General features: G+C 40.2%; 1 long non-coding RNA gene and 1 pseudogene across 1 annotated transcript; both read left to right on the forward strand.

The window, feature by feature from the left end:
- Positions 1–7,884: 7,884 nt before the first annotated feature.
- On the forward strand, positions 7,885–17,905 carry LOC107815368 (S-adenosyl-L-methionine:benzoic acid/salicylic acid carboxyl methyltransferase 3-like; annotated as a pseudogene).
- A 24,275-nt stretch (positions 17,906–42,180) lies between these two features.
- Positions 42,181–55,975, forward strand: LOC142166446 (uncharacterized). The gene is made up of 2 exons (XR_012696877.1): positions 42,181–42,799; positions 55,724–55,975. It is a non-coding gene; the product is annotated as an uncharacterized LOC142166446 (long non-coding RNA).
- Positions 55,976–72,089: the final 16,114 nt, after the last annotated feature.

Below are 72,089 nucleotides of genomic sequence, written 5' to 3' on the forward strand. Positions count from 1 at the left end.
AGATTTTTCAAGGACCGGTAGTACAAATCATGAGCAGCTAAGATTAGAATTTACAAAGCTAGTATAAAATAAATACATCAAATGTACATAAACAAATCTTTATGAATCTAAGGCTACCACGAACAAGAGGCAATTACAAATGAAACGCAGGTACGTTTTCAAATACAGCTCCTGCCGAATACAACAACATCAGCAGCCAATATCTGCACTCAAAGTGCAGAAGTGTAGTATGAGTACAACCAACTCCATGTACCCAATAAGTAACAAACCTAACCTTAGGTTGAAAGTAGTGACGAGTTGGAGCAAAAATCGGGTTCAACACCAATAGCCAACAACAATTCATAACAACGTAAAGCAAGTAATAAAAGAAGTAACTCGGAGATAAAATGCTTAGTTTTTTCATAGTATCCCGAAAAATATTTTCGCTTTTCAAGTATATCAGTGAAAACCCAAATCCTCAACTGTCACGACCTAATTTCTCTCACCGTGAGTTGTCGTGATGGCACCTAGTCTCCACAACTATGTAAGCCTAACACTTTGCGGAAATAAAATAAAAGCATGAATATTAACTACTAACAGTAACAAATATCTAATAAGTAATTGAATGTCACTCGACATATACAATTATCACCTCTAAAATTTACCAAACAATTTCCAAAACCCGGAATACCGTAAGTCACAAGCTACTAAGGAGTCTTAAATGTTCTATACATCATTTCTATAGAAAGAAGGAAAAATAAACATGGGGGGATAAAGGGGACTCCGAGGATCTGCGGGCGCGGGCATATGTACCTTAAAGTCTCTAATAAGCAATAGCGACTGCAACTAGTGATGAGGCTGGTAAGATGAACCTAGATCTGCACACGAAAAATAAGTGCAGGAAAAGGCGTGAGTACTCCACAATAGTACCCAGTAAATACCAAGTCTAACCTCGATCGATTAGTGACGAGATCAGGTCAGAGCCCTACTGGTATATACATTGTAAAATAAGGCAGAATAAATTATCGTAATAGAATAAAGAATAGAATTTAAACATAATGAAATCATAGAAGACATCAGCTCAGTACACAGAGATAACAACAGGGGGATCTCCTAGGATACCATCCCGTAGTCCCAAATGTAAATATGTAGGGGGATCTCCCAGAATATTGTTTTGTAGTCCCAAAGTAAATATGTAGTGTAGGGGAATCTCCCGAAATACCGTTCTGTAGTCCCAAAGTAAATATGCAGTACATGGGGATCTCTCGGAATATCATTCCGTAGTCCCAAGGTAACTATGCAGATCAAATAGTAGAAACAACAACTACAACACAAAATCCTATAGTTTAGACTAAGTATAAGTCAAGGAAAAACAGGAAATTTCCCTAAACATGCTGAACATAGTTCAGATAAGCAATTAAGGAAAGTAGGCATGTTATTTCAAGCTAGCAGGGTACTACACATGCTAATATAACTGAAATAAGAAGAATAACATGTTATTACTCTGTGAAAATCGGGTTTTGACAATAATTAGCCCGTGTACATACTCATCACTTCACATACACGGTGCTCACATATCAAAACAATACCAAATTTTAAGGGAAATTCCCCACACAAGGTTAGGCAAGACACTTACCTCGAACCAAGCTTAAATCAATCCGTAATAATGCTCTTTTCAGGAATATCCAGTTCAGGATGGCCCAAATCTAGCCAATTAATTACATAATGTAAATATAGCTACAAGAAATTAATCTAGCTAATGAAATCAAAGCTAAGGTAAGAAAATATAAAGACGCCCAAAAAGCCTCCCCGGGCCCGCGTCTCAGAATCGGGTAAAAATCACAAAATATGAACACCCATTCACTCACGAGTTCGCTCGTACCAAAATTATCCAAATCCGATGTCAAAATCCCAATCAAAACTCGAAATCTTAGTTAAAGAACTTTTTCCCATTTTCTCAATTTTCACCCCAAATTTGAAATTAGATGATAAAATTAATGATAGATTAGTGAGATATAACCAAAATCAAATTAAGAATCATTATCCAATTGATAGCTCTGAAAATCCCTCAAAATCACGTCCAAATTCGAGCTCCCAAACTCAAGTTTTGATAAAAATGTCTAACCCTCATTTTTGAAATGTTTAAGTACTGACCAGGTAATCCTTCTTCGCAAACGTGTCCATCTCCTCACGTTCGCATGGAACAAAAATCCACTGATCGAATTTCCTCTTTCGCGAACGCGAGTTTCATCTCGCGATTGCGTAGCTTCACTTGCCAGACCCTTCGCGAACGTGTTCTCCTCTACGCGAACACGTAGAACATATTCCTGAGGTCCCAGTTGTTCCAGTTTCCTCTTCGCGGATGCATTCTACTCCTCGCATTCGCGATTCTTCCACTGACCACACCTTCGCGAACGCGAGCTCCTCTTTGTGAACGCGAAGAACAAACTTCTGCAACAAAAATACCAAAAATATCTGCTACCTTTCTAAGGTCCAAAATGATCCATTGAGCATCCGAAACACACCCGAGGCCCCCGGTACCTCAACCAAACATACCAACAACTCATAAAATGTCATATAAACTTAGTCGAGCCCTCAAATCACATCAAACAATGCTAAAACCACAAATCACTCTCCAATTCAAACTTAATGAACTAGAAACTTTCAAATTCGACAACCGATGCTGAAACTAAACAAACCACGTCCGATTGACCTCAAATTTTGCACACAAGTCATATTCAACATTACGGACCTACTTCAACTTTCAGAATGGGATTTCGACCTCGATATCAAAAATTCCACAATCTATCCAAAACTCCAAAAATTCGACTTTTACCATTTCAAGCTTAATAAGAAATGGACCTCCAAAACATAATCTGGACACGCACATAAGCCCAAAATCACTCAACAGAGCTAACGGAATTGACGAAACTCCATTCTGAAGTTGTCTTCACATATTTCGAACTACGGTCCAAATTCTAAGACTTAAGCTTTCGTTTAAGGACTAAGTGTCCCAATACACTCCAAAAACCAAAACGAAACCTCCTGACAAGTCACAATAGCTTAAATTAGATACGAGGAAGCAATTAATAGGGGATCGGGGTTATAACTTTCAAAAGGACCGACCGGGTCGTTACATCCTCTCGCTCTTAAAATAATCATTCATCCTCGAATGAGCATAGAGACATACCTCAAGTGGTGAAAAGACGAGGATAACGGCTGCACATATCCTGCTCGGTCTCCCAAGTCACCTCCTCAACCGGTTGACCCCGCCATTGAACCTTTACTGATGCAATGTTCTTTGACCTCAGCTTTCGAACCTGCCTGTCCAAAATAGCCACTGGCTCCTCAACATAAGATAGATCCTTGTCCAAGTAGACTGAGCTAAAATATAGCACATGCGACGGATCGCCGTGATACTTCCGGAGCATCTAAACATGAAATATTGAATGAACTCCTGCTAGGCTGGGAGGTAAGGCAAGCTCATAAGCAACCTCCCCAACTTGCCGCAACAAATCAAATGGACCAATGAACTTTGGGCTCAACTTTCACTTCTTTCCGAACCTCATGACGCCCTTCATGGGAGAAACCCGGAGCAAGACCCGCTCTCCAACCATGAATGTAATATCGCGAACTTTCCAATCCGCATAACTCTTATGTCTAGACTGGGCTGTGCGAAGTATATTCTGAATCACCTTAACATTTTCCAAAGCATCCTAAACCAAGTATGTATCCAATAATCTAGCCTCGCCCGGCTCGAACCAACCCATTGGGGACCGGCACCGCCTATCATACAGAGCCTCATACGGTGCCATCTGAATGTTGAACTGATAATTGTTGTTGTAGGCAAATTTTGCAAGGGCCAATAACTGATCCCAAGAACCTCCAAGCTCCATAACACACACATGGAGAATATCCTCAAGAATCTGAATAGTGTGCTCGAATTTCCCATCCGTCTCAGGGTGAAATACTGTGCTCAACTCCACCTGAGTACCCAACTCATGTTGTACGGCTCTCAAGAACCGTGATGTAAACTGTGTACTCCGGTCAGAGATGATTTGGAATTTTCCTAACAGTTACATAGCCTCTCGTAGATAAGTACAGACGTCTCCATACCGATCAGCGAGACTCTAATAAATCGACTTGTGATCCATGACTCCTATGAACCTAAAACTTTGATACCAACTTGTCACAACCCCGGTTTGCCCTCCGTGAACCATCATGACGGCACCTAGGCCTAAATTGCGGAAGAAAACCATTTTTTTGCGGAAATAAAACAATTTAAAGCAGAAGTAAGGTGATAAACAGCGTTTAAAAGTGCCGCTCGGCATACACAATACTAACTCTTAAAACCAATATATTTTCCCAAAACCCGGAAACCCATGAATCACAAGATAAGAGTTACATAAGAAGCTCTAACTCCAGAAATGTCTAGCCAAAAAGGGGAATACTGAAGGGCTATACTATTACAGAAAGATAGAAAGGGACTCCACGGTCTGCGGACGCGGCAGATGTACCTCGAAGTCTCTAGAGCAGTCGCCTTGCCTCACGGGTGGTAGTACTGGTGCACAGTACCTGGATCTGCACATGAAAAACATGCGTAGAAGGGGCATGCGTACACCACAGCGGTACTCAGTAAGTGCCAAGCCTAACCTCAGTCGGGTAGTGACGAGGAAGGTCAGGGCCCTACCGAGATAAAATAAAGAACATAAGACATGACAGTATAAGATAAGCATTACAGTTAAAAACTAACGATAAGAATCTAATACAGGAAAACAATGAATTCAATAACTGAAGCAAAAATAATCACAAGGAAATAACCGGGGATCTCTCAGCTTCCCGAGGATCTCTAAGTACCCTTAATATATGTCAGGGATCTCTTGGTATCCCGAGGATCTCTAGGTATCATCAATATATGCTAAGAATCTCTTGGTATCCCGAGGATATCTCGGTATCCTCAATATGTGCTAGGGATTTCTTGGTATCCCGAGGATCTCTTGGTATCCTCAATATACGTGCCAAGGATCTCTCGGTATCCTGCACCTGAGTTCAAATCATAAGTACGTATAGGGGATCTCCCGGGATGTCGTCCCGTAGTCCCAAAGTAAAACACACAGCAGCAACACAAGAATACTCAATTAAGCTCAATTTCGCTAAGAAAATAGGTAATTCTAACCTAACATACTTCACACAATTCAATTAAGGCAGTTTAAGCAACTAAACAGTTAAGTCAATTAGACATTCTTTTTCTAAGATAACATCAGGTTTAAATTACAAGTAAAATGTAGAGGAAAAGGGACACAATTGAAATTTACTTAAAGAAAACCGAATTTTCAACAATTAGCCCAAGTACGCACTCGTCACCTCACGTACAAGACCTTTCAAATATCAAATATACTGAATCCTAAAGGGAAGGTCCCCCACACAAGGTTAGACAAGCCACTTACCTCGAACCGGCTCAATAATCAATCTAAAATCACGCTCTTGCCCCGAGTACTCGACTCCAAATGACCCAAATATATTCAATTCAATTTCATAACGTAAATAACACTTCAAGTAACTGATTCTACAAAGCAATTTTAAGCTAATACGCGAAATTAGGTAAAATGACCAAAACGCCCCTCGGGCCCACGTCTCGAAATCGTGTAAAATTCATATTTCCAGAATCCTCACACTCCCACTAGTCTAACCATATAAAAATTATCCAAATCCAATGTCACATCCCCAATCAAAACTTGAATTTTTGATCTAAGAACTTTCCATAAATTTTCATACAAATTCCAAAATTAAATGATGAATTCATGTTTAGATTAATGGGTTACAAGCAAAGAGGAGTTAAGAATCGTTACCCAATCGATACCACTAAAAATCCCTCAAAATATCGCTCAAATCCGAGCTCCAAAGCTTAAGTTTTGATAAAAATGGCTAAACCCTCGATTTTGAAATCTTATATCTGCCCAGGTAATTCCTTCTTCGTGAACGCGGTCAAAGCCTCGCGTTCGCGAAGCACAACATAACTTTGACCATTTTTCCCCTTATGTGATCGCGACCAAACCCTCGCGAATGCGTTTCTTTACTCAGACAGGCCTTTGCGATCACGTTCCCCCTATCGCTAACGCGATGAATTAAATCCACTGAAGCTCAGCCGCTCATTTTCTTCTATGCGAATGCGACACCACCCACGCAAACGCGATGCACAAACACTTACCCTTTCACGAATGCGGAGCCTTTCTCGCAAACGCAAAGGCTTAAATTCCACCATCCTCAACTGACTCTTCGCGAACACGAGGGTCCACTCGCGAACGCAAAGAGTAAAATACCTACAACAGCTGAAACAAAAATCTACAATTTCTCTAAGTTCCAAAATGACCCGTTGAGCATCCGAAACACACCCGAGGCCCCCGAGACCTTAACCAACCCTGCCAACCAATCCTAAAACATCATTCAAACTTGTTCCAACCTTCGGAACGCTCAAAACAACATCAAAACACCTATTTTTCATCGAATTCAAGCCTAAGAATTTCAAAAACTCTAAAAATACGCTTTCAATCAAAAAGTCTATCAAATCTCGTCCGAATAACCTGAAATTTTGCACACACGTCACATTTAATACTACGGAGCTATTCCAACTTCCGGAATTCCATTCTGACCCTCGGATCAAAATCTCACTATCGAACCGGAAACTTCAAAAATTCAACTTTCGGCATTACGACTAAATTAGCTACGGAACTCCAAAATATAATCCGAATACGCCCCTAAGCCCAAAATCACCCAACGGAGCTAATGGAACCATCGGATTTCCATTCCGAGGCCATCTTCACACTGTTCTAACTACAGTTAACTTTCCAACACTTAAGCTCTCATTTAGGGACTAAGTGTCCCAAAATTCTCCGAAACTCAAAATCGAACATCCCGGCAAATCAAAATAGCAGAAATAAACTTGGAGAAAGCAGTTAATGGGGGATCATGGCGTAAATTCTTAAAATAACCTGCTGGGTCGTCACACTACTTCCAACTCAAGAATGTGCTCAAACTTTCAAACCGGAGCCGCACAATCCGAAACTATTCAAATAGTGTAAGAACCAATCGTTATAGGTTTACAAATTTATATTCTAACTACTAAAGTGATTACCCAACCCCAAAGGTAAGGTTCCTAAAATTCACCCCCTTCCCCGGGCCCGCGTATCCGGATTTCCGAATTTTTTTGAAGGATGTTGTTATTCATAACCTAAGGATCGAGAATATATGATTTTTACTTCATTCCATAACGAATTTCATGGTTAAATCTTGTTTTTATCAAAAATCTAGGTTTTACTCTAAACCCATAATTTCTAGTAATTTACATGTTGTAATCCACCCATAAACCATGTATTAAACTCACAACAACAACAACCACCTAGTAGAATCCCAACCAGTGGGGTCTGGGGATGGTAAAGTGTATGCAGACCTTACCCCTACCCCGGAGAGAGTAGAGAGGCTGTTTCTAGGAGACCATCGGCTCAGAGACAATAGATCTGTGACAACAAAACCTGTAAAAATAATATCAACAACGTGAGAGGCAGCAAATAAATAGAAAAGCAGTACCACAAATATTATACAAAAGTGTGAAACCCAACATAAAACGACCACCCGACCACCCCTTAACCTACAACCCTAATGTTCGACTACCCCTTAACCTACAACCCTAATGTTCGACCTCCACACCTTCCTATCTAGAGCCACGTCCTCGAAAATCTGGAACCGCGCCATGTCCTGTCTGATCACTTCGACCCAATACTTCTTAAACTCACATTAAGTAGAAATAACTTACCTCACAAAGATAGGTTGAAATCTTCCCTTTTAAAGCTTCTAAATCGCCCAAGTATGGAGTAAAATGTGTCAAAAATGACAGAACTCCCATATTAAATGAAGGCCACTGCCTTCAGCAATTTCTGCATCTCTGGTAACGGGACCGAATCTGCGGTCTCGCTTCTGTGGGCAAGTGTCCGCTTCTGCGGAAATGGGCTGGGCCAACTGTGGCCGCTTCTGCGGAAGGCCCACCGCATCTACGGTTACGCTTTTGCAAAGTAAGGGCCGCGTCTGAGGTTTCTGGGCTACCCAACCCTGGCCGCATTTGCGAGTCATTTTCGCACCTGCGAGCTCGCATCTGTGGCTAGCCAACCGCGGGTGCGGTTATGACAGCAGCTGGAGCTTCAGCTCCTCCTCAAATTTTCAACCTAGCTTGAGCCTCGTCGAATTGATGCTCTAGGCCCCCCGGGACCCTGCCTGAACATACCGACAAGATTAAAATGATAAAATGGACTCGCTCGAACCTTCGGAATGCTGGAAATAACATTAAAACTAGGAATCACACCCTAAAACCAATTGATTCAAACTTATAAATTTCTAGTTCTTCAATTTACTTCCAATGTGACAAAATCCACTTATACTACTCAGATTGACATCAAATTTTGTGTGCAAGTCTTAAATGACATTACATAACTACTCGGTCTCCGAATTTTGTTCGGACCTCGATAACACAAAAACCCGCTCCAAACCAAATTTAAAGAACTTCAAAATCCTTAAGGAATCAACTTTCACTATTAGGCGCCAAAACGCTCCCGGGTCATCCAAAACCCGATCCAGACATACACCCAAGTCCGAAATCATCATACAAACCTGTTGGAACCGTCAAATCCCGATTCTGAGGTCATTTACTCAAAATGTTGACTGAAGTCAAACTTTACCTTTTAAGCCAACCTTACAGAACCAAGTGTTCCGATTTCAACCCAAACTCTTCCAAATCCCGAACCAACCATCCCCGCAAGTCTTAAATTAGTTAAAGCAAGTATGGAAAATTTTATTTAGGAGAACGAGATTCTAGAAAGTAAAACGATCAGTCGGGTCTTTACAATGTTGGAATTTCAAGGATAAATTTGGTATCACCCATCTATAAATAAGTGATACCCCATTGGAACTTTAATGTGCATAGACAAAATAGTATGCCACCCATATACTATATTCGTATAATATCGAAGTTTCCAAAGTTCTTCACACGAATGAAGGAGTTGGAGAGGCTAGCTATGCCAAAAATTCTTTGCTTTAGGTATAATATAATTACACAAATTTTTATTTTCGCATAGAGGTTATAAACTCTCAATTATAATTTCTTTATTTCATTTCATAGCCACATAAATACTACTACTTGTTTAAAATCTATTGATTTACAAAGTTTATAGCCACACAAATAAAAGTTCAAACGTCTTACTCTATCTATTAAATTTTGTGCCAATTTAAACTACGACAAAAAAATTAAAACCTTCTGATTTACATTGCATTTGTATACAGCAAAAAAGGTGATCCTAATGACAAAGTCAATAGGAGATGAAGCCATAACTGCACTCTACCGCAGCCTTTCCCCAGAAATCATTTGTATTGCGCACTTAGGTTGTTCCTCTGGACGTAACACTTTTCTCGCAATTTCCGGACTCGTTAAAACTATTTATGAAGAATGCAAAAGCAATGGCCAAAAACAGTCGCCGAAATTTCATGTTTTCTTGAATGATCTTCCCGGAAATGATTTCAATACCATTTTCCGGTCGTTGCCGGCATTCTACAAAGATTTGCGGAAACAGAGAGAGATAGATTTGATCCTAATTGCTTTGTTACTGAAGTTGTTGGTTCATTTTATACTAGACATTTCCCTTCCAAGAGTCTGCACTTTGTCTAGTATAATCCCAGAAGTGGGGTCTGGGAAAGGTAGTGTGTACACAGACCTTACCCTTACTCTATGTAAGATAGTTTGTTATTGGCAAGTTGGAAGTGGGATTCTTCCCACATCGGAAGAAAGAAGTTCCGTGTCTGTCATGTGAAACACCCCCGGGACCGACCTTACTCGTACCGTGTCTGTTAGCCTCAGAACTGATCATTATGAAATAGCACATAACAGGCACGAGATTGACTCAACAGGCACGAGACTGACTCAACAGGCACGAGATTGACTCAACAGGTACGAGACTGACTCAACAGGCACGAAATTGACTCAACAGGCACGAGATCCTAGAGTTAATTATTTTTAACAGAAAAATCAAATTTATTTGAATTTTAAATTCAAAATTCGAATAAATAGTCGTGTTTGTTTGTGAAACAAGACATCTTTTCTGAAAGGGTCTGTTGGTTGCCTATAAATACACAAGATTTCCAACGAAGTGGAAATAGAAAATCACAAGTGTTATTGCAGGCTTTGTTGTATCCTGAAGAGAATCGTTTTGTATTTTCCCTAAATTAATATACAGGAGATAACTTTTTAAGGACAGTCGATTTTCATGCCTCAAAGCTAATTTTGTTTGTTATTTTCTAACAATCTTAAAGAGTTATTCTGCTATGGAGAAATTGATGTCTGTTGTTGAGAATCCGAAGGAGTTCATCAAACTTGATCGCTTTGATGGAACGAACTTTACCCGTTGGAGAGACAAGATGATATTCTTGTTGTCCGCTCTCAATATCTACTATGTTCTTGATTCTGCCTTGCCTACGATGCCTGAGCCCACAGCAGAAGATTCTGACGTAGTCAAGGAAGAAAGGAAGAAACGAGAACATGATGAATTGTTGTGTCGTGGCCATATTCTGAATACTTTGACAGATCGACTCTATGATCTTTACTGCAATCTGAAGTCGCCAAGAGAGATTTGGACTGCTCTACAAACTACATACCAGAATGAAAAACGAGGTATTGACAAATTCCTGGCTCTACAGTACTTTGAATTTAAAGTATTTGATACTAGGCCTATAATGGATCAGATTCATGAACTGCAAATCTTAGTATCAAAATTAAGTGATCTTGAAGTTAAAATTCCTGATGCACTTCAAATAGGTGCTATTCTTTCGAAATTGCCTTCCTCTTGGAATGACTATTGAAAGAAAATCCTACATTCTATGGATAAAATGACTGTGGAACAATTTCGTACTCACATTCAGATTGAAAGTGAGACCCGTGCTCGTGATGCTATTAGTCAGCCTTCGAGTTCCGCAGTCAATTTTGTCAGTCAGAATGATTCAGGAAGTGGGAACAAACATCTGAAAGTTTCCAAAAATTCTTCTTTTAAAAAGAGAAAGAACTTTAGTTGTCATTATTGTGGAAAGAAAGACCATATGATTCGGGACTGCAGATATAGAAAGGCAGGAATAAATTTCAATGCAGGCAATACCGAAAAGTCTGGAAAGATTAAAAAATCTGGAAATTCTAAAAAGGCAAACGTAATGGAATATTCTGCCCAAGGACTGGTTGCCATGGTTTCCGCAATGCAAATTGGTATGGTCACAGAGTTGAATGTGGCTACCGCTGCTACAAATACTCAAGACTGGTGGCTAGATTCGGGTGCTACTATTCATGTCTGTTATGACAAGAAGATGTTCAAGACATATGCAGAAGTGCAGGATTCTGAACAAGTCTTGATGGGAAACCATGTTGCGGCAGATGTTGCTGGAAAAGGAAGTATTGAGATTAACTTCACATCTGGCCAGAAGTTGACGTTACTGAATGTGTATCATGTTCCTGATATGAAGAAAAACTTAATGTCTGCTGCTTTACTGTCAAAGAAAGGCTTCAAGATAGTTATTGAGTCTGATCATGTAATAGTGTCTAAGAATGGAGTTTTTGTTGGAAAAGGCTATAACTGTAACGGCATGTTCAAATTGAGTATTAATGAAATAAATTATATTTCTGCTTACATCATTGAGTCTGATTCTTGTTTATGGCATGCTAGACTAGGACATTTAAATTTTGGCTCCTTGAATTATATGTCCAAAAATGGTTATATCTCATGTAAAACTCAACATATAAAATGTGAAATTTGCATACAAGCAAAGATGACAAAGAAACCATTTCGTAAAGTTGAAAGATCCACAGAACTATTAGATTTAATACATTCAGACTTGTGTGAATTAAATGGAGAATTAACTAAAGGAGGCAAAAGATATTTTTTTACTTTTATAGACGACTTCTCTAGATTTACATATGTTTGCCTACTTAGAACTAAGGACGAAGCTTTTCAAAAGTTTAAAGAATACAAGTCTATTGTGGAAAATCAAAGGAGTAGGAAAATTAAAATTATTCGAAGTGATAGAGGCGGAGAATATTTTCCTAACGAATTTAATAAGTTCTGTGAAGAGCATGGCCTAATACATCAAATGAGTGCCCCTTATACTCCTCAACAAAATGGGTTAGCGGAAAGAAAAAATAGAACTTTGGTGGATATGGTTAATGTTATGTTACTTAATGCACATCTGCCACATAATTTATGGGGTGAGCACTACTAACTGCATGTTATATTTTAAATAGAGTGCCTTCAAAAAGTATGCATATTTCGCCTTATGAGCTTTGGAATGGTAGAAAACCAAATTTAAATTATTTTAAAGTGTGGGGGTGTATATCCTATTATAGAGTACCTGACCATCAAAGAACAAAATTGGGTCCTAGAGGAATTAAAAGTATTTTTGTAGGATATGCACAACACTCCAAAGCTTATAGACTGCTAGATCTAGAATCTAATGTCATTATAGAATCTATACATGTTGAATTTATTGAAAATAGATTTATAAATGACAATGTTGATGAAATGACTGAAATAAATGGAAAACGTATTGATGCTAATAAATTGTCACTTTCTGAAATTATTAAAACTAAGGAAAGAAGTGATGATATGCATATAGAACCAAGGAAAAGCCAAAGAATAAGAAAAGAATAACATCTTAGTTCTGATTTTATTTCTTCACAATCTATAGTATTTCTTGTTGAAGGAGATAGGACAAACATTTGTAATCAAATTCCAATTGTATTAAATGTTGAAGAAGACCCAAAGACGTTTCATGAAGCAATGTCTTCTAGAGACGCTGCTTTTTGGAAAGAGGCCATTAATGATGAAATGGACTCAATTATATCCAACAACACTTGGGTTTTGGTTGATCTTCTGCTTGGATCAAAACCTATAGGTTGTAAGTGGATCTTTAGGAGAAAGTACAATACAGATGGTTCTGTCCAAACCTTCAAAGCAAGATTAGTTGCAAAAGGTTTTACTCAAAAGGAAGGCATAGACTATTTTGATACATATGCTCTTGTTGCAAGAATAACATCCATTAGAGTCCTTTTATCCTTGGCCTCTATCTATGATCTTTACGTACATCAAATGGATGTTAAAACAGCCTTTTTAAATGGGAACCTTAGTGAAGAAATATATATGCAACAACCTGAAGGTTTTGTTCTTCCGGGAAACGAGAAGAAAGTTTGTAAATTGATAAAGTCTCTTTATGGTCTTAAACAAGCGCCTAAACAGTGGCATGAAAGATTTGATAGTGTAATACTATCAACCAGATTCGTACATAATAATGCAGACAAGTGCATTTACTCTAAATTTACAAAAGAATATGGAGTAATAATTTGTTTATATGTCGATGACATGCTGATTTTTGGTACGAATCTACAAAGAATTACCGAGACCAAGAAGTATCTAACCTCAGTTTTTAAAATGAAGGATTTAAATGAAGTTGATACTATTTTGGGAATCAAGGTCAAAAGAGATAACAAGCAAGTGACTTTGTCACAAGCACATTATATAGATAAAATCCTTACTAAATTCAGTCATTTAGGAATAAAGGGGTATAATACTCCTTATGATTCTAGTGTTAAGCTAACTGCAAATACTGGAAGAGCAGTAGCACAGTTGGAGTATGCAAGTGCGATAGGTAGTATGATGTATGCAATGCATTGCACTAGACCCGACATTCCATTTGCTGTTTGTAAACTTTCAAGGTTTACCAGTAATCCAGGTAATGATCATTGGAAAGCAATAAGTAGAGTACTTGGATATCTAAAATATACAAAGCACTTAGGCATTTGCTATAATGGTTTTCCTAATGTATTAGAGGGATTTTCTGATGCAAGTTGGATTACAAGTGTTAATGATAATAAATTCACATCAGGATGGATATTTACTCTAGGCGGTGGAGCCATTAGTTGGGCATCCAAGAAACAAACATGTATTTCCCATTCTACTATGGAATCTGAATTTATTGCATTAGCAGCTGCTGGAAAAGAAGCAGAATGGCTGAGGAATATGTTACTTGATATAAAGTTGTGGTCACAACCTATGCCAGCCATTTCCATATTCTGTGATAGTGAGACTACAATGTGTGTTGCTCACAATAAAATATATAATGGGAAATCGAGACATATAAGCTTGAGACATGCTTATATAAGAGAATTAATTACAAATGGAGCTATAGCTATAATATATGTAAGATCAAATAAGAATATGGCTGATCCACTTACGAAGCCATTAGATAGAGATGTAGTACAACAAACTTGTGGAGGGATGGAGCTGAGACCCTTAAATTAAATACAAGGAATAGGAACCCCACTTTGAGTTAGTATACACTCTAACAATATAAGTTCAATGATTAATAACAAGTTACTTGTATTGTTTAAGCACTGATCCCCTCTTTAGGAGCACTAATTCTATTGTACTACTTACTGTTATATGAGGAGTTAAGGAGTTGTTAAATGCTTGTTATAACAGGGGCATAATGACAAACTCCAAAGTGCATACTGTTACATGAAGAGGTTGATTAATCTTAATGGAATTATTAATGTCTGGAGTAACAGGGACATAGTAACTAATTCCACCTATATGAATATTGAAGTGGTGCCGCTTCTAGCAAGATTTAAAGGGTTGATCTTGTAAATATTCACGAATTCAGGATGAGCACATGGCCGTAAACGTGCTAAAGCGAATACTGGATTTTCTAAGCTACTAGATAACGCTCTGTGTGTGGTACTTTCGATTGTGGCACAAGGATTTGTGGTTCAAATCTTAAGATACCATTAACTTCGTCAAAACTTTAATATACTTACACTAACGGAAAGTTCAAATCTGTAAAAGATACTTTCAATTATTCACAAGTGTTATGACGTGAAATAACAAACTAGTGGGGGATTGTAAGATAGTTTGTTATTGGCAAGTTGGAAGTGAGATTCTTCCCACATCGGAAGAAAGAAGTTTCGTGCCTGTCATGTGAAACACCCCCGGGACCGACCTTACTCGTACCGTGCATGTTAGCCTCGGAACTGATCATTATGAAATAGCACATAACAGGCACGAGATTGACTCAGCAGGCACGAGACTGACTCAACAGGTACGAGACTGACTCAACAGGCACGAAATTGACTCAACAGGCACGAGATCCTAGAGTTAATTATTTTTAACAGAAAAATCAAATTTATTTGAATTTTAAATTTAAAATTCGAATAAATAGTCGTGTCTGTTTGTGAAACAAGACATCTTTTCTGAAAGGGTCTGTTGGTTGCCTATAAATACACAAGAATTCCAACGAAGTGGATATAGAAAATCACAAGTGTTATTGCAGGCTTTGTTGTATCCTGAAGAGAATCGTTTTGTATTTTCCCTAAATTAGTATACAGGCGATAACTCTTTAAGGACAGTCGATTTTCACGCCTCAAAGCCAATTTTGTTTATTATTTTCTAACACTCTAGGGTAGAGAGGCTGTTTCCAATAGACCTTCGGCATCCTTCCCTCCAAAAACTCCCCACCTTGCTCTTGGGTGACTCGAACTCACAACCTCTTGGTTGGAAGTGGAGGGCGCTTACCATCGGAGCAACCCTCTTTAGTGAAACAAATACATATAATCTCACGTACAAACTTCTTTTCACTTGGCTGCATGTGGTTTTAACAGGTCAAATATTTGATATAGATAAAAATATTTCAGGTCTGTTGCATTTTACACTCTTAATAATGACTGTCCCATTTTGTGATATGCACTATGTCCTATTTTCTTTTATTATTTTGCACTTTTATTATTTCTTGCAAAATAATAAAATACTCTTTTTATAAATTTTTTCATGAGTAAAATAGGAAATATAAATAATAGTAATAAAAAATGTCATAATTTTTTTTTAAAAAGGCTTATCCATTTAATTTTCTAAGCGGATAATATGTTTCTTATCTATATTTGACCTGTTTTTAAAATAGTTCATTATCCAACCTAGCTTTTAATGAATAATATCAATGGATAACTATTTTCTTTTAACCATTTTGCCACCACTAAATGTATCTAACCACTCTTCCCCTCCATGCAAAACTGCTTAGGAGCATGCATGAATTGTTGAGTACGTTTGAACTGCAAAAAATATTTCTGACCTAATTAATCATGGTTAAGGACAAGATTCCTCTCCCAACCCTTCAGTGGTATGTCATTCTTGTCAGCTGCTATTTCCAACCACTTTAACAGATTTATGTTGAACGAAATTTTCTCTCTATCTTCATAGGTATGAATAGGGGTAACGACTGCATATACATTATCCTTTTTAGAACCTGTTTTTCATATTACACTGGATTATTTTTGTAATTTCAATATTTAATTTTTCTCTTTTTAAATTATTATTTGAAATCATTTGTATATATAGGCTTCAGAAGCATATCCAGGATATAGGTTCTACATGTTTAACTAAATGACTTTGGGGTCCAATATATACACAATAAGATCATATTTATTCTAAACAACGCGCTAATATATGATTTGAATTCATGACTTGTGATATATAGGTGCCTGATGGTATAGAGGATAACAAGGGAAATATTTACGTGTCAAGAACAAGTCCACCAACTGTGATTAAAGCATATTATGAGCAATATGAAAGAGATTTTGTAACTTTTCTTAAGTATCGTTCAAAGGAATTGGTGAAAGGTGGACGTATGATATTGACAATGCTAGGTAGGAAAAATGAAGATCTCTACAGCAAAGGGTGTCACTACGTGTGGGAGACTCTGGCCATGGCCCTCAAGGAGCTAGCTGCAATGGTAAAACCAAACAAATTTTAATATATACATATCATAGACATATAATTAAATACCAAATTTATTAAACATAAATTGCATATATCTTGAAAAAACTATAAAAATATTAATTATATATATTTCTTTATACTACTGCTTAATTTATTTTATTTTATGTGGAAAATTTGATTATGCCATGATATTTCTCGAATTATAAGAGCATATCATTATTAGGTTGTATATGTTTAGTGAGCTCAGTAGTCTTTTCAAAGGTAATATATATATTAAGAAATTCACTAAATATTTATAAATATCTGATTGTGAACTCAACTATTATGACATATTAACTTGAGGTCGTTGTAACCGTGTAGGTTCCCATAGACTTAAATCCTAAATCCATCTTTGCATATTAGTAATGGTATGAAAAGTTTAAAGTTAAATTACTTTTAAATATTAAAAATTTACTATTTGTGAAAATTTAAAGAAAAATAGTATCATGTAAAATAGTGCAGAACAGAAGGAATATAACATTTGAATTTCAAATTGCATATCCAACTTATTATGATCAGCGATCATTTTATATATATATATATATAATAGTGTATTTGCATTATTAATATACAGGGTTTAATAGAAGAAGGGAAAGTAAATTCATTCAACATTCTTACCTACCATCCTTCTCCTGCAAAAGTGAAGTATGTAGTTGAAAATGAAGGATCTTAATTTCACTATTAATGTCTTGGAAACTTTGGAACATCATATTGATGTTTCGGATGAAAACGACAATAATAAAGGTCAGTCCAGTGTACAAAACGACTCATATTCACACAAGGTTCGAGAAAATATCGCATCCCAAGATTGCAGCGATGGTGTGTACAATGTGGCACATTGCTTGAGAGCTTTGGCTGAGCCTTTACTTGTCAACCATTTTGGTAATCTATTGAATATGGATCAAGTGTTCAATAAGTGCATAGAAATCTTTGTTAATTGCATGGAGAAAGAGAAGACTGCATTCACAAATGTCATTATCTTCATGACCAAAAGAAACAAGGGCTATATTCTCCCTTTGTTATTTCGCACTTTTAATTTAAGGAGATAGTGGCTTAATTTGGTTATGTTAAACATGAAGAATAAACCCAAACAAGCATCCACTTAATCGCTTAAAATAAAAATAGTCGATGGATGTATAATATACGTATAATTCATATATTATTGGTGTATAATTGTGTATAATCATTGCATATTCAATATACACCGTCTAGTAAAAGTAAACAATAAATCTAGCCCGCTATTTGTGTTAAATTACCTAAGAAGAAATCCAATATGAATGGTAGAATTAAAACTGCTATAAGTCTATAACAACTATGGCAACAATTAAATCAAGGGAGGAGAAAGGTGGGGATCAGATTAGTATAATTTTTTTTTTGAATTTCCGGCAAGAATTCCTTTGGGTTTGCGTGAACTAGTAGACATATCACTACGTAAGGATGCTCCCTTCAGCATGACCGGACGAAACTAGTTAAGAATTTGTGCCACTATATATCCCAGCTCGGATTCAACCAGATGTTGGCTAAACTAGCCCATGAATATTCTTAATATGGTGTGATATTGTCTGTTTTGGGTCAAGCCCGTATGATTTTTTCCACAAGCTCTCATACCATTAAGATATCCCTACACTTTGCCCGTAAAACAGTAGAGTTAAATATATACGTGGTTTATAGACAAGCGAATTAATTTGATCCAAAAATAACAGATGAATTAGACAGAAATATAAGACTTAGCCTTAAGATTGAAATAAACAGTAGATATGTCGATTTCGGGTGCAGAGCTACCGGGAGCAATAAGAACAGTGCAAAAAAGCAAGAAAGTAAAATGTTATTGAGCTTTTGATAGAATATAGTGTATGCTTTTCAGAAAATTCGTGTCCTTACAATGGTGATAGAGCTCACTATTTATAGTTACACCTAGGGAACAAGGTCCTAGGATTAAGATTCTCTTCAATGGCAATTATGCGAGCCATTGAAGAATATGTAACGGTGGGCAGTGAATGTCATATTCTCTATAATGGATCATGCACTTAATGTTGTAGAATATTCTATACTGAATGCTACCGGATGACAGCTTTTATGTTATTTTTATGAGTGTCATTCTCTCCGATGATAGGCGAAATCATTGCCTTTGGGTTTGGCTATCTTCTATTTTCAGTTCAACGTGTCGCTTTCTCATGCGATCATTAAAGATGAACATATTTTAACCCATACAAATAGTCGCCCTGCTTTCCAATGACATACTTTGTGTCATCGAAAAGCTGGTAGAGATTTCTTGGCGGGAAACTCTCTGACACCCTCTGAAAAGTTTTTGTCGATTGATTAGACGCACGTCCCTCCGCATTTAATGCCCCCAACACACGTCATCCCATGATTCAACATTATATTTTCCTGTTATCGAGGTAAGTATAGCCACGATTTTAGCCGTCTATTCCTTTACCTATACACATCAAACTTTTTTATTTACACTTCATAATTCTTCAAATTCTCTCCAACTCTATTTACTCAACTTGTACTTTGTTTTTCAACCTTTCTTTAACCTCCTTTTTGAGAAAAAATCTTCCTTCTTTTCTTATAAAAAATGGCCTCTTCCTCTAAAAACCCTAGTTCTTCAAAGAACAAAGGTAAAGCTAATGATGCTGCTCCTGATACGGTGAGATCCATCATTCCAAAGAGTCTTGTCACGAGTAAGGACTTCGAAGAAAAGTATCCTTCCATTAACACTCATACATGGTCTGTTAGCATATACCCTTCTTCCATCCGTCCTTACCGGATTCCTGCTGTGAAGGAAACTACCATTGTCAAGATTTAGACATTATCACTCCTCATCTGGCGGAGCTAGTAACCTTCCCCAGGAAGGGTTATACGTATTTGTATACGTATCCCTTTACTTTGGGGAGTTTTTTGAGTGGAGATCTTGACTCCATCATCTTGGAGTTCTACATCTACTATTGGGTATGCCTGACACAAGTAAGTCCTTTTGTGTAGAGGACAGTCACTTGTCTTTGGAGTCTGTGCCAGGAGACGGGAGATGAGCTAACCTTAGCTCGATTGATGAACCTTTATTCCCCCAAGATCTTCCACGGGGGAATGATAAATTTCAGCAAGTGTGGCCACCATGCACTTCTATCTAGCATGGATGATGACAACGACATTGGGTAGATGGAACGGTTTGCTGTGATCGCCATCAGTGACATCATTCCGGCCACGACTTTATCCTTTCCAGAATTATGGAACTGTACTCGTAAGTTCATCGTTTGTCTCTTCTTCTAGTTAAGGATCGCCCAAGATGTTACTAATTATTTTTCCTTTATTTGTTCAGCAACTTGCTAGGTTATAGCATATGTTGAAGTCTTGGACCAGTGGGTCCAAAAGATTTTGGATGTCACTAAGCCCGAGACCCGTACGTGGAAAGAACTGGCCCATAAATATGGGAGGAAGGCCAATAATCATGGTAAATTGAATTCACTTTGTCGTTATTTTTCGTATAAGGAAGTGGATTAATCTTTATTTCTTATTGAATTCAGGTCTACCCCAGGGCTCAGTTGTCGATCCCGAGGAAGATGTTTTGGCTAATCCTGCTAACGCGGCAAGGTTGCTGGAGGAGGCTTTTACACGAACAAGTGTCTCCGAGCCTGCTTCTGGTGCAAGTGCTTCTTCTCGGAGTCCCCGACAGAGAACAAGAAACAAAAAAGGAGTCGTTCATCCGCGACTGAGGGAACAAATAAAAAGGCAAAGATTCCCTTGGCTTAGCCATCTTTGGATATTGTGGTGATGAGCGTCGCGCCCATGTCGATCCCCAAAACCATGGTGATTGATAATGATGGAGAAGCCAGTAATGATGATGCTTCTCTACATAGAAAATGATGACCTTCATCAACTCAACAGAATGCTCAATCTATTGAGTTATCTACACCAATCGAGGATGATGCCTTGGTACTTTGGGGGGAGTTTAATGTGGTGGAATATGCCAACTCATGCTTCCGAGTCCCAGCTACCGCACCCAGTACTATTGGGTTAAGTACCGGGCTTATTCCGCATTTGGTTAATGAGCAACCATCAACCAGCACTGCACCTGCTGCAGATGCTTCTCACTCTATAATGCCATATGCTTCACCTCCCTTTTCTCCAACTCTGCCTTCGCCACCAGCAACTGCAACATCATTTCTGTTAGCCGCAGATGCCCGAGAGGAGGATGTCCCTCTTCTCCAGTCCCAGAACCTGGAGCAAAATTATGCTGCCCCCTTAGAAGATCCCCAAAGGAGGGGGAGAGCCACCCTCTCGGTTTCCACTAGATAAAATCTATTGTCCCGGCCGTTGGAACTTGCTAATTATATCTGAAGCCCTTGGCTTCAGAGAAAGATTGGGAAAAGATACAAACTCTCTCGGGAGAATGTTGTTTCAAATGATTGGGAAAAGATACAAACTCTCGAGAGAGAATGTTGTTTCCTTTACTTGCTTATGGAAAGGTTTAGAATTTGCATTCTTGTTTTACAGGCCAACCTCCTTGCTTCCGAGGGACTTCAAAGGCTGATTCGTGATAAGGAGGAACTTACCTGTGAGTGGGATCAACTTTTGGCCAAGAGGGACCAAATTGATGCTCGCCTCTCAGAATTGGAAGCTCGAGCTATTGAGGCCGTTGAGTTGAAGGCTTGGTTGCAGCAAAGAGAGCAAGAAGTAGTGACTCTTAGCCAAGAAGCTACCCCATTGAAGGCTCAATTTGAAGAGGCTAGGGCCAAATTTGTTGAAATCCATAATGTCTTTCTTACTACATCCGATCGCGAGGTTGCCTTTCCAGAAAGATTGAATAATTTGGAGTCGGCCTTAAACTCCAAAACTGAAGAGCTTGTTATTGTCGGGGTGAAGTGTCACGACCCAAATCCTAACCTGTCGTGATGGAGACTATTGTGGTACTAGGCAAGCCGACATTTCCAAAATACTTCTAACATTTAATAGAAAAATGAATAAGAAATTTTGAATAACCAGAGTTTTCGTAAAACAGGGTAAAAATTCAAAACACAAATGCGGAAAATAGCTACCAAATCGGGGTGTCACTAAGCTCATGAGCATCTATACATCACCAGTCTAGAAAATAAATCTCTATTAAAGTATGGATCAAAATACAAATAAATAAAGGATAAGGAAGGAGAAACAAAGACTGCGAACACCAGGCAGCTACCTCGTAATCTCCAAGAATCAACCGTGCATGATATCAACGCCCACCGTGTCCAGAAACACCTGGATCTATACATTAAGTGCAGGGCATAGCATGAGTACAACCAACTCAGTAAGTAACAATAGTAAATAAGGAACTTAAAGATAGTGATGAGCTACACAGTTATAGTTCATTTTCAGTAATCTCAACAAGAAAGTAGATATGCTTTCAAATCCGGCAATTTAAGTCAAATCAGTTTATACATGCCAAGTTCAAGTAAAAACCGGATATAACTCCTAGAAGTTTCAAAACCGTAACATATATCAGCTATGTGCAACAACAATGAAAGCAAATACAGCCTATCAGGGCAAAAGTCACTCAATCTTTCTCAATAGCTCATCACTCAGCTCTCAGCCCTCAATACTCACAGTCAATAGGTACCTGCGCTCAATGGGGGTGTACAGACTCCGGAGGAGCTCCTTTAGACCAAGCGCTATAATCTGCACGAACAACTCACGTGATATAATATCATATTAGGATCTGCACGGACAGCTCACATGCTATAGTATCATATCAGGATCCACACATGCAACTCATGTGCTAAAGTATAAATATCTGGATCCGCACGGACAACTCACGTGCTATGGTATCAAATTCTCACAATTAGGCCCTCTGCCCCACTCAGTCATCAACCTCTCTAGTCTCACGGGCTCTCAGTAAATCATGAAAATCAGCCCAGACAGAAGTAACATAACGTATCAACAAGGAATAACAGAGACTCAGGTAAAATATGTATGTAAGACTATGATTGAGTACAAGTAGCAAGTAGCAAGTAATTCAGCAAGTATCACGACCTCTGTGGGTCCCTACAGTACCAACACATAGCCTAAACATGATTTCGAACATGATTTATAGTCAAATTTATGTAACACATGGAGAGCATGTAGCTAACAACAAGTTATTCAACTTTACAGTTTCACGGAATGGACCAAGTCACAATTGTTTCGGTGCACGCCCACACACCCGTCACCTAGCATGTGTGTCACCTCCAAACAAATCACATAACAAAAAAATCCAAGGTTTCGTACCCTCATAACCAGATTTAGAACTGCTACTTACCTCAATCCAAGCAAAAATCTACTTCAATATGCCTTCTCCTCGTAAGTCGGCCTCCAAATATCCTGAATCTAGCCACAAGCAGTACCATACAATCAATACAGGCTAAAGGAATCCATTCCACAGGAAACATACAAAATTATAAGCCAAAATTCGGCCCTTGGGCCCACGTCTCGAAATCCGACAAAAGTCACAAAACCCAAAAGCCCATTCACTCACAAGTCTAGTCATACCAAATTCATCAAAATCCGATACCAAATGACCATTCAAATCCAGAAAATTAACTCTCCAAATCCCTAGCCTCAAACCCCCAAATTTCACCTCAAAAACACACCAACTAAGTGGAAAATTAGTGGGGAAACATAATTATTGAAGAAAAATAAACAAAAGGAGCTTACCTCAAGAATCTCTTCAAAAACCCTCTCAAAAACCTCCAAAATCCGAGCTCAAAATGTTAGAAATGGCAAAAATCTCGGAACCTTTGTTTAAATAGGTTCTGCCCAGGCCTTCCGCACCTGTAGCCAAAATCCCGCTTCTACAAGGAAAAATCCGTTTTTGCGGAGGTCACTAATCCCAGCTGCCTCCGCCTCTGCATGCCATGGATCGCATATGCGACCTCGCAGGTGTGGAAGAAACCTCGCACCTGCAGCCTCTGCCCAAATCCTATTTGCCCGCTTTTGCGGCTTCCCTTCTGCTTCTGCGGGCTCACACATGCGGTTCCCTATCCGCAGGTGCGATTACACCAGCAGGAATCACACTTCCGCAATCCTTATATATCCATCTTTGATCCGTTAGCCACTTGAAATTAACCCGAGGCCCCCGGGACCTCAACCAAACATACCAACAAGTGCTAAATCACAATACAAACTTAGTCGAACTCTCAAATCGCCTCAAACAACATCAAAAACACAAATCGCACCGCAATTCAAGCCTAATGAACTTTGAAATTTCCAAATTCTACAAACAACGTTGAAACCTATCAAATCGCGTCCGATTGACTTCAAATTTTGCACACAAGTCACAAATGACAACACGAGCCTATCCAACTTCTGGAAAACCAATCCGACCCTGATATCAAAAAGTCCACTCCCAGTCAAACTTTTCAAAATTCCAACTTTCGACATTTCAAGCCTAATTCTACTACGGACCTCCAAATCACAATCTAGACACGCTCCTAAGTCCAAAATCACCTAACCGAGCTAACAAAACCATCAGAATTCAAATCTGAGGTCATATACACATAATTCAACATCCGATCAACTTTTCTAACTTAAACTTTTAATTATGAGACTAAGTGTCTCAATTCATTCAGAAATCTCTCCAAACCCGAACCAACCAACCCAGTAAGTCATATAATAGTTGTAGAGCACAAAAGGAGCAGAAAATGAGGGAAGAAGGCTACAACTCTTGAAACGATTGGCCGGGTCATTACATCCTCCCCCTCTTAAATAAAAGTTCGTCCTCGAACGGGTCTAGAAGCATACTTGGAGTCACAAATAGGTGTAGATATCTTCTTCGCATCTCCCGCTTGGTCTCCTAAGTAGCCTCCTCAATGGGCTGGCGTCTCCACTGCACCTTCATTGAAGCTATAAACTTTGACCTCAACTTTCGAACTAGCTGATCCCAAATGGCCACCAGCTCTACATCATAAGTCAAATCACCATCCAATTGAACCGTGCTGAAATCCAAAACATGAGACGGATCGCCGACATATTTTCGGAGCATGGAAACATGAAATACTGGATGCACACTCGACAAACTAAGTGTCAAGGCAAACTTTTAAGCCACCTCCCTAACCTCTGAAGTACCTCAAAAGGCCCAATAAACCGAGGGATCAACAGAACCTTCTCCCCAACCATGTATGCAACATCACGAACCTTCTTGTCGGCATAACTCTTCTGTCTAGACTGCGCTGTACAAAGACGCTCCTAAATCAATTTAAACTTGTCCAAAGAATCCTAAACCAAGTCAGTACCCAATAGCCTAGCCTCAACCGACTCAAGCCAACCCACCAGAGATCTACACCACCTCCCATACAAATCCTCATACGGAGTCATTTGAATGCTCGACAGATAGCTATTAATGTAAGCAAATTCCGCGAGCAGCAGAAATTGGTCCCATGAATCCCCGAAATCAATGACACAATCGCGTAACATGTCCTCCAGTATCTGAATAGTACGCTCGGCCTGTCTGTCCATTTGAAAGTGAAATGTTGTACTCAACTCAACCTGAGTTCTCAACTCTCGCTGCACGTCTCTCTCCAAAATTGCGATGTAAACTGTGTACCTCTATATAAAATGATGAAAACTGGCACATCGTGAAGGCAAACAATCTCTCGGATGTAAATCTCAGCCAACCGATCTAAAAAATAAGTAGTATCCACTAGAATGAAGTGTGCCAACTTGGTCAGGCGATCCACAATCACCAAAATAGCATCGAACTTCCTCGAAGTCCGTGGGAGCCCAACTACGAAATCCATGGTGATATGCTCCCACTTCTACTCTGGAATCTCTATCCTCTGAAGCAATTCGCCCGGTCTCTGATGCTCATATTTCACCTGCTGATAGTTAAGACACCAAGATACAAACCCAACTATATCCTTCTTTATTCTCTTTCACCAATAGTGTTGTCTCAAGTCCTGGTACATCTTCGCGGAACCTGAATGAATGGAATACCACTAGCTGTGGGCCTCTTCAAGAATCAACTCTCATAGCCCATCCATATTGGGCACACGTATTCGGCCATACATCCTCAAAACCCCATCATCTCCAATAGTCACATCTTTGGCATCACCGTGTTAAACCTTGTCCTTGAGGAGAAGCAAATGAGGATCATCATGTTGGCGCTCTCTAATGCGGTCAAATAAGGAAGACCGAGAAACCACATAGGCTAGAACCCAACTAGCTCTGAAACATCTAATCTCATGAACTGGTTGGCCAAGGTCTCTCAAGGGAATGGCCATCACATTGACCTTTCCCGGATGATACAAAATAGTAATATCATAGTCCTTTAGCAGTTCCAACCATCTCCGCTGCCTCAAATTTATATCTTTCTGTAGGAACAAGTGCTGGAGGCTTCGATGATTAGTAAATACCTCACAAGACACACCATAGAGATAGTGCCTCAAAATTTACAAAACATGAACTATAGCAACCAACTCTAAATCATGAAAAGGGTAGTTCTTCTCTTGAGTCTTCAATTAGTGCGAAGCATAAGCAATCACTCTACCTTCCTGCATCAAAACACACCTGATACCGATTTAAGAAGCATCACAATATACTGTGTAGGAACCAAAAGTTGATAGTAGAACTAGAACTAGAGTTGTGGCCAAGGCAGTCTTGAGCTTCTGAAAGCTTTCCTCACACTCATTCGACTACCTAAAAGGAGCACCTTTTTAGGTCAATTTGGTCAATCGCAATACAATAGACGAGAAACCCTGCACAAATGATGGTAATAACCAGCCAAACCAAGAAAGCTCTGAATCTCCGTAGCTGAGGACGGTCTGGGCCAATGCTAAACCGCCTCTATCTTCTTCGGATCCACCTGAATACCCTCACTAGACACCCCGTGTCCCAAGAATACCACTGAACTGAGCCAAAACTCACACTTGGAGAACTTGGCATAAAGTTTATCCTCCCTTAACCACTTCAACATAATCCTCAAATATTGGGCATGCTCCTCCTGCGACGAGAGTACACCAGAATATCATTAATGAATACAATGACAAATGAGTCAAGATAAGGCTGAAACAAATTGTTCATTAGATGCATGAATGCTACTGGGGCGTTGGCCAGACCAAAAGATATCACAAGGAACTCATAATCACCAAAATAGGTTCTAAAAGTTGTCTTAACAATACCCGAGTCCCGAATCTTCAACTGGTGATACCCATACCTCAAATCAATCTTAGAGAATACTCTAGCTCCCTGAAGCTGGTCAAATATATCATCAAGACGCGGCAAAAGATAATTGTTCTTGATTGTGACTTTGTTCATTTGCCTATAATCAATGCATATTCTCATAGTATCATCTTTCTTCTCCACAAACAGAACTGGTGCAGCCCAAGGTGATACACTAGGCATAATAAACCCCTTATCAAGGAGTTCTGGAAGCTGCTCTTTCAACTCCTTCAACTCAGCTGGTGCCATACGGTATGGAGGAATAGAACTGGGCTGAGTGCCCGGCACCAAGTCAATACCAAAGTCAATGTCCCTATCGGGCGACTTGCCCGGTAGGTCTGCAGGAAACACATCGAAAAAATCTCGCACCACCGGAACCGAATCAATAGTAGGGGTCTCAGCACTAACATCCCTCACAAAGGCAAAATAAGATAAACAACCTTTCCCAACCATTTGTTGGGCCTTCAAGTAGGAAATCACTCTACGGGAAAACATAGTCTAGAGAACCTCGCCACTCAATTCATGGCAATCCCGGCATCGCCAACGTCACGGTCTTAGTGTGACAATCTAGAATATCATGACACGGAGACAACCAATCCATACCTAAGATCACATCTAAATCAACCATACTAAGCAACAAGAGATCAACTCTAGTTTTCAATCCCCCAACAGTCACTACACACGACCAATATACACAATCCACAATAATAGTATCGCCCACCAGTATAGATACATGAACAGATGAAACTAGGTACACATGGGGAATATCCAGATAATGAGCAAAATACGATGATACATACGAATAAGTGGAACTAGGGTCAAATAATACAGAGGCATCCATGTGGAAAACTGAGACAATACATGTGATCACTGCATCTGAAGCAAAGGCATATGGTTTGGTAGGAAGAGAATAGAATCGGGCCTGACCGTCACCTAATCATCCTCCCTTTCTAGGGCGACCTCTAGCTGACTGAGCCCCACCCCGAGCTGGCTGAATAGGTGGTGTAGCTGCTGGTGCTGGTATCATTGGTTGGGAACTCTGCTGTGAGTCCCACTCAATAACCTAGCGCAATCTTTCTAGATATGACCAATATCTCCACACTCGAAACAATCCCTCCTCTATTGGAACTGTTTCTCCTGATATCCCGAGGAACTACCCGTTAACACCTGAGCAGACGAGGCATGGTGATAACTCTGTGCTAGTAGTGCACTAAATGAATACTGGCCTGAGTGAGCAATGTAAGAGAAATGGCTAATTGATGCACCATGATGAGCTAGTCGAGTCATCTGAGCATGCCTGTAAGGACGATCCATGTCGTAGTGGAACTGAACCCCAGAAGGAACACCACTAAAACCACCCAATCCATGAGGCCACATGTCCTCCCTCTCAACCCGCTCCTAGCTGCGGATCATAACTATATGTTAAGCAATGTTTACCACCTCATCAAAAGTAGCGCCAGATACACTCTCTCGAGTTAGAAGCAACCACAACTGATATGTGAGGCCATCAATGAACTTTTTAATCCTCTCCCTAATAGTGAGAACCAACCAAACTGCATGACATACCAACTTAGAAAACCTCATATCGTACTGCATCACAGACATGTCATCTTAACGAAGCTTCTCAAACTACTTGTGTAGCTCCTCTTTGTAGGATTGAGGCACAAACTTCTACAAGAAGAGAACGGAGAACTCTTGTTATGTAAGTGGTGCTGCACCGACTAGCCTACGCCTTTCATAAGCCTCCCACCAACTAAAGGCAGCCTAAGAGAATCGAAAAGTAGTGAACGAGAACCCACTGGTCTCCAGAATACCCACTGTACGGAGAATGCTCTCACACCTGTCCAAGAAACACTAGGCATTCCCCACCTCTATACCACTGAAAGATGGAGGCTTGAGTCTCCCAAACCTCTCCAATCTCTGCTGCTCATCATCAGACATAATAGGAACCATATGGGCATGAGCAGCTACAACTGGTTGAACTGGTAATGCCCCCGGGTGTATGGAGTCCTTGAATCACCTGCTCTAGCGTGTGGGTGGAGGGAGTCTAAGTACCTCCCCCGACGTGAGAAGTGGCTGCTACGGCTGAAACTATGGCTGCCTGAGCAAGACTGGTGCACACAATCAAAATCTGAGCTAAGGCCTCCTGAAGGCCTGGAATCACGATGGGCACAACTGGTGCCTGAGCTGGGCCCACTGGCTTAACTATATCTGGAACCTACTCCTACGTTGGAGCGACTGGTAGGTCTACAAGTGTACAAGTTGTGCCTCTGCCCCTATCGTGACCTCTACTGCAAGCTCGACCTCTCACAGCCCTAGCCGGTGGTACTAGTGGCCATCCATCTTGTCCAATAGTACGTGTCCTCACCATCTGTGAGAGAATAAAATAACAGAAGTTTAGTTACCAGAATCAATAGATTTGCACAACAAGAATTCAATAATGTGAAGTTTTCATAAGGGTTCGACAACCTCTCGAAAATAAATACAGACGTCTCTACACTGATTCGCAAGACTCTAATAAAAATTCTCATGACTTGTGAGACCTATGTAACCTAGGCTCTGATTCCAACTTATCACGACCCAAATCCTAACCTGTCGTGATGGCGCATATCGTGGTACTAGGCAAGCCGACATTTCCAAAATACTTCTAACATTTAACAAAAAAATGAATTAAGAAATTTTGAATAAATAGAGTTTTCATAAAATGGGGTAAAAACCCAAAACACAAATGCAGAAAATAGATCCCAAATTAGGGTGTCACAGAGCTCATGAGCATTTATACATCACCAATCTAGAAAAGAAAATGTCTATGAAAGTTTGGATCAAAATACAAATAAAGAAAGGATAAGAAAAGAGAAACAAGGACTACGAACGTCGACCAACTACCTCGTAATCTCCAAAGATCAACCGTGCACGATATCAACGCTCACTGTGTCCGGAAATACCTAGATCTCCACATGAAGTGTAAGGTATAGCATGAGTCCAACCAACTCAGTAAGTAACAATAGTAAATAAGGAACTGAAAGATAGTGACGAGCTACATATTTATAGTTCATTTTCAGTAATCTCAATGCTTTCAAATTCGGCAATTTAAGTCAAATCAATTTTATACATGCCAAGTTCAAGTAAAAACCGGATATAATCTCTCAGAAGTTTCAAAACAGTGACATATAGCAATTATGTGCAACAATAATGAAAGCAAATACAGCCTCTTAAGGCAACAATCACTCGGTCTTTCTTAATAGTTCTTCACTCGGCTCTCAGCCCTAAACAATCGCACTCAATAGGTAATTGCACTCACAAGGAATGGACAAACTCCGGAAGATCCATCCCGTAATATATACATCAACTGGCCATCAGTTACTTAGTACTGAGTAGGGCCAAATCTAGTCCGTGGGGAAGATCCATCCCCAAGTATATAAATTTTTCTGACAAGATCCATGTCCAGGGAAGATCCATCCCTCAAAATAATCAACCACACTCACTGGGGGTATGTGCATACTCCGGAGGGGCTCCTTCAGATCAAGCGCCATAATAAGATAGATCCGGGCATAAATCAATATAACATGCTACGACGTACAGCCCGATGCCATAATATCACTCACACTCAGGCTCTCGGTCTCACTCAGTCATCATTCTCTCTAGTCTTTCGGGCTCACAATGCTATGAAACTAGCCCAAAATGATAATATGATGTGTCAATAAATAGCAATAGAGACTGAGATATGATATGAAATTAATGAACATTACTAAGTATGAAATTAATGAACATTACTGAGTATGAAATTACAATTTAAACAAGTAATTCAACAACAATATGACCTCAATGGGTCCCAACAGAATAAGCATGTAGCCTAGACATGGTTTCTTACATGGATCACAGCTCAATGGATCTAGTACGTAGAGATTTCATGGTTATAGATAAGATCAGGTAACTACACAACAACACAAAAATAACGGAGTCAGAATTCACATGGTGCACGCTCACACGCCCATCACCTAGCATGTGCGTCACCTCAGTACCAAACACATAACACGTAATTCAAGGTTTCATACCCTCAGCACCAAGATTAGAAGTGTTACTTACCTCGAACAAGCCAAATACAATACCCAGCAAGCGAAACAATGCTCCAAAAATGACATCCCACGCGTACCGACTTCCGAACAGCTCGAAACTAGCCAAAATCAACTCAAATACATCAAATAATGCCAAAGGAAACAAATACAATCAATAAAGGTCGAATCTTTAATCAAAATCCCAAAATCGATTAAAAGGTTAAACACGGGCCGCACCTCGAAACCCGACAAAACTCAAAAAATTTGACAACCCATTCAATTACGAGTCCAACCATACTAGTTTCACTCAAATTCGAATCTAAATCAATGTTCAAAACTCAAAAATTCACTTTATAAAATTTTAGACAAAACCCCCAAATTTTACTTTGAAATCATTAATTAAATGCCAAAAACGAAGATGGATTAATGAAATATAACCAAAATCGAGTATAGAACACTTATTCCAATTCATATGGTTAAAATCGCCTCCAAAAATTGTCCAAATCCGAGCTCTCCAACTCAAAATATGATCAAATAAACAAACCTTCGATATTAAGTATTTTTGTCTAGCTATTCTGCCTCATTTTTTTATGTCAAATGATCCCAAAACTTACTTTTGATGCCTGTAGCGGATTCCTTGTGAAATTCCAATCAAGTTAGGCTTTTGAATTACTCCATTTGACCTTACAATGAAGGAGATATGTTAGTTTCAATATTGTGAAATAATGTTGTAGACATGTAATTTTTGACCCTCCCCAAGATTTCATACATGTTGTTACACAACGCCTTCCTGATGATCTTTGGAAGGGCAACGTAAGGCTAAGCAACCGATGTCAGTGTGGTTGTTGTCCGCCAATGAGGTCCTCACCGCACGCTAGACTAGATTGTCAGTGCCGTGAGGGAAAACCAATGTCATGAGCAATTGCGGAAGCTGAGAGAGAATTGGGTTTTGAATGCTGATGATGATTTTATTGATGACTGAAAATGATGATTACAATGATGCGGTGTCGAGGGGGAGAGACACCAGAAAATGCTGATTGAAATGTTTGATTGTTTGGTCCCCCTTAATAATGCTTAAAAAAAATAAACCAACATTACAAGACTAGTCCTAATAAAGCTGTAGAAGCACACTGAAATGAAAATGATGAAAACTAGTCTTTGATTACAATGAAAAGGACTTAGATTATTACAAGGTAAAACTAAGTCCGATGGCAGCATCTTTGTCTTGCGGGTCAGGGTCTGCGCGCGCGTTGCTGTGGGCGCGCGCGACACTTTATGTGCTGGCCTGAGGCTGGGCACTGGTGCTTGGCATCAGGGTCTGTGCGTGAGGCGTTGCTGGAATGGGCCTGCAGCTGGGCGCTGGCGAGGCATCAGGATCTGCGCGCGCGGCATTGTTAGGGCGCGCGGCGCTGTTGTCATTGGCCAGCCCTTGGGCGCTGGCGAGAGGCATCGGTGGGGCGACAGAGGCGCATGCGCGCTTGTCACTTGGCGCAGCCAAGACCATGGCGCTAAGCATTGTGAGGCTTGCTAGGCCGCCATGGGGCGCGGCCAAGGGGTCATGGGGCATGTCTGGAAAGCAGCCCATGACATTCTCCCCCACCTGAGTTGGCGCCGTCCTCGGAGCCTTAGATGATGATGATGATGATGATGTTTCTGATGGTTGTTGGATGGGAGGTCTGCGCCTCTCTGTTCTTTGAGCTTGCTGTTGTAGCGAAGCAATGATTGCATGCGGCTGACGTGGAAGACTGGATGGATCTTCCACCAGGATGGAGTTTTGACCTGGTATGTGGACTTCCCAATGCGTTTTTCAATAGGCAGGGGCCCGATGTATTTTTGTTGCAGCCGAGGGTCATGGGTCCTTTCTGCAAACAAGTACCGCTTTGGGATGCATAGCATTACTTTGTCCCCTGGTTGATGTTGGGCAAAGCAAAGCTTTTGTTCGGTGAACCTTTTTGCCCGCTCTTGGGCCCTGATGAGATAGCTCCGCACTATCTCCATGTTGCGCTCCCATTCGCTCGAGAAGTTGGCAGCTCGAGGAGATTTCGGCATGGTTGAGGCATTCACCGTTTGCGGGAGAAGCGGTTGCTATCCGGTAACAATTTCAAAAGGGCTCTTGTTTGTATGATGGTCCTTTTGAGAATTGAAACACAGTTGAGCAGCATCCAGGAGCTTCACCCAATGCTTCTGTGATCCGGTTGCGAAGTTGCGAAGATATTCCTCCAGCATGTCATCGAACCGGTCTGTCTGGCCATCCGATGGGGGATGGATGTCTGAGTTGTGACTCAATGTTGACCCAAAGCACCTGAAGAGATGGGTCCAAAAGTTGCTAGTGAAGCGTGAGTCGTGCCTACTAACAATGTTTTTGGGCAGGCCCCAATGTTTGACAATGTGCGAGAAGAAGAGTCGAGCTGTATCTTTTGCTGATGCATTTTTCGGGGCTGCTATGAAGGTTGCATAGTTTGAAAATTGATCTATGACAACCATGATGGATGCAAGGTTGCCGACTTGGGGCAATCCCGTGATGAATCTGAGGGAAACACTTTTCCATGGTCTCTGAGGGACATGTAATGGTTGCGAGGGTCCCGGCTGTGATGAGTGATCCGACTTGTCCTTATGGCATGGTTAACAAGTCTTCACATGATGATGAGCGTCACCAGTCTTTTGAGGCCGATGACATGATGGCTGATTGTTGCTGCGAAGGGTAGTCGGAACTAGGGGTTCATATCTGTCGACTACCTTCTCCAACTGCATGGCCGAGATGTTTTCAGCGGCCATCTTTATGGGAAAGCATGGTATGGTGCAGGGCTTGGCCCCTTTTTCTCCCATCATCAGGAGCATGTTGGCGAATGGTACCGGTATGGTGTTGGTTTGCCTCATGAACTCCAAACCCACTATGATGTCGAAGTCATCTATGATTGCGATGCGCAGGTCGATGTTTCCTTTGTATGGGCCAAGTTTCACTGGGACATCTGTAGCTGTTCCACCCAATGTCTGAGGTGGTGAGTTGATAGCCTTGACGCGACCTTTGCTCTTTTGCACAACAAGACCTAGGCGCTCTACCTGCGTTGATGACAAGTAGTTGTGGGTGGCACCCGTGTCTATCAAGGCGTGAAGGGGCTTGCCGTTCACTTTCAATTCGACGAACATTAGGGTCCTCGCTTGTTTAGGAGGTCTTTCGTCCATCTTTTCTTTCCCTTTCTTGGTGATCGGGACTGATGTTTTCTTAGGAGGACATGCACTGGTCCCCGCTAAGGCATATGGGATAGAGCCAACAATTGCATTGAAGGCACCTACCTGGTCGTCTTCGGATGTGTCTGATGCATCTGTCTCATCCTCGACAGTCTGATGAGCATTGACCTTGATGTTTGGGCATTCATTGTTCCAATGTGCCCCGCTGCAATGACGGCATTCTGAGGGAGGCTTTCTCCCCTGATTGTTGTTGATGGATGCAACACTGTTGCTGTTGGAGGGAGGAGTCTTAGTTTTGGATGCACTCCGATCTCCCCCACTTTTGCTTGGGCCACCATTGCTGGGATGGTGCCCGTTGAATCCCCCTCGGACAGACGGCTGGGGCCTGTCGTTCTGAGTTTCCAAATGATAATCGCCAAGGCATTCTGCAGCTTGAATGGCCTTGGGCAGGGTGTCTACCCGTTGTCGCTGTAGTTCCATACGGGCATGAGGTTTCAAACCTTCTATGAATGCGAAGAGTTTGTCTTTGTCCCCCATGTCGCGTATGTTCAGCATGAGTGCAGAGAATTCGCGCACGTACTCCCTCACTGATTTGGTGTGGCGGAGGTCCCGTAGCTTTCTCCTTGCATTGTATTCCACATTTTCGGGAAAGAACTGCAGGCGTATGGCTACCTTAAATTCGTCCCATGTCTGAAGAGTATCTTCACCGGCCTTGATGGCTTCGTATTTGACCCGCCACTAAAGTTTGGCATCGCCCTGAAGATACATGGCAGTAGTCGCTACCTTTTTGGATTCTTCCAAATAGCCCACGACATCGAAGTATTGTTCGATGTCGAAGATGAAGTTTTCCACTTCTTTAGCATCCCGGGATCCGTCGTATGGATTTGGCTCCGGTATCTTAAGCTTTTGTGGAATGGGGGTGAGGTTTGCTGCACCCCTGATGTGATGGTCGCCTTCTTGAAGTAGGCTCTGTAAGGCAGCATTGACAACATTGAGCTTGTCTGTCAAGTCGTTTATGGTTTGCTACATGGCAGTTAGTCTGTCTGCCTCATGTTGCTGATGGGCTAAATCGTCGGCACGCTCCTGTTGGAGGTCCTCAAATTTGCCATGAATATTGGCAGTTTCAATGGCTGCCATTTGTCGGTCCTCGTCGGAGTCACGACTGATGTTTGCAATGTCATTTTCCCCCTGCCGCATTCGGCGGTCCAGGTCGTCCAACCTTTGCACTAGGTTGTTGTTTTGATCAGGCACCGTATCCACGATGGGTCGTAATCGGTCAACCGTCTCTTCTAGGGATGCTAGACGCTCCCCATGATTCACCATGGTCAGAAATGGTGATGATGGCAAATGTGTTCCCTCGTCCGATGTCGAGCCTAGGCTCTAATACCAACTGTTACGCAACGCCTTCCTGATGATCTTTGGAAGGGCAACGTAAGGCTAAGCAACCGATGTCAGTGCGGTTGCTGTCCGCCAATGAGGTCCTCGCCGCACGCTAGACTAGATTGTCAGTGCCATGCGGGAAAACCAATGTCATGAGCAATTGCGGAAGCTGAGAGAGAATTGGGTTTTGAATGCTGATGATGATTTTATTGATGACTGAAAATGATGATTACAATGATGCGGTGTCGAGGGGGAGAGACACCAGAAAATGTTGATTGAAATGTTTGATTGTTTGGTCCCCCTTAATAATGCTTAAAAAAATAAACCAACATTACAAGACTAGTCCTAATAAAGCTGTAGAAGCACACTGAAATGAAAATGATGAAAACTAGTCTATGATTACAATGAAAAGGACTTAGATTATTACAAGGTAAAACTAAGTCCGATGGCAGCATCTTTGTCTTGCGGGTCAGGGTCTGCGCGCGCGTTGATGGGGGCGCGCGCGACACTTGATGTGCTGGCCTGAGGCTGGGCACTGGTGCTTGGCATCAGGGTCTGTGCGCGAGGCGCTGCTGGAATGGGCCTGCAGCTGGGCGCTGGCGAGGCATCAGGATCTGCGCGCGCGGCATTGTCAGGGCGCGCGGCGCTGTTGTCATTGGCCAGCCCTTGGGCGCTGGCGAGAGGCATCGGTGGGGCGACAGAGGCGCATGCGCGCTTGTCACTTGGCGCAGCCAAGACCACGGGGCCGACCATGGCGCTAGGCATTGTGAGGCTTGCTAGGCCGCCATGGGGCGCGGCCAAGGGGTCATGGGGCATGTCTGGAAAGCAGCCCATGACAATGTTAGCGTAAATATTGAGTTTAGGTTTAATATCGCCATTTTAAATAGTTTTGACTCTTTTTACTTTATTTTATCACAAAAAATAAAAATTACACAAATATTTTTTATCTTTAGGTTTAAAGTCAAGTAGTATATTTATATTTATAGTATTATAACATTTGAAAATACAAAAAATAATAATTTCACTTTTAGTATTTAATTTTATTCTAGTAATTTATTTTATTAAGAATGATTTCAAAATTGTATAGTCATTATTTTAGGAATTAATATTTTTTAATCTAGTAGAGTTAAAGGGCCAATTTAAAAGGTTAATTTGGCCAAAATTTGGCCCAATTCAGATCTAGACCATAATAATCCAAGCCCAATCCTAAAACCCTAGAAAGACACTTAAAAACAACCCTAATTTCCTAGACATAGGACCAGCCGTTTCTGATAAAATAGACCCTAGTTATTATATTCTTAAACACCCTAAGACCTAGGAGCAGCTCTCGATCTCTCACGAAAAAACGAAATCAACCGCAGGACCTCTTTCTTCTTCACCTTCTTCTCCATCAAAACCAAACTAACACACATACACAATAGACCATCTCTAGCCTTCACCTCTCAACCCCATTCCAACCTCCATAGGCCACTCAAGAGCCGGAAACCCGCCGGAAAATGATGCCCACCACCTCTGCACCCTAGTCTTGAGTCCCAGCAGCCGCTTAAACTAGCCATCTCTCCCCAAACATCCGATCTCCTTCTTCTTCACCTCACTGCAGCTACTCGTCACCCCTTTTCCTTAAATCTTCACGAAAAAGGAGTTCTGAGAGGCGAGTATTCGAAAAGGGGGGAGAAGCAGAAAGGTTTCAAGTGGGATCATCGCTCGAGGTTCAGGTTCAAAGTTCTCTGTCCATATTTCACCGAATCTCTGGAACTTCGTTCATCTTGTCACTGCTTGTGTCTTGTTCGAGTTCGAAATTTCGGCGTTTGGAACTCTATTATGACTATGTAATTGCTGAAAATTTCAAGGGAATTCATTTCAAGTCAGCATCAGGCGCCCACCTGGAGAACATGACAATATATTTCAAGTTTTGGCATCAGACGCCAACCTGGAGAACAAGGGAATACATTTCAAGTTTTGGCATCAGGCGCCCACCTGGAAAACAAGGGAATACATTTCAAGTTTTGGCATCAGGCGCCCACCTGAAGAACAAGGGGATGCATTTCAAGTTTTGGCATCAGGCGCCCACCTGGAAACCAAAGGAATTCATTTCAAGTTTTGGCATCAGGTGCCCACCTTCGTTCATCTTGTCACTGTTTGTGTCTTGTTCGAGTTCGAAATTTCGGCGTTTGGAACTCTATTATGACTGTGTAATTGCTGAAAATTTCAAGGGAATTCATTTCAAGTCAGCATCAGGCGCCCACCTGGAGAACATGACAATATATTTCAAGTTTTGGCATCAGACGCCAACCTGGAGAACAAGGGAATACATTTCAAGTTTTGGCATCAGGCGCCCACCTGGAAAACAAGGGAATACATTTCAAGTTTTGGCATCAGGCGCCCTTCTGAAGAACAAGGGGATGCATTTCAAGTTTTGGCATCAGGCGCCCACCTGGAAACCAAAGGAATTCATTTCAAGTTTTGGCATCAGGTGCCCACCTGGAAAACAAGGGAATACATTTCATGTTTTGGCATTAGGCGTCCACCTAGAAAACAAGGGAATTCATTTCAAGTTTTGGCATCGGGCGCCCACTTGGAGAATAAGGAAATACATTTCAAGTTTTGGCATTAGGCGCCCACCTAGAAAACAAGGGAATACATTTCAAGTTTTGGCATCGGGCGTCCACCTGGAAAACAAGGGAATTCATTTCAAGTTTTGGCATTAGGTGCCCACCTGGAAAATAAGGGAATTCATTTCAAGTTTAAGTTGCAGGCGCCCACCTGGAAAATAAGGGAATTCATTTCAAGTTTAAGTTGCAGGCGCCCACCTGGAAAACAAGGGAATTTATCTCAAAGTTTAAGTTGCAGGCGCCCACCTGGTGTAACGACCTGGACGACCGTTTTAAGAATTTATGCCCCTATCCCCTATTAACTGCTTTTCCTGTGTTTGTTTCTACTATTTTGATTCTCCAAGATATTTGGTATTGAGTTTCGAAGTGTTTTGGGACACTTAATCTCTAAATGAGATCTTAAGCTTTAGAATTTGGATCGTAGTCGGAGAAGTGTAAAGATGGCCTCGAAATGGAATTTCGTCGGTTCCGTTAGCTCCGTTGGGTGATTTCGGGCTTAGGAGAGTGTTCGGATTATGTTTTAGAGGTCCGTAGCTTATTTAGGCTTGAAATGCCGAAAGTTAAATTTTTGAAGTTTCTGGTTCGATAGTGAGATTTTGATATCGGGGTCGGAATGGGATTCCGTAAGTTGGAGTAGCTCCGTAGTGTTGAATTTGACTTGCTTGCAAAATTTCAGGTCATTCAGACGAGGTTTGATAAACTTTTTGATCGAAAGCGTAATTTGAGAATTTTTGGAGTTCTTAGGCTTGAATTTATTGTTTAATTGGTGTTTTGATGTTGTTTTGAGCATTCTGAAGATTGGAACAAGGTTGAATGATGTTTTAGGATTGGTTGGCATGTTTAGTTGAGGCCCCGGGGCCTCGAGGTGTGTTTCAGATGCTTAACGGGTCATTTTTGGAACTTAGAAATTGCAGAAAAATGTTGCAGCAGTCGGTTCTGGTTTCCTTCTTCGCGTTCGCGACTGGGGTCTCGCATTTGCGAAGAGGAGCTGGGGTCGGTGAAGAATTTACGCTTCGTGTTCGCGAAGGAGCTCCCACATTTGCGAGGCTGTAGGACCTTGTGGCTACGCATTCACTTGGCAGTCTCGCGTTCGCGTAGGAGAAGAGAAATGATCATCGCGTTCGCGGCTAGGGCATTGCGTTCGCGAAGTGGGAGACTAGCCAGTGGAACTTTAGTGCATCGCGTTCGCCAACAAGAACACACATGGGCAGAATGTTTAATTTCAAAATCGAGGGTTTAGCCATTTTTGTGAAAACTAGAGCTTGGGAGCTCGGATTTGAGCAAGGTTTTGAGGGATTTTAAAGAGATATCGATTGGATTTGGGCCATTTGGAGTCAAGTACTCATGGCAAGAATGTGGTTTCAGGTTGATTTTGATCCGGTTCGAGGTAAGTGGCTTGCCTAGCCTTGTGTGGGGGAACTCCCCTTAGGATTTGGTATTATTGATACTTGAAATGCCTTGTACGTGAGGTGACGAGTGTGTACTTGTGCTAATAGTTGAAATATCTGGTTTTCCTTTAAGTAATTTTATTGTGTTTCTTTTTCCTGTTTATACTACTTGCAATTTAAGCCTGTTGTTAGCTTAGGGAAGCATGTCTAATTGACTTAATTGGTTTACTTGCTCAAACTGCCTTATTTGGATTACGTGCAACATGCTATACTAGAAATTCATATTTTACCTTGGTATGGAATTTGAATTGAACTTTGTATTCTTCTTGTTGTTGTTGTGTGTTTACTTTGGGACTACGGGACAGTATCCCGGGAGATCCCCTTGTATGTTTACTTCAGGATTACGTAACGGTATTTCGGGAGATCCCCCTTCACATTTACATTGGAACTACGGGACTGCACCCAGTAGATTTCCCCTATACTGAGTATTTACATTTGGGACTACAGATTGGTATTCCGGGAGATCCCCTCGCATTATGAGTTGGACTACAGGACAGTATCTTTGGAGATCCACTGGATATTTATATTTGAGACTACAAGACGGTATCCTGGGAGATCCCCGGTTGTTATTTCTCTTTTGAGTTATATTTCTCTCTGTGTTTACTTTGCTTTGTAGTAGTTGATGTTGTTCTTCCTATTCTGTGCTACTCCTTACTGTTGCACTTATTATACTGTCTTATTTTTACACTGTTATACCTTGTATTTCATTTAACCACAGTAGGGCCCTGACTTTCCTCGTCACTACCCGACCGAGGTTAGGCTTGACACTTACTGAGTACCGTTGTGGTGTACTCATGCCCTTTCTGCGCATGTTTATCATGTGTGATCCAGGTACTTCCACTTAGTCTTATCATCCTTGATGCATGGCGCTTCTGTAGAGACTTCGAGGTATATCTTCCGCGTCCGCAGACCGAGGAGTCCCTTTCTATCTTTCTGTAATCGTATAGCCCTTCAGTATTTCCTTTTTGTTAGACATTTCTGGAGCTAGTGCTTCTTATGTATCTCTTAGCTTGTGATTCATGGGGTTCCGGATTTTGGGAAGTGCTAGGTTGATATTCTTGTACTGTTATGTGCCAGGCGGTATCTTAAATACTATTTTATTTTGTTATTTTGGTTTTATATTATTTTCTTTCCGCAAATTATTTCTTTTTCGCATTTGTTAGGCTTATCTAGTCGTAGAGACTAGGTGCCGTCACGATAGTTCACGGAGGGCGAACTGGGGTCGTGACACCTGGAAAACAAGGGACTTCATCTCAAAGTTTAAGCATCAAGCGCCCACCTGGAAAACAAGGAAATTTATTTCATGTCTCTAGTCAGTAGCAGACACCCACCAGGAGAATGAGGGAAGTCATTTCAGAATTCATTTCAAGTTTCAAATCAGAGGTAGCACGAGTTGCTTCAAGAATAAGGTTTTTATCTCGAGGCACGAGGGTTTGAGATGACCAAAGAAGAAGTCTCAATCCAAGAAAAAAAGAAAGAAAAGGAAAAAAGAGGGAAGTGATTCCAAATATAGAAGAAGTCAAGAGCACTACGTGTCCGGTCTTGATCCGAAGAAGCCGTGGAATGTGAGTTGCTCAAGACATGACTGAAGTCACGAGCACTACGTGTCCGGTCTTGATCCGAAGAAGCCGTGGAATAATGAGCCAGCACCTGCAGCTAGCAAGCATCAAAATTCGAATCAGAGTCTTCATAAAGAACCGACCAAGGCTCAAAATCAAGCTTTAGAAGACTCATAGATAGGAATCTTGTAACTCGTAGCTCATAGGCTTAGTTAGTCTTTTTAATCTTGATTTTTGATGTTATAACACGACCGCAGACCGGAACCTCGACGGAACAGCACCTCAATCGGCTCTCCACCTCGGTATACTCCATTACTGTTCCTACTTCTGAACTACACATGGCCTAATTCCTTTATAGCCAAGGATATGTAGGCAGCTCAGATACCAGGGCTCGGTCACATTCTCCTTTCTTTTAGTTTTTGGTCTCTCTAAATAAGGGTCGGGTCAAAAAACCTGTCTCGTCGTTCTTTGTCTGAAAACTCTTCGCGTTTTCAGTCAAAGAGTGGCAGTTGTAGACATGTAATTTTTTAACCCTCCCCAAGATTTCATACATGTTAGCCTAAATATTGAGTTTAGGTTTAATATCGCTATTTTAAATAGTTTTGACTCTTTTTACTTTATTTTATCACAAAAAATAAAAATTATGAAAATACTTTTTATTTTTAAGTTTAAAGTCAAGTATTATATTTATATTTATAGTATTATAACATTTGAAAATACAAAAATAAAAAATCATAATTTTATAGTCATTATTTTAGGAATTAATATTTTTTAATCTAGTAGAGTTAAAGGACCAATTTTAAAGGTAAATTTGGCCATAATCTTGTCCAATTCGGATCTTGCCCATAATAATCCAAGCCAAATACCTATAAAATCTTAGAAATATACTTAAAAACAACCTAATTTCCTGGACATAGGACTAGCCGTTTCTGGAAAAATAGACCCTAGGCATCATCTTCTAAACACCCTAAGACCTAGGAGCAGCTCTAGATCTCTCACGAAAAAACAAAATCAGCCGCAGGACCTCTTTATTCTTCACCTTCTTCTCCATCAGTACCAAACAAACACACACACGCAAGAGACCATCTCTAGCCGTCACCTCTCAACCCCATTCCAACCTCCATAGGCCGCTCAAGAGCCGGAAACCCGTCGGAAAATGACGCCCACCACCTCTGAACCCTAGTCTTGAGTCCCAGCAGCCGCTTAAACTAGTCATCTCTCCCCAAACATCCAATCTCCTTCTTCCTCACCTCACAGCAGTTACCCGCCACCCCCCTTTCCTCAAATCTTCACGAAAAAAGGGGTTTTGAGAGGCGAAAATTCGAAGAGGAGGGAGAAGGAGAAAGGTTTCAAGTGGGATCGTCGCTCGAGGTTCAGGTTCAAAGTTCTTTGTCCAGCTTTCACCGAATCTCTAGAAGTTCGTTCATCTTGTCGCTGCTTGTGTCTTGTTCGAGTTCGAAATTTCGTCGTTTGGCACTATATTATGACTGTGTAATTGCTGAAAATTTCAGCTAATTGAAGCTTTAATTTCAGGTCTGTTTTTCTTTCTTCCTTTTTACTTGTTTTGATATTGAAGTTCAATGTGACTGAATGCCCCGTTTGCTAGGTGAAAAATGCTCTGAATTGCTGATTCGTTTGCTCGGCCAGTGGATTATTAGTTTTGGTTTGTCTATGCTTTATTGCCATTAATCTCGATTAGCTTCGTTTGAACTGATGGCTGAATAGTTAACGTTTCGTTGAGGCCTAGCGGATTCTCCTTTGGACTTAAATCAACTTGAGTTCCTTGTACCTTGAGATTGAATTGACACTTCATTTTTCCCGGATAAACGATCCGAAAGTGAAACTCGCTGTTTTGTTTAATGTCTCTAAATGCTATTCTCCTCATATGTTAATTGAGCTACCAGATTATCTTGTCGTCTCGTTAGAGATAGTTTGGGACATAATCGCATGTTGAAATCAGAAAAAATCAATTTTCTCATGAGATAAGTTGCTTGTTCTTGTTTGCAGACCCGTTCTCTGTGCCGATGTATAGTGAAGCACGCTTTCTGAATGTGGCCTAAGCTAGTTGCATCATCTTTAATACGTTCTTAGTTTATTTTTGCCCCTTTAGAGTAGTCCGCGTATTTGGAGGGTGTCTGATTTGTCTTTGCATTACAGTTCCGCCCATATTCATTGTTGAGATTATATGGATTAGCTTAAACGAGTTTTACAAGCATCATGTAGTAACAATATCTAGGAAATGGCACAGTAGTATTTCAAGGGTGTTTATGTCTTGCATGGCTTATATATATTTTAGCTCAATCTGTTCCTTTCTCTCACAGTGTATACTTAGGATGCAATATTTGTCTAGATGCTTACTACTATTCATATGTGTGTGTTGATCTACAGGTTTTTTATTGAGTGCCCAGAAGTTGGTTATTGTTAATTTTCTAATTTGAACACATTCACTTTCTGTTTTTTTCTACATTTCTTTTGATTGGCTTTTTTTATTTTGTTTGTTTCGTATATTTTGGTTAATTTCTACTAGGTGTCTTTATAACTTTGCTTGGTGATTCATATCTGTTGGCATTTCTTCAAAGTGGTCATTTATTGGGGTTCATGCCTGTTAATTTTTTTGGGGCCGAGGTCCACCGAAACTTTGTTGTTGTTCTTGTTGTTGTATGAATACTCATAATCTTTGGGCCTGAACAATTAATCCCTTCAATAGCTAGCCCGTCTTTTCACAATAGCTAAAATCATACATTTCTTCCACAATAATTTCATATTCATAATTCATGACCTTGCAATAATCTCAAATTAGCTTTTAAGAATAACCATGAACTTTCGTAGTTTTGCTTTAGGCGCATTATAATAGAATTATCATAGCTACGTGTACGGTTCCCGTGACGTAGTTGTGATACATAATTTCCAAATCCGGGGTAAATTTATGTGACCCGGCTCAACAACTAATAATGTTAATAATTTAAACATGTTGTAAATCATGGGTACGGTTCCCGTGACACGATTCGCAATGTATACCAAACAAACAAGTGTACGACAATCGTAACTTGTTCCTTAATAATTTCATAAATATTTAAAACGAGCAAAGGGTAAAAATGCACAATAGGTATAAAACATGTAATCAATCAGAAATTAGGCCAATAATAATAGTTGAGCGACCATGCTAAAACTACGGAACCCGGGAATGCCTAACACCTTCTTCCGGGTTAACAGAATTCCTTACCCGGATTTTTGTGTTCGTAAACCATAAATAAGAGTCAAACTTCCTCGATTCGGGATTTTAAACCAGTGACTTGGGACACCATAAATTATCCCAAGTGGCGACTCTGATTTTGAATAAATAATCTCGTTCATTTTTATCACTTTAATTGAAAAAACTCCCCTATACCCTTTTCGGGGTAAAAAAAAGAGGTGTGACAGCTCAGATTTTTAAATAAAAAGTCATTAGCAATTTCGTAATTAATCTAAAAAATCTGGTAACCCAATTCTTAGTAAACTGACCATAAAATCCTCATACTTGTCCAAAATTCACGGTTCTTTTTGCTATGGCTCCGTTATTACGATATAGATCTAATGCTTTAATTGAAACAAAAATCGGAGCTCATTTGTTTAATGTGGTAGCATTTATGCTTGAATAAACAACGACGAAACATAAGAAAAACGAGTGCAACACAGCCTAGATCTATCCGAAACTCACTCGAGCCCCTAGGGACCTCGTACGTACATACCAACAAGTCCCATAGCATGACACAGACCTACTCAAGGCTTCAAATCACACATAACAATATCGGAACGACAAAACACACCTCAAATCAAACTTAATGAACTTTCGACTTGCAAAAACTAGCGCTAAAACAATCAAATCAACTCGGAATGAACTCAAATTTTGCATGCAACTCCTAATCATCATACGGAGCTACTCATGCTCCCAAACTACCGAGCGAAGTGCAAATGCTCAAAACATCCAATCGGGTCGTTACAGTCCTCCTTATTGAAAGATGAGTGGAGAGAAAATAGGAAAAGTATGTAATTCAATCATATAATTTAAGGCACTAATAATGAATTGTATATAATTTGTAAGTAATCTTTGTTTATGTTGGATAATAAATAAAATTAGGATAATTTTAGTAAATAAGTTTCAAATATTGTATAGGAAGGAAAACAACAACAACGACCAAGTGAAATCCCACCAGTGGGGTCTTGGGAGGGTAATGTGTACGCAGACCTTACCCCTACCCCGAAGAAATAGAGAGGTTGTTTCCGAAAGACCCTCGGCTCAAGAGGACAAAAAGACAAAAGGAGATAAAATCAGTAACACCACAGAAATAATAGGAAAATAGGGAAAATAGGAACGACATGAAATCTTGAAGAAGGATACAAAGCAAAAGCGAAATAGTATCCCTACCAAACTAATCCCACAAAGTTATGACATAAGGCAAGACTCGACTACCTCCTAGCCTACAACCTTAATATTCGACCTCTACGTGTTCCTATCAAGTGTCCTATCCTCGAAAATCTGAAGCCTTGCCATATATCCTGCCTATTCACTTCCCCCCAATACTTCTTAGGCCGCCCCCTACCTCTTCTCGTGCCCTGCACAACTAGCCGTTCGAACCTCCTTACCGGAGCATCTAGGCTTCTCTTCTGAACATGCCCGAACCATCTGAGCCTCGCTTCCCGCATCTTGTCATAAATGGGAGCCACGCATACCTTCTCCCGAATATCATCCTTCATAATCTTATCCATCCTAGTATGCTCGCACATCTACCTCAACATCCTCATTACTGCTACCTTCATCTTCTGGATATGTGACTTCTTAACAGGCCAACACTCAGCCCCATACATCATGGCCGGTCTAACCACCGCTTTATATAACTTACTTTTGAGTATCAGTGGCACTCTCTTGTCGCACAATACTCCAGATGCTAACCTCCACTTCATCCATCCTACCCCAATGCGGTGTGTGACATCCTCGTCGATCTTCCCTCCCCCTGGATAACCGACTCAAGGTACTTGAAGCTGCCTCTACTTGGGATGACCTGTGATTCAAGCCTCACATCCACGCCCATTTTCCCCTGCTCGACGCTGAACTTACACTCCAGGTATTCTGTCTCCATCCAGCTAAGCTTAAAAACCTTAGATTCAAGAGCCTGTCTCCAACCTCCAGCCTCTCGTTAACACCGGCTCGCAACTCATCAATCAGAACTATGTCATCGGCGAATAGAATGCACCATGGCACATCCCCTTAAATGTGGTGTGTTAACGCATCCATTACCAGGGCGAATAAGAACGGACTGAGTGCAAAATCTTGGGGTAACCCCATGACAACAGGAAAATCCTCAGAGTCGCCTCCTACTGTCCTAACCCGAGTCTTTTCCCCATCATACATGTCCTTAATCGTCATAATGTAGGGAACCGACACATCTTTTGCCTCCAAGCTTCTCAGAGAACTTCTCTAGGAACCTTGTCATATGCTTTCTCTAGGTCAATAAACACCATGTGCAGGTCTTTCTTCCTATCTCTGTACTGTTCAACCAACCTCCTAACAAGGAAAAATCATTTAATATATTTAGTTTGACTTGTGAGGAATAATATTGGAAAATTGAGAATAAATTCGGTACCAACCGTCTATAAATATTTTTTTTTGAGCAAACCGTAAATATTATATTAAAAACTACTTAGTGTTTCGACATAACCTTCATAATTTGTGACACTAAGGACACATTGATTGCCTAAGCTTGCTAGGATATTGCAAGCATCATAGGATAAAGATTTAACAAAAATATAGAGATCTTTTTGTTTACTTTCCAAGGCGATTATTTTTAGTTTAAACGATTGAGCGGGTGGCTGATCGGGTTAATTCTACTAAATAAAATAATGAATGCATGGATCAATAGAGGAGGAAAAAATGGATGCATTCAATATTCCTGCATACAATCCATCTCCTGCAGAAGTGATGTATGTTGTTGAGAAAGAAGGATCTTTTGCCATTGATTGCTTGGAAACTTCAGAAATCCCAAGGTATTATTCTTCTGATGAGAAGTATAATATGGTACAAAGTTTTAGATCTGTGGCTGAACCTTTGCTTGTTAGCCATTTTAGTGATGAATTGAATATAGATCAATTCTTCCACTAGAGAGATCATTGCAAATAATTGCATGGAAAAAGAGAAGACTATGTTCATAAATGTCAGTGTTTCCTTGGTTAAAAGAAACTAGGGCAGAGGCGAAGTTATGATTTGTATTATCCGGATCCATAGTTCATTTTTGTTATTGAGTGTGTAAATAAATATTTATACATATTTAATAGATTTTACTTATATAATATGTGATAGCTTTGGTACAACTCATAACTAACTACAACAATAATAACATAAGCACCCGGCATGTACAATAACCAACTCATCAATGCTACACAGTCTTCCCAAAACCCGAATCATCGTGAGTCACAAACTATAGAAGGAAAACTAGTGTCTCTATACATAAGAGTCTAACAAAAGAAGTACAGGAGATAATGGACATATGGGAGAATAAAGGGGACTCTGAGGTATGCGGATACGACAGATATACCTTAAAGTCTCCAACTGTCGCTACTCACTGATGACGCGGTTGGTAAGAAGTACCTAGATCTGCACACAAAAATATGTGCAGAAGAGCAGCATGAGTACACCACAACGGTACCTAGTAAGTTCCAAGCCTAACCTCGATCGAGTAGTGACGAGGTCAGGTCAGGCCCTACTGGTATATATATATTTAAAATAAGATGGAAAAAAATATCACAGTAATATAAAAGACTGAAATTTAACCAGAAAGAAATCATAAAAGGATAACCGTATAGTGTACAGAAATAATCACAGGGGATCTTCCGAGATACCATCTCGTAGTCCCAAAAATAATTGTGCAGGTCTCGGTATATCGTCCCGTATTCCTAAAGTAAATATGCAGGGGGTTCTCCCGGGGCACCGTCCACCAGTCCCAAAAGTAAATGTGCAGGGAGAGATCTCTCGGGATACCATCCCATAGTCCCAAAGTAAATATGCAGGAGGATAATAGCTGTAATACGAAATCCTACATTTTAGACTAAGTATAAGTCAAGGAAGAAGTAGGAAATCCACTAAGCATGCTGCACAGAGTTCAGATAAGCATTTAAGAGACGTAGACATACTATTTTAGGCTAAACAGGATAATTACACATGCTAGTATAACTTAATTAAAGTGAAATAGAATATTACTTAGTGAAAGACGGAGTTTTACAACAATAGCCATGTACACACTCGCCACTTCACGTACACGACGCTCACATATCATAACAGTACCAAATCCTAAGGGGAGTTCCCCCACACAAGGTTAGGCAAGTCATTTACCTCGAACCAAGCTCAATCAATCGGTAACAATGCCTTTTCCACAAATATCCAACTTTGAATGACCCAAATCTCGCCACAAGCAATTACATATCATTAATATAACTCTAATAGACTAATCTAATTAATAAAATCAAGACTTTAATAAGAAATTCGAAAATTGCTTTAAAAAGTCTCCCAGGGGCCACGTCTCGGAATCGGGTAAAAATCACAAAATATGAATACTCATTCATTCACGAGTTCACTTATACAAAAATTATCCAAATCCGATTTTAAAATCCCAATCAAAACCCAAAATCTTAGTTGAAGAACTTGTTCTCATTTTTCTCAATTTTCAACCCAAATTCGAAATCAAATAATGAAATTAATGATAGATTATTGGGATATAACCAAAATCAAGTGTAGAATCATTACCCAATCGATGTCTCTGAAAATCCCTCAAAATCTCATCCAAATCCAAGCTCCCAAACTCAAATTTTGATAAAAATGGCCAAACCCTCATTTTTGAAAACTTATATTCTGTTCAGGTAATTCTTTCTTCGCGAACACGGTCAAACCCTCGCGTTCGCGTTGAACTCGCGTTCGCATAGAACAATTTCCTTGGGGTCCCAGCTGCTCCATTTCCCTTAAGCGAACGCGATGCACCTCACGCGTTCGCGATGCACTGATCATTAGACCTTCACGAACGCGGCCCCATCTTCATGACACGAAGAACAACTTCAGCTGGCCTCCCAGATACCTTACGCGAATGTGAGACCTCTCTCATGAGCGCAATGAAGAAAAGCCTTCCGTTGAGCATTCGAAACATACCCAAGGCCCTCGGGACCTCAACCAATCATAGCAAGAAGTCCTAAAATACCATACGGACTTAGTCGAGCCCTCAAATCACATCAAACAACGCTAAAAATACGAATCACCCTCCAATCCAAACTTAATGAACTTGAAACTTCAAATTTCTACAACCGAAATCGAAACCTATCAAACCATGCTTGATTGACCTCAAATTTTGCACACAAGTCAATTCAACATTACGGAGCTACTCCAACTTCTGGAAATCCAATGCGACCCCGATATCAAAAAGTCCACTACCGGTCAAAATCTCCAAAAATTTGACCTTCGCCATTTCAAGCCTAAATTAGCTACAAACTTCTAAAACACAATCCGGACATGCCCCTAAGTCTAAAATCACCCAATGGAGCTAACAGAACCGACGAAACTCCATTTCGAAGTCGTCTTCACACAGTTCTGACTACGGTCGAAATCCTATAACTTAAGCTTCCGTTTTTGGGACTAAGTGTCCCAAAACACTCCGAAACCACAAACAACACCTCCCAACAAGTTACACAATCAGAAAAAGATACGGGGGAAGCAGTTAATAGGGGATTGGGGCTATTACTCTCAAAACAAGCTACCTGGTCGTTACATCCTCCCCTCTTAAAACAATCGTTCATCCTCGAACGAGCATAGAAACATACCTGAAGTGGTGAAAAGATGAGGATAACGGTTGTGCATATCCTGCTCGATCTACCAAATCGCCTCCTCGACCGGCTGACCCCTCTACTGAACCTTCACTGAAGCAATGTTTTTCGACTTCAGCTTTCGAACCTGCCTATCTAAAATAGCCACTGGCTCCTCAACATAAGATAAATCCTTGTCCAACTGGACTGAGCTAGAATTCAACACGTGAGACGGATCACTGTGATACTTCCGGAGCCTATAAACGTGGGATACCGAATGAACTCCTGCTAGACTAGAGGTAAGGCAAACTCATAAGCAACCTTCCTAACTCGCCGCAACACCTCAAATGGGCCAATGAACCTTGAGATCTGCTTGCCCTTCTTCTCGAATCCTCATAATGCCCTTCATAGGCGAAACCCGGAGAAAGACTCACTCTCCAACCATGAATGCAACATCGCGAACATTCCAATCCACATAACTCTTCTGTCTGGACTGGGCTATACGAAGTCTATCCTGAATCACCTTAACCTTCTCCAAAGCATCATGAACCAAGTTTGTACCCAATAATCTAGCTTCGCCCTGCTCGAACCAACACACTGGAGACGGACACCGCCTGCCATATAAAGACTCATACGATGCCATCTGAATGTTGGACTGATATGTTGTTATAGGCAAACTCTGCAAGTGGCAAGAACTGATCCCAAGAACCTCCAAACTCCATCACACATGCACGAAGCATATCCTCTAGTATCTGAATAGTGCGCTCGGACTGTCTGTCCATCAGTGGGTGAAATACTATGCTCAGCTCCACTCGACTACCTAAATCATGCTATAAGTCCCTCTAGATACCGGCACGCCATGAAACCTGATAATATCGCGGATATAAACTCGAGCCAGCTGCTCGAAAAAATAGGTAGTCATCACAGGAATGAAATGAGCTGACTTGATCAGTCTATCCACAATCACCCAAACTGCATCAAACTTCCGCTGAGTCCGTGGGAGTCCAACAACGAAATATGTAGTGATCCGCTCCCATTTCCTCTCCAGAATCTCTAACTTCTGAAGCAATCCACCCGGCTGTTGATGCTCATACTTCACCTACTGGAAATTTAGGCACCGAGCTACATACTCCACTATATCCTTCTTCATTCTACGCCACCACTAATGTTGTCTCAAGTCCTGATACATCTTCGTGGAACCAGATAAATAGAGTACCGCGAACTGTGAGCCTCCTAGAGAATCAACTCACGTAATCCATCTATATTGGGCACACATAGCCTGCCGTGCATCCTTACTGCACCATCATCTCCAATAGTGACCTCCTTAGCATCACCATACTGAACCGTTTCCTTAAGGACAAGCAGATGGGGGTCATCATACTGACGCTTCCTGATACGATCATAAAGAGAAGACTGAGAGACCACACAAGCCAAAACTCGACTCAGCTCAAAAATATCCAATCTAACAAACTGGTTGGCTAAGGCCTAAACATCCAGTGCCAATGGTCTCTCTACTGTTGGCAAATATGCTAAACTCCCCAAACTCCCCTCCCTGCGACTCATGCATTGGCCACCACATTGGCCTTCTCGGGATGGTATAGAATAGTGATATCATAATCCTTAAGCAGCTCTAACTACCTCCGCTGACGCAAGTTAAGATCTTTCTGCTTGAACAGATGCTGCAAACTCCTATGATCAGTATAAATCTCACAAGGGACACAGTACAACTAGTGCCTCCAAATCTTCAAGGCATGAACAATGGCTGCTAACTCAAGGTCATGGACGAGATAATTCTTTTTCATGCACCTTCAGTTGTCTGGACGCGTAGGCGATCACCCTACAGTCTTGCATCAACACCGCATCGAGTTCAATCTACGACGCATCATAATAAATAGTATAAGACTCTGAACCTGTAGGCAATACTAATACTGGGGCTGTAGTCAAAGTTGTCTTGAGCTTTTGAAAGCTCTCCTCGCACTCATTTGTCCACCTGAACGGAGCACCCTTCTTGGTCAGCCTGGTCATAGGTGCTGTAATAGATGAGAACAACAAATCGACGGTAATACCCCGCCAAACCAAGAAAGCTCCGGATCTCTGTGGTTGAGGACGGTCTGGGCCAACTCTACACTGCTTCCACCTTCTTTGGATCCACCTTGATCCCCTCACTACATGCCCCAAAAATGCCACGGAATCTAACCAAAATTCATATTTTGAGAACTTCGCATATAACTTCTTTCTCTTAAGGTTTGAAGCACAGTCCTCAGGTGTTGCTCGTGCTCCTCTCGACTTTGGGAGTACACCAGAATGTCGTCAATAAACACAATGACGAAAGAGTCAAGATATGGCCGAAATACATTGTGCATCAAATGCATAAATGCTGCTGGGGCGTTGGTCAGCCTAAATGACATCACAAGGAACTCGTAATGACCATACCGAGTCCTGAAAGCAGTCTTTGAGATGTCTGGCTCCCGAATATTCAACTAATGATAGCCTGAACGCAAGTCAATCTTGGAAAACACTCTAGCACCCTGTAACTGATCAAATAAGTCATCAATACGAGGCAAAGGATACATGTTCTTCACTGTAATTTTGTTCAACTGGCAATAATCAATGCACATACGCATAGAACCATCATTTTTCTTCACAAACAAGATATGAGCACCCCAAGGTGACACACTAGGCTGAATGAAGCCCTTATCAAGCAATTCATGTAACTGTTCCTTCAACTCCTTCAACTTAGGAGGAGCCATACGATATGGAGGAATAGAGATCGGCTTAGTGCCCGGCAATAAATCAATACCAAAGTCGATATCTCTGTCGGGTGTCATGCCCGGAAAATCAGCTGGAAACACATCAGAGAAATCCGTCAGCATTGGGACTGACTCAACTGTAAGGGTATCAATACTAACATCTTTCACATAAGCTAGATATGCGTCACACCCCTTCTCAACTATTTGTTGAGCTTTAAGAAATGAAATAACTCTGCTGGAAGTGTAATCTAATGTACCCCTCCACTCTAACCGCGGTAAGCCTGGCATAGCCAGCATCATGGTCTTGGCGTGACAATCAAGAATAGCATAATGGGGCGATAACAAGTCCATGCCCAAGATAATATCAAAATCTACCATACTAAGCAATAACAAATCGACTCTGGTCTCAAAACCACTAATAACAACCAAACACGACTGATACACACGGTCAACAACAATAGAATCTCTCACGGGTGTAGACACATACACAAGAAAACTCATAGAATCATGGGATATGCCCAAATACGAAGTAAAATAAGTTGACACATAGAAATAAGTGTAGCCTAGATCGAATAGAACCGATGCATCTCTGTAACAGATCGGAACAATACCTGTAATGACAGAGTCAGAAGCAACTACCTCTATACGAGCAGGAAGGGCATAGTATCTATCCTGGCCTCCCCCTCTAAGGCGACCTCTACCTCCCTGACCTCCACCTCGAGCTGGCTGAGTAGGTGGAGTGGTAGCTGGTGCTGTAATCATAGCCTGAGGACCCTGGGGAGCACGTTGTGGCTGAGAAGTTTGTGGAGGTGCACCCCTCCTAAGTCAGGGGCAATCCATCACCATATGGCAAGTGTCGCCACACTCAAAACAAGCTCTAGGAGGGCGTGGCTGCCATGGCTGGATCGGGCCAGGTCTGCTGGGCTGACCGCTGGAAACACCCCGTGTAGGGGACACACTAGATACTGGCGGTGCATAATAAGGCTCGTGGGGTTTAGAAGTAGCTGGAATACCACTGGCGGCTGGAAGAGCTGAATGAACGGGGCAACTCACGTAGCCCCTACCATGTCGAACTGTAGCTGGGGCACAAGCACTAGAGTAAGAACCAGTCTCTCGAGACCTCTTGGCCTCTCTCTCCTCTCTCTCTCAAGCAAGCATGCCCTCCACTCTCCTAGCAATATTCACAACCTGCTGATACGAAATATACATCTCTAACTCCCGGTCCATGCTAGTCCTGATGTTGGGATGGAGTCCCTCAATAACACGTCGGACCCTCTCTCGAACTGTAGAAACCAAGGTCGATGCATGTCTAGCCAAATCACTGAAACGAATTGCATACTCTAACACCGTCATAGCACCCTGGCGTAATTGCTCAAACTTGGCATGCCATGCATCTCTGAGGCTCTAGGGAACATGATTTTATACCCCATGTTTTCGTACGTGAAAGTACGCCATAAGTAAATTGATGTAAGTTTGGGAATGAGATTATTTTGAGATTATAAGCATTATGCTATTTCAAACAAGTGATGAATAAATTCGTGAAGGTTAGAGGGTAAGCAAATCGAAGAAAATAAATTTCGTCGAAGTTGGAGATAAAATACAGTCCAAGCTACAATACCACGTATTTATAGACTTGTGCCATACAAGGCACCACACGACCATGATAGTGAGGTGTACAAGGTATGTCAAAAGTGAGTAACATTTTAAGTAATTTGAGATAATTCTTAAATATGTGGATAATTGGGTAGTTAATAATTTTTAGTGGGAGATTAACTAATTAATTCAAATAATTGGATAAGGTTTAATGACCCTTAACATGGCAGCAAGATTGATCAAGTAAATGACTCTTAAATTCTCATAAAATGTTGCAAAATTTGGAGAAGTTTTTGGCCAACTAAGCCACTAAGTGGGGCCCACTCCTAAGGGTTAAGAGAACCTCTCTAACTCATTTTCTAATCTTTACCCATCAAAGAAGGTTTCAGCAAAATATTAAAGACTTTGGTCCCTACTTTCTTTGGTTTCCTAATAGCTTCAAACGTGAGAGGCTCTCTAAAATTCACAAAATTAAAAAGGCTTATGACTACAAAGTGCGGATGAGGCTTCAACAAATTCATACAAGATCCTATTATGTGTGAGATGCAATTCTATGTAAGCACAGTACAATCTTTCTCAGGAATATCATACAGATTTTTTCCTACTTCGATCCGTCGTTACGTGTTGTCGCAATTGATGTATGTTAGAGGGATTGTCAAGAGAATCGGCTCAGGAATGGTAAGACAATCCCTTCTTTTCTTTTGGCATGATCCATACGATACAAATGAAACGAGCAAATGCATAACTTCCATAAAGGACTCTATTCATAGAAATGCTAGAGATGCTTATGTTCTTGACTCCCCATGTGTCCTATTATTCTATCATTTGTTCATGGGTCTCAGAAAATACATAGATTGATAAAGTTTACTTCATGATATTAATCAGAGGCATAATGGTCTTATGACAATTGCAAGAGATTTTATTGACATACTTCTCACGCATTGCATTCATGTACATTGACCCATGACCAGATGGCGTTATATACACACCACCACCTGATCAGCTGGTATACATTGATAATTTACCCATAGTGGCCAAGATGATATGATGTGATGCCCTCAGAGGCTTGATGATGTTATGAACGCATATACCCATGCATGGTATAACATTTATACGCATATGCATGACATTATAAGTATTAAATGATTCACAGAGTTATTCAGACTTACATGTCGAGTCTTTTACTCCATGTTTCTCTCATATCTATTATTTACTAATTTTCATTCCTTACATACTCGGTACATCATTTGTACTGACGTCCCTTTTTGCTTGGGGACACTGCGTTTCATGCCCGCAGGTCCTGATAGATAGGTCGAGAGCCCTCCAAGTAGGCTATTAGCTCAACGGAAGATGTTGGTACGCTCCATTTGCTCCGGAGTTGCTTGTTTGGTCATGATTTAGACGTGTATTCTTTGGTATGGCGGGGCCCTGTCCTGACCTTTATGATAAGTATGTACTCTTAGAGGCTTGTCGATAGATGTCATGTATACAGATACTTGTATGGCCTTGTCGGCTTATATTTAAAGTATATAATGGATCACATTGGCCTTATAGGCCCGTATGTCACAAGTATAAGTTTCTATATCAGGTAGGGTCGTTGTAAGTCGGGTATTCCCTCATGTTTACTCTAGTTATCTCATGACGCGCCTTCTGGCCCACTTATCTATAATGATGTAATAGGAAAGATACGTTATGTTGGTACTCGGTTGAGTAAGGTACCGGGTGCCCGATGGGCCGTGACACATGCTCCCTAAAAAATATATCCGAGAATTGAGTCCATATAAGTGAGGTTGCCTAAGCCGGACTGTCCATCTCATAAGCACGCTACCACTAATAGGCTGCTCCTCTAAGATGAAACATAGTGAAGGAAACCCCACTCGACTCTGCTATGCCCATAGTATGGAGGATACGATGGTACTCCTCCAGAAAGCCCTAAGCATCCTCTGTCGCCAAAACACTGAAGGTAGGAGGGTGGTACTTCTTGTACCTCTCGAGCCTACATTGCTCCTCCTCAGAAACTGTTGCCCTACCTTCGGGTTGAACTGGGGCTAGCGGTGGCACCAGTATAACCTCTGGAATTTGATCGACTTGATCCTGCTACTCTAGGGTGCAGGCAACAGGAGTTTGTGCTCCTCCCCCGAACTGAGATGTGGCAAGAGCAAGGGGAATCAACCCTGCCTGAGCTAGAGTACTAAACATGCTCATGAATTGTCCAAGGGTCTCCTGAAGAGCTGGTGCAGTAGTAGTAGACATCTCAGGTGTCTGCACTCCGACTGGAGCTACTAGTGGCTCCTCTGTGGCAGCTCGTGCAGGTGATCTGCCTGCACCATGTGGACGTCCTCGTCCTCTACCCCAGCCCTATGTGTCCTCACTATCTATGATAGAATAGAAGACAGAAGTTTAGAATTTCGAGGTCAACAAATTTTCGCACGACAAGGAAATCAAAGAAGTGTAACTTTCCTAACAGTTCCATAGCCTCCCGAAGATAAGTACAGCCATCTCCGTACCGATTAGCGAGACTCTAAATAACTGGCATGTGACTCACGACACCTATGAACCTAGAGCTCTAATACCAACTTGTCACGGTCCAATTTTCCCTCCGTAAGACGTCGTGACGACATCTAGTCTCTGCGACTAGGTAAGCCTAAACAGTTACGGAAATAATAGGAACAGAAGGAAAACTCACAAATAACTGCAACAATAATAACATAACTGAAAACCATGCCGCTAGGCATGTACAATAACCAACTCCTCAATACTACATAATCTTCCCAAAACCCGGAACATCATGAGTCACAAACTACAGAAGGAAAACTAGTGTCTCTATACATCAGAGTCTAACAAAAGAAGTACAGGAGATAATGGACATAGGGGAGAATAGAGGGGGACTCCGAGGTCTGGGATGCGGCAAATATACCTTGAAGTATCCAACCGTCGCTGCTCACTGATGATGTGGCTGGTAAGAAGTACCAGGATCTGCACTCGAAAACATGTGCAAAAGAGTAGCAGGAATACACCACAATGGTACCCAATAAGTTCCAAGCCTAACCTCGGTCGAGTAGTGACGAGGTCAGGTCAGGCCCTACTGGTATATATATGTAAAATAAGACGGAACAAAAATATCACACTAATGTAAAAGACTGAAATTTAACCAGGACAAAATCACCCAAGGATAACAGTATAGTGTACAGAAATAACCACAGGGAATCTCCCAGAATATCGTTCCGTAGTCCCAAAAGTAAATGTGCATGAGGGGATCTCCCGGGATACCGTCCTGTAGTCTCAAAAGTAAATGTGTAGGCGGGATCTCCTAAGATACCGTCCCATAGTCACAAAGTAAATATGCAGTGGGATAACAGCTATAACACAAAATCCTACAGTTTAGATTAAGTACAAGTCAAGGAAGAAGCAAGAAATTCACTAAGCATGCTGCACAGAGTTCAGTTAAGCATTTAAGATACGTAGACATGCTATTTTAGGCTAAACAGAACAATTACACATGCTAGAATAACTCAATTAAAGTTAAACATGTTATTGCTTCATGAAAGACGGAGTTTTACAACAATAGCCTGTGTATGCACTCGTCATCTTATGTACACGACGCTCACATAGCACAACGATACCAAATCCTAAGAGGAGTTCCCCCACACAAGGTTAGGAAAGCCACTTACCTCGAACCAAGCTCAATCAATCGGTAATAATATTTTTTCCACGAATATCCGACTCTGAATAGCCCAAATCTAGCTAAAAGCAATTATATATCATAAATATAATTATAATAGACTAATCTAATTAATGAAATCAAGACTTTAATAAGAAATTCAAAAATTGCTCTAAAAAGCCTCCCTGGGTCCACATCTCAGAATCGGTTAAAAGTCACAAAATATAAACATCCATTCACTCACGAGTTCACTCGTACAAAAATTATCCAAATCCGACATCAAAATCCCAATAAAAAACTAAAATCTTAGTTGAAGAACTTCTTCCCATTTTTCCCAATTTTTCAATCCAAGTCCAAAATTAAATGATGAAATTAATGATAGATTAGTGGGATATAACCAATATCAAGTGTAGAATCATTACCCAATCGATGTCTTTGAAAATCCATCAAAATCTCGTCTAAATCTGAGCTCCCAAACTCAAGTTTTGATAAAAATGGTCAAACCCTAGTTTTTGAAAACTTATATTTTGTCGAGGTAATTCCTTCTTCACGAATGCGGTCAAACCCTCGCATTCGCATTGAACAAAAATCCACTGACCAAACTTTCCCATTCGCGAATGCGACTATCCCCTCGCGAATGCGTAGGTTCCACTGCCTACTGCTTCGCGAAAGCGATCTCAACTACGCGAACGCGTAGAACAATTTCCTTGGGGTCCCAGCTGCTCCGTTTCCCTTTTGCGAATGCGATGCCCCTCACACGTTTGGGATGCACTGATCATTAGACCTTCGCAAACGCAGCCCCATCTTCACCAAGGCGAAAAACAACTTTAGCTGGCCTCCCGGATACCTTTCATGAACGCGAGACCTCTCTCACGAATGCGATGAAGAAAAGCCTGCAACAGAAATACCAGAAAATCTGCTATCCTCCCAAGTCCAAAAATGATTCGTTGAGCATCCGAAACACACCAGAGGCACCCTAGATCTGAACAAGTCCTAAAATACCATATGGACTTAGTCGAGCCTTCAAATCACATAAAACAACGATAAATCTAAAGTCCACTACCGGTCAAAATCTCCAAAAATTTGATCTTCGCCATTTCAAGCCTAAATCAGCTACAGACCTCCAAAACACAATCCGAACACGTTCCTAAGTCCAAAATCACCCAATGGAACTGACGAAACTCCATTCTGGAGTTGTCTTCACACAGTTCCGACTATGGTTAAAATCCTAAGACTTAAGCTTCCGTTTTAGGGACTAAGTGTCCCAAGACACTCCGAAACCACAAATAAAACCTCCCGGTAAGTCACATAAGCAGAAAAAGATTCGAGGGAAGCAGTTAATAGGGGATTGGGGCTATTACTCTCAAAACGACCGGCCGAGTCGTTACACTAGTGTGTATGCAGACCTTACCCCTACATTGTGAGGATATAGAGAGGCTATTTCCAATAGACCCTCAGCTCAGGAAAGCAAAAGCACCACATTATTGAAAATATAGACAAGAAGGGACAGTACCAAAAAGTCATGTAAAAGCAGAATAAAAACAACAAGATAGTAAGGTGATCAACAATGAAAGAAAACAACGGTTAGCCATAAAATCCTACAACTAACAAAAAGCGAGATTGCGTGTCAATACTACTGTTACGAACACTCTAGACTACCTACTCTACTATCCTAATCCTCGACCTGCATACCTTCCTATCAGGGGTCATGTCCTCGGTCAGATGAATTTGCGACATGTCTTGCCTAATCACCTCTCTCCACCTCTTCTTTGTCCTAAATCTACCTCTTCGTAGGCCCTCCAATGTCAACCTCTCACACCTTCTCACAGGGGCATCTGTGCTTCTCCTCCTCATATGACTAAACCACCTAAGTCACGCTTCATACATCTTATACTCAATAGGAGTCACACCCACCTTGTCGTGAATAACAACTTTATCTGAATTCTTATGAAATTAAAGATGCTGACCAGTCTTTATTCGGTCTTTTCTACTCAGGTTTGCTTTATTTATGTTACACTTCAATTAGTTGTAGGACAAATGCAAATTGAGGATTTTCTCTACTGAAAGTCTTTTCTGTTAGGTTATTCGTTTAACCTTCTGGTACTCTTTTACAACAATGGAATTTAACAAGATAAATGTAAATTGGAACTGTTTTATTTCTTTAAAGTGAAAAGTTATGTGCCTTAGTCGTTGTTGCTAAAATGCTTCCTTCATTTCAGAATTTTTTATAGGAACTTCTTGGCTACACACAGTGGAGAAACCAAGAATTTTATTTAGAGTGTTCAAACTTGAAAGAAGTAAAAAGAATTTCCAATAAAATTTGTTCAATATATATTATATACATCTAAAATTCAATATTTTACCTATATATACAGTATAATTTTTCGATTAAGGGTTGTCAGTTGACCACCCTTAATGATTATATAGCTTCGCCCTTGCCTACACATTGATGGAAAATTCTATAATCATAGATGATCATGTTTTGAAATACACCGCTTCTAATTACTGTGTTGGTTCTTTTTAGATGCAATGCATTTTAGTTTGTGTTACTTTAGTATTCTGAATAAAGGGTACTTATCTTGGTAAAATGTTACTTCGGAAACGTTGACGATGATCATAATCATACATTATCTATCACGACCCAAATTTCAACTAGCTACGATAATACCTAACCTCACCCACTAGGTAAGCCAAATAACAACAATTTGATTCAATTAATATTTAATCGACTCTAATACACTCCCCAAGGACTGGTATAAACCATTAGCTTCTAAGATTCAGAATTTACAAAGTTGGTGTAAAATAAAGTACATCATCTGTTTAAAAATACATGAACAAATTTTGAAATCTAAAGCTACCAAGATCAAGAGGCAGCTATGACCGGAACGCATATACATCTCCAATGCTAGCTCCCGCCATACACAACAACATCATCATCCAAAATTTGCACGCAAGGTGTAGAAGTGTAGTATGAATACAACCGATCACATGTAATCAATAAGTAACAAACTTAGCCATAGGTTGAAAGTAGTGACGAGCTTGTATCAAGGTCAGAGTTCACACTAATAACCGGTAGCATCAATATAATTAAAATAGCAAAAGTAATAACTCAATAATAAAATGCCCAACTCGTTCACAATTCTAGAAAAAAATAGACATTTTCTTTTCAAGTTTGCCGAAATTACCGAAAATATGAGTAAGTCTGAAATTTGTGATTTTTCTTAAAACATTTAACAACATATAAGAAATTTCATTATCAGATGGCACGAGGAAAAATATTTCTCTATGCCTACATATCAAGCATGCAGGTCTAATGCCATACAACACAGTGATAAACTCATGTACTCATACTCTCAGAGTACTCAATCTCACTTATCAAGGTCAGGATCAGCACGGACAACTCACGTGCTGCACGGTCAACTCACGTGCTATAATATCAATATTTGGATCTGCACTGACAACTCACGTGCTAATAATATCAATCGATGGATCCGTACGGACAACTCAAGTGTTGCACAGACAACTCATGTGCTAATAATATCAATCGATAAATTCGCACAGACAACTCACATGCTAATAATATCAATAGATAGATCCGCACGGACAACTCACGTGCTAATAATATCAATAGATGGATCCGTACAATCAACTCACGTGTTGCATGAACAACTCATATGCTATAATAAGACAATCTGGCCTGCTGCGGCGTGCAGCCCGATCCCATAATAATAAAGTATATAAAGAAGTATGGCCTTCTGCGGCGTGTAGTCCGATCCCATAAATATCCTCAAAATCAAGCCCTCGGCCTCACTCAGTCATCAATCTCTCAAGTCTCGAGCTCAAAATATCATGAAAGCTCGTCTAAAAATAATAATATGATGTATCAATAATTAGCAACAGAGACTGAGATATGATATGAAATGAATGAACATGACTACGTATGAAATTATAATTTAAACAAATAATTCAACAATAATATGACCTTTGTTGGCCTCAATAATAACGGCATATAACCTCAGCACAATTTTTAACATGATTCTCAGCTAAATTTCTTTAACACATGGAAGTACATGGATAATGCCAAGATTATGTGATTGCAAAACTCTACGAAATCAATTACGTCATAAATTTCTACGGTGCATGCCTAAATACCTGTCACCTAGCATGTATGTCACCTTCAAACAATTCATATAACATGTAATTTAGGGATTCATACCCTCAGCTCCAAGTTTAGAAATGTTACTTACCTCAAACCATGCAATTCTTTATTCCAATAAGCCTTTTCCTTGCGATTCGGCATCCGAACGCCTCGAATCTAGCCACAAATAATCCAATACAATCAACACGAGGTGTAGGAATCAATTTCATATGAAAATGCTAAATTTCACAATAAATCCAATAAAGTCAACGAAAAGTCAACCGTGGGGCCCACGTCTCGAAACCCGACAAAAGTTACAAAATATGCGCGCACATTCAACCACGAGTCTAACCATACCAAATTCCGACATCAACTCGACCTTTAAATCCTCAAATCTTTTCAAATCCCTATGCCCAAATTCTCAAATTACACCTCAAAATCACGTAATCTCGTCGGAATATTCGATGATAATTCAATATTATTGACTAAAGATGATCACAAATGACTTACCTCAAGATTTCCCGTGAAATTTCTCTGAAAAATCGCCCAAGCCATGTTCTTTCGCCCAAAAATGTTGAAATGAGCTAAAAAACAAAACGGCTTAATAAAAACACATTTCCCGTCACCAAAAATTTATTTACTGTCACTAAAGATCCGCACCAGAACCTGTTTGCACCAGTAATTTATTTTTCACTAAAAAGGGCTCTAACTCCATCATACGAACTCAGAATTTGACGATTCTTGTTCCTATGAGTCAAATAATAATTCGAACCTAGTTGTTCAATCGAAACTCAATTCGAAGCTCATTTTCTCAATGGGATACCAATTTTGCTCGTTAAAAATTAACTCATGTTTCGCGCTAAAAACTCAATCGCGACTTGATGAAATTAGACCAAGCTTTCTAGATCATTCTTATAATTCATTATCAAATTCCCGGAAGTCTCGAAATCAAATTTCGATCTCTAGAACTAAAAATGGACCTTTGGATCATTACATGCGTATGCTCAAAACACCAAACTCTTCCAAAACCCATTCGAGCCCCATGAGACCCCAACCAAGTATACTAAAAAGTCTCATAACATGACACGAACTTAGTCGATACCTCAAATTACATTAAACAACACTTAAAGCACAAATCACACCCCAATTCAAGCTTAATGAAAACTAACGAATTCCAAATTCTACATTCGATGTCGAAACCTATCAAATCAAGTTCGATTGACTTCAAATTTTGCACACAAGTCATAAATGACATAACAGACCTATCAAATTTTTCAGAACTGGATTCAGACCGCGATATCAATAAAGTCAACTCCCGATCAAACTTCCAAACCTTCCATTTTCAACTTTGCCATTTCAAGCCAAAATCAACTACGACCTTCCAAATAAATATTCGGATACACTCTTAAGTCCAAAATCACCATACAGAGCTATTGGAACCATCAAAACTCCATTCGAAGTCACAATTGTACAAAAATCAAACTTCGGTCACCTCTTTTTATTTAAGCTTCTAAACAAGGATTGTTCTTTCAATTTGTTCCTGAATCATCCGAATATCAAATACGACAATTCACACAAGTCATAATATCTATTATGAAGCTGCTCAAGACTTTAAATTGTTGAACGGGATGTAAATGCTCAAAATAACAAGTCTGGTCGTTACATTATGGTATTTTCTCGTGCAATTTTTAGATATTTCTTTCAGCTTTACTGGTCGCAATGTTAAAGTTTGAGTACTTTGTTGTAGTTGCATACAGTATTTTAAAACACTAGTTGTATATAATCAGATACAAAACCTATTACTTAAATCCTTTGATTTGGAGGCATATTAAAGGCAGATCTCCGTTGTGCTAAAGATTTATACAAGTTATGAACCCGAATTCACAACACAAAGTAAACGAAGGAAAGGATAGGTTTAATTCATAAACTCAAAGAGTCAATCATTACAATAACGGAAATTAGAACTAAGAAGAAAATTTAGAGAAGAATGATAGAGAGAACCGAGGGAGAACAGAAAGAGATAGTCCAGAGGAAGAAGTTAGAAGAACGGAGACGAGATGGGAACAAAGTTCTCAACAATACGCATAATCTCAAAATCACCGGCCACTACTCTTTTAATAGAATAGTTCATGGGCTTACTAGTCAATCCGGATCCCAAATTAGCCTGACCTTATTGCTTGCTCTCGGCCCAATAGCTCTTCTCAGACCAATAGCTATTTGTGTGTTGATATCCTTATTGGACTGGAGTTGATTCATAACAATACTCCCTTCCTCAAAAAGAACCTTGTCCTCAAGGTTCGAAGACAATGATATCATAGTGGTGAAGTTCACCGATGGAGCTTGAAGTAACGTCGTGGAACAGTTTACATAGGAAAATGCAATAACCACATCTCCAAAAGTCTCAACAAAGTTATTTGTCCCCACCCATGTTCGTGAGAGTTCATATGTAAAGCCTCTACCACTACTAAGGTATTTGATCTACTCACTAGTACTACCAGATGTAGCCTTGGAGATTGCCAATGAAGCCTTCTTTTTAATTTCAAACTCTACAATTTGTAGCAAGTGAACAAAACCAGCCACAATCACACACTGAATTTTCTCCCTAAAGCTTGCTGGGATGTTTAAAATTGTCCAATTATTGTGGTATCCAAATGATGCCAACTGAAAGTTGGTAATTCTATTACTCCCTCTGTTCCAGTTTATGTGAACCTATTTTCTTTTTGGTTCATTCCAAAAAGAATGACCTATTTCTAAATTTGGTAACAATTTAGCCTAAACTTACAATTCTACCCTTAATGAAAAGCTTTTATAACCACACAAATACTCTGGGCTCCTTTTTGCTTTGTTTAGGACCACAAATTTTAAAAGTCTTCATTTTTTCTTAAACTCCGTGCCCAGTCAAACAGGTTCACATAAATTGAAACGGAGGGAGTATAAAAGAGTCCAACCAATGCAGTTATACAACAACTCCTGGCTACTAAAAGCAACTCTCCTGGTGCCACAACCTTGGATACATTGATCTCCTTGACAATAGAGGAAAGCTCATCTTGTTTACTACAATTTGAATGGACAACTCAACAAAAATAGATGAATCAGTAACATGGGAATGTCTAATTCTACTTTTCTTCCTTGTCATCTCAACTCTATCTACCTCAACAATAACTTGTTTGTCATCTCTCCTAAACTCAAAAAGCTCATCTTCATTCTCCTCGCCATGGCCCTCCTCGATGAGGTTTGTGCCATCTTGCAACATGCTAGTCAGCTTGACATCTGAGATAGTATTCCATGAGATCAAGCCGAAGTTTATTTCTGTTGACATGGCAATAGGCGAGATTGCTCATCTATAGCTCAAGGTTGGTTGTCGTTTCTTCCCAACGCTATCTTGTGGCTTCATTGTCAACTGGGCCTTTTCACCTCTCGCTATATTTTTCACAACCATACTAAGAACATAGCAGAAATGACTATATAGAACGGTCAAGTCCACCTTTTTTAATGTATCCACAACCATGTTACCCTTGAGAGCTTCATACTTGACTAGAACATCGTCAACAACATTACTAAAACTGTGTTCCCACTCTGATATGTGTTTGAAATCTGCCACCAAAATTTCATGTTTTATATTAAAATACTCATCTAAGATTGGACTATATTCTTCCCCTATAATTAAAGGACCCGTGAATGAAATATAGTTACAGTCAACACAGAACCCTTTGGATAAGTAGGAATTCATACACCATGGTTGTCCAGGATCCCACACTTTACTCGTAGAGTTAGAATATGCAAATAAGGAAGACTTGCCAATACATCCCAACAAAAGTAGTTCCTCTACATTCTCAATATACCTTAGCTTGAGTAAAAATTCTTGCTTCTGTTATAGCCTTGAGTACGTATTTCACTGAAGTATCCTTATCAGAGTATTATACCATAATTCCATAATGTAAGGCAAACAATAAAACAAGAAGGTTCAGTCTCCAAGGTAATACCATGTCTCTTTTCAAGTCGGATGAAGGGTCTTTTTCAGCATTATAACAGTAATGAAAAGTTGGAGATATAGTTGCAGCCAATATCGAATCAAAGTGCAAAATGTAGGCATTCGAACACCATTCTTGTCGGGGATCCCACGCAGTAGTTATGGAGTTAATATTTGGAAAGAAGAAAAATACGTTAATAGATCCCTTCAATAGCAGTGGCTCCACATTCACTGTATAACCTGTTAGAGACTTGAACTTGAAACTTATTCCTGGATCTCCAACATATTGCTAGTATTTGTCTCCTGCGAGTTTGACATATTCTTTTGCATACCATTCTCCCTTCTTCCATGTAGGTTCATGTCTCCTACTGGCTGTGTGTGTAGAGGTGTGAACTGCAATGTTCCTTGCTCCATTGACTCATGTGCATCATATGATTTGATTCCCTCCTTTTTAGAAAAAAGAAACTCTGATTCCCTGAATACAACATCTCTTCTTGTAAAAAACTGCCTTGTTACCAAATCAAGCAAAATGTATCCTTTATGTGTCTCGGAATAGCCCATGAGGATGGTTGCCTTGGCTCTATCAGCAAACTTGTCTGCCTTGATTAAACTAGTTACATAGCATAAACACCCTATGGTTCTCAAGTGTGTGATGTTAGCTTTCTTGTGGTGCAACAACTCATATAGAGTTTTTGTCACGCCCCAAACTTGAAGAGGCGTGGCCGGCACCCGGTTCCGTACTCGGTCTGAAGCGTACCACTCTGTAACTATGAACTTTGGAGGGGTAACCCTCAACTTAGGCCGATGAGGCCATATTCTGAATCGTCTGAAAATAACGTCTCTCTCATCTGTGGGGTAAACATACCCAAAAGCTGATATATATAATTGTGCAGGCCGACGAAGCTGCCATGAACATCTACTGATATATAAAATTATACAGGACTTGTCCACAAGCCTCTAGAGATAACTGAACTGTACCATGGTCGGGACAGGGCCTCGACCTACCGATCAAATCTGTATATATAAAATGGACTCCAAGGTCTAGACCTGGCAACTCCGAGGAAGTGGAGCTTACCAACTAAGCTGATGTTTGACTCTGTCTGTTAGGAGGGTCTGTCCAACTATTAATGAGGACATATAGGCATGAAATGCAACGTCCCTGGTAAAAGGGATATCAGTACGAAATAATGTACCGAGTATTTAAGGTAATAGGATAACTGAAAACTGAAACTGAACTGATAATATAATAATTGAAAGTAATTGGGAGTCAAAGATAATCTGAAGATATGCTTACCTGCTGATATTGGCTCAACTCTCTCAATATAGTAAGTAAAATAGTTGTCTGGCCTTATAAGGCTTGGTATGTGTAACTGATCTGTCATAGTAGGACCGCTCATAGGCGCTCGGCCATACTAGGCTCTGTATATCGGCAATTCTAGGCTCGCTCATAGGCGCATGGCTTCCGATCACCGTCCCGTGAGTTCTTACAACTATAGAATGACTTACCATGAATTTATAGTAGAAACAATAGATGAAAGAGAGAAGTAAACGTACCTTATTTGTTGGATAACTCAGCTCCTATATTGGTTCTTCAAACTCTAGGTTTTACCCCCAATTATAACTTGAAAGGGAGAGAAAATTAATTAGGGTTTGTGGGTAATTTTTGGGAGGAAGTTTGCAGAGGTTTAGGTCTGGTTATTTGTGATATATAATGAGGTTTATATTGCAGGAGATAAGCCCTTACATGGGCTCTTTGGCTGACCCGAAATTGCCTCTTTTTGGGCTCTCATTTAACAAATTACTTGTCACATAGCAACATGTGCAGTCTCACAAAACTGCATATATATCTCTACCCTGATGTTGTATTGATAAACAGTTTAATGCTTTAGAAAATAGACTCATCGAGATTCAATTTGATGGGTGGAACACCCCACAACTCTAAGTATATATGGAGAAAATTGCAGTTACATTTGACCTAAGTTTCAACACATTTATGAATGTAACTTGTGATGGCCTTTTTCAACTTTTGTTCCACAACTCGCTTGACTTCAAATCATAGCACACGTCTATCATACGACTAAAATAACTCATAATATAATCTCCTTATAATTTTAAACACCTTATTCTCTCCTCAAAAGTACATGTTACAATATTCCCAACTTATTGACTTTCGATGAAACTTATTTTCTTCAATTCATTTAGCTTCTAAGCCATCAAACCATCTTGGTAATTGGTATTCATGATCTGAAATATTTGTAACCTCCATTGTAACATGATTAACTTACTTTATGTACTTTCAAAGTTGATCTCATTTTTGAGCTTACATCAATTGACTTACGAATACTCTCATGTACGAAAACATGGAGTGTAACAGTTTTGCCCCTAGAACACTTGATGGCAACCTATTAATCAAGTATATTGTTGATTTACACACATCCCCCAATATCTGACTGGGATTGATCCTTGAATTTTCAAAGCCCTTGCAGTGTCAAGTATGTACTTGTGCCTTCTCTCAACTACTCCATTCTGTTGTGGAGTATAAGGGCAGCTACTTTGGTGAACTATACCAAGGTCTATAAGAAACTTAGAACATTGAGCATTAAAAAATTCAGATCCGTTGTATGATCTTATTACTTTAATTATAACTCAAAATTGATTCTTAATCATGGTAATAAAATTCTTTATCATCACTACTACTTCAGATTTTAGTTGCAAAAAGAATACACATGTATACCTTGAGTAATCATCTATAATTGTTAAGAAATACTGTTTCTTATCAAAAGTAGCAATCTTATAAGGGCCCTACAAATCCATGTGTACAAGATGAAATGCTACTTCTGCTCTTGAATTACTCAAAGAAATCTTCAATCTAGTCTGCTTTGTTAATGGACACATGAGATAGTTTTCATGCAACATGTCAGTGCTCTTATTGCTGTTTCTCCTGTTTATAGTATTGAGTGCCTTTATTCTGTTGACCAATTCTCTAAGAACATATAGGCCTCCTCTTCCTCTATCAATCCTCTTCACCTTGCCATTCCAAAGATCCTGAAATACACAAAAATCAGGGAAGAAATTTGCATTATATTTCAGTTCCTTTGTTAGTTTTGCTACTGATAGCATATTAAACTTGAAGCTAGAGACATAAATCACATCCTTAATTTCTCTTTTGTCTAATAAAGTTGCATTTCCAATGTGAGTAATGTCTTCCTGTTCTCCAGTTGGAAGATTCACTTTATCCCTATTAGTTTTCTTTATGCACATAACATCTGATAACAGTTCTAAGTCAGAAGTGATGTGGTGGGTAGCACCGAAATCTACAACCCACTCCTTCTCCTTTGATTCTTGTGTGAGTTTACTCATCAGACAATTAACCTCACATGTTTCAGCTCCTACATTTGCCATGATTGCCATATTACACTTAGAATTTGACTCCTTGTTCAAGAGGTTCAGAATCTGATTGTATTGATCATTTGTGAAGTAGTGATATCCCTTGTGCTCAGCAGTTCTAGAGGAACCATCATCCATATTCTGCATAGAATGTACACCTGCATCTGCATTGTTAATCAAAACCATGGACTCTCTTCTCCATCCAGCTGACTTACCAGCATTGCAACCATTGCCATCTTGTTTACCTGCATTAAAATTGTTCCATCCAGGCTTACCATTGTTTATCCTATTCCAACCATTTTGATTTTCATAACCAGAACTCTATTTGTCAGTAACCTTGAGTTCTCATCCCTTTACCATATCTTCTTCTAAAGGCAAAATCGGCAGGGTAACCAACAAGCTTATAACAATTCTCCTTAGTGTGTCCCTTGAGATGACAGAAATCACACTGTAGGTATTGTCTCATTCCTCTTCCTTGTCCTGCTTGCATAGCTAATGGTTCTACACTATCAGAAGTCACAACATTTACCCCTATCTTTTGTTGGCTCTCATCTTGTATTATCATAGCATAGGTTTGATTTAGGTTAGGTGCATTAGTTTTCATGAGAATCTGTCTTCTAACTTAATCATACGACTCATTCAAACCAGATAGGAATTGTATAACCCTTTGTTGATGAAAATTCTCTACATGTTCTTTCAATTTCTCACAGCAATTAGGAAATAGAACCAAAACATCATATCCATGCCATAATTCCTTCAATTTTGAAAAGTATACTGAGACATAACTAGTTCCTTGAGATAATGTGGCAATTTTGTGATGTAATTGAAAAATCCTAATGCAATTTGCCTTATTAAACCTTTCTCGTAGGTCTTCCCACACTAGATGTGCATCAGATGCATACACCACTCCACATAAAAGCTCTGGTTGTTACGTTGTTCATAATCCACAAGAGAACAATAACGTTGCATGCCTCTCATTGCTCCAGCAACTCACCTTCATATGCGCTTCTGTTACATCTCCCAGTAATAAACCCTAATTTCTTCTTCCCTAAGAGTGCGATTCTCATCGATCTTCTTCAGAGTCCATAATTCTCGGAACCTGTGAGTTTCATCGGCACGACGACTGAGCTAAGAGTACCAGACGGTCCGATGTATAACGGATGGTTGTGATCAATTATCGCCATCTCCGACACTGACGAATCTTCTTCCGCCATGAATGAGCTTCAACGAGCTTCAATAAAAAACTCAATTAATCAACAATAGAACTAACAGACAAGTTCAGAGATATAGCGCACTTTGCTCCAGGTACGTTGCTCTGATACCATGCCAAAAATCAAAGATGAATGAGGAGCTCTAATGGAGGAAACTTCTAGAATGCAATAAGAAAGGCAGAGCATTCAGAAGAAGGAAATGAGCTACTGTTCTATTGAACTGAACATTGTCGATATGTACAAGACACAAGAAGAAGAGAAGGAAAATACTAATCTACCTTTAACTTAACAACTATTAACCGCCTAATTAACAGCTCAGCTAACTGATTATCCAGCTAAGCAGACCACATGTAACGCCCGTGACTCTCAATAGTTATCTTTAAATCTTGCCAATTTATTGATAAATTAGGTAATATAGTAGTGCCATTTCATAGTCATCCTGGTAAGTTTAGATATATATGAAATGGTTGTTTTCCCTGTATTGAGATTTTTCGTAATCATGAAATCTTGTTTGTTGAATCTTTTCAAAGGTATGTGTAATTAATACGACTACTAATGACACAAATAACACAAACTACGTCGGGCATACGATAGCACGGGCACAACCCATCTACTCTTAACTAGATGGGATTGTAAAAATAACACGGTATAGCTAGTTTTCGGACTGGTCATTCAAAAATAGTTAGCGTTTACGAAGTCAATGAAAAATAGCCACTATTTTGCTGCAATAGAGACCGGTCCAGCATAATATACTGGAGTTCGGTGCACCTGTCTATGAACTCCAACATATTATACTGGATCGGTATACTTTGCTGACTTCAGTATAATATACTGGAGACTAGAGCATCGGTGCTCCAAACTCCAGTATATTATGTTGGACAATTATACTTGCTGGAACTCCAATATATTATGCTGGAGTTCTAGTGTACTTATGCTGGAACTCCATCATATTATGTTGGAGTTCCAGCATACTTATCCTGGAACTCCAGTATAACATGTTGGAGTTCAAACATACTTATGCTGGAATTCCAGTATAATACACTGACATATTTTTCGGGTTTTGAACAGTGTTTTCGCTCAAATTTATCTTTACATGAAAATGGATAAATTTTGATTACTTTTGAAACTGTGCTATTTTTGAACGACAAGTTGTAAATTTGGCTATTTTTGAATTTCTCCCGATGGAATTGGCATGTGCAAGCTCGGGCCCAACACTCAAGGTTATAGCGTGTTTTTACCTGCTCAGGCAGTAAAATTGTGCTAATACCACGATGGATATGGGCATCCCTATGGCTG

The sequence above is a fragment of the Nicotiana tabacum genome, chromosome 11 (assembly GCF_000715075.1).
Source record: "Nicotiana tabacum cultivar K326 chromosome 11, ASM71507v2, whole genome shotgun sequence".
Classification (NCBI taxonomy): domain Eukaryota; kingdom Viridiplantae; phylum Streptophyta; class Magnoliopsida; order Solanales; family Solanaceae; genus Nicotiana; species Nicotiana tabacum.